Source organism: Schistocerca nitens, chromosome 6, assembly GCF_023898315.1.
Source record: "Schistocerca nitens isolate TAMUIC-IGC-003100 chromosome 6, iqSchNite1.1, whole genome shotgun sequence".
Classification (NCBI taxonomy): Eukaryota; Metazoa; Arthropoda; class Insecta; order Orthoptera; family Acrididae; genus Schistocerca; species Schistocerca nitens.
Genome location: NC_064619.1, coordinates 31,222,497 through 31,294,585, shown reverse-complemented (window position 1 = coordinate 31,294,585; position 72,089 = coordinate 31,222,497).

The following is a 72,089-nucleotide window of genomic DNA, read 5'->3' as shown; positions in this document are numbered from 1 at the left end:
CAAAACAAAACAGTAAAACAATCATACATACACGAAAAATGGAAAATGAGCACTGTCTGATGTGTAACGACAAGAAAAGCCTCTGTTTGTTCAGCTTGTATGTTGTGTAGTTGATAGAGGCGAGAGTTGAAGACTTTAATGGAGAAAGAATTTGATAAAATTTAATATGTCACTAGATAGAATCGCATAATTGGTCATAAAACATGTAAGTTTATCTGGAAAAATGTGCACAGTCTGATGTGTAACGACAAGAAAAGCGACCTGCTAACCTTACCTTGCCGGGCACTTGCCAAGAAAAAATACGATAATCATAAGTAAGTGTTCATGTGAATATAATTGCATAAGTGATCATAAAAAAATTCAGGAAATGGCAGTACAGTGTGATAAATCATAAAGTATGTTCATTCAATAAAGGGTTTGATGTTGGAGGTATGGTGATTCCCTTTGGTTTTTCTCTTTCTCAAAGTTTCGACGTGTACTACATTGGGGTGAGGAATGCTGCGAATTCGATATGGACCTGCATATAGTAGTTCAAATTTACTACACCTACTTTTCCCTCTATTAGATAAATAATGTGTGCGTACTAATATCTTCTGTCCAATGTGAAAGTCACAGCGTGTACAAACCAATTTTTGCTGTTTTCTCCGGCGCTCTGCGGCACGTTTGATGTTGTTCAGCGCAATGTCAATTATTTCATGGTGTCGTAGTCGACGAGATGTAGGAAAGGTTACTAATTCTTTAATTTTGTTAGGTGGTTCAACATTTTTCAGTATAACAGTCGGAGATAGCATAGTAGACTCATTTGGTATGGAATTAATTACATCCTGGGATGAGAGTATGTGTGTGTCCCAATCAATATGTTTTTATGGCAGTATATTCTACACAGTTTACCAATTTCTTTCATTAATCGTTCACAAGGGTTCGAAGAAGCATGGTACCTGGATATATAGATCGGGGATATGTTTCTAGCTCGTAACATACGTGTCCATATAGCAGATCAAAACTGTGATCCATTGTCGGAAATTACTTTCAGTACATGCCCTATATGAAATAGAAAATGTTTTACAAATGCTTTCGAAACAGTTTTGCGTAACGGAGTGAAGGTAACAAATTTTGAAGTGAGTTCAACAGCGACAAAGATGTAGCAAAAACCTTTATTAGTTCTGGGAATCGGACCAAAAATGTCTACAGCGGTCATGTGTCTCAATTTAACAGGTACAATGGGATGTAATGAAGGAATATGTGAAGTCGTATTTGATTTAGCTTTCTGGCAGATTTTACATGACGCTAAAACTCGTCGAATACGTTTCTCCATGTTGGTAAAATAACAGTTCTGTCTCAGTATAAGAAAACATCTTCTGGCTCCGTAATGTGCGTAACTGAAATGAGTATACCAAATTAATTTGTTAACAAGCTCGTCAGGAATACATAATAACCAATTGTTGCTGTCAGGGTGAGAGCGGCGAAACAGAATATCATTGCGTACAGTGTAATGGTTTCTAATGGTAACATTATTCCTATCTTGCAAAAGGTGTTTAATCTCTTTCCATACGTTGTCTTTACTCTGCTCTTGTGCTACGTCTTGTAATGACGACGAAATGAAATTTTCAAATGCAACTTGTTCAGTGTACATGACGCTGAAATTTGCTTTGCAGAAGTTGGTTGCGATGTCTTGCTGATTGTTGCTAAGAGAACGGAATAGTGCGTCTGCTACAATATTTTGTGTACCGGGAATGTGAACAATTGTAAAATTAAATTCTTGTAAATAAAGTTTCTATCTACTTAATCTGTCGTGTGTAAATTTAGCGGAAAGTAAAAACTGTATCGCTCAATGGTCTGTGTAAACGGTCGTATGTCTTCCAAAAAGGAAATGCCGAAATCTCGTAAATGCCCATACAACACATAATGTTTCAAGTTCTGTAACAGAATAATTTCGTTCAGCAGGTGACAGAATGCGACTCGCAAAGGCGATGTTTTTAATTACTGTGGTGCCGTCTTCTTCAATTTCCTGAAAAATGTGTATGCTTAAAGCGGTGTTAGAACAGTCGGTGGCAGTGGAAAAATTTGTAGTAAGATCTGGGTGCGATAAAAGTGGTGCATTCAACAAAGCATGTTTCAAATAACATTCTCGTGAACAAGATTCTGCGTATCAAAAGTATTGTTTGCGTTACTGGAATATGCAACCTGTACTGTATTTAGTCAAATTCTGTCTGACGTGTTATTACTTTCGGGAGGATTCTGTGGCATTTCAACTATTTGAACTGTTCTGTTATTTCTTCCAGACGTATTACGCTCTGGATGATACCTACTGTCTTGTTCATTCATGAGAATATGTTGTTGCTGATCATTTTGCTGCTGGTAAGACCGACTGTTATTAAACGTATGTTGATAATTGTGCTCATTGTTTTTACGTCTGTCGTGATAGTCATTTCTATACGGTGCATTGCGATAGGAATTGAAATAGTGTGTTTTCTGTGCGTAGTTATTTCCTTGTTGCTGTGCGCTACCATTTGTTGGGGCTGACGCTATACGTGCACGCGGCGAAACATTAAAGCCTGGCTGACCATGTACACTGCATTGTTAGTAAGGTATGCTAACCGGCTGACTTTCATGCTGTTGCGGTGAAAAACGTCTATTGTTACCAAAATGCGTTCCCTGTTGCTGATAATCATGACGATACTGACAATTATAATTTTATCTGTTATTAATGATACGGCTATAGTTGTCATTTCGGGAGTGTCTAAAGAGAACTGTCACTTTCAGTAAAATTTGTCATATCGGGTTTTCTTTATACGTTTCTTAATACTAGATAGGGCAATAGTTAAAGAGCTGTTTCGATAGATTTAAAGGATAGTAGAAGAGAAGGCAGCAGTGCAGAAAACTAAAGATGAAACAGCACTACTACGGCTCGGGGCCCTGTGCACGCTACAGCACATACTCATTGAAGCGTAATGAATCCCCTGACGTCTATTACGCACTGCAGATAAACTTTAGCTTCTGCGTTAGAGGCAATGTCGTTGAAAATTCAAAAATAAATTGCTGTATCCATGCTAATTGTAGTTTCTGCATTACACGAAATGTTGGTAAAAATTCAAGAGCAAATTGTCGTATCCAGTTCAAAGATAGTTTCTGCGATACACACCAAGGTGGTGAAAGTACAAAAATAAATTGTCGAATACGGTTCAAAGCGTGTACCTGTTCTCCGTCATTTACAAATACCTTAGATTTTTTTTACACATACAAATTGCTTATAATCAACGTTCTCATCACTGAATGTGTGAACAGGTTCACGATTACATAAGAATCTGTTTGTCTGTGTCATTTCGGATTTTAAGTCGCGAAGCTTTTCGGATTTTGAGTCGCGTAGTCTCTGTAAATTACTTAAGTTACACTGGCTGTACGAGTGTGAGAAATGTTCGGAATGGCGCTGATGCTGTGCTGTGTTATTGAGTGAAACATTTTTCATTTCTGTTACTTTAATACTTCCGTCAATTTGGTTGTTCTGCTGTTCACATTTCTTATCGACTTCCGTATCCACAGTGTGTGAAAGTTCTGGTGACTCTAAATTAAACTCATCGCGTATCTGTGTTGCGTTTTCTGAACATTGTTCAGTGACTGCATTAATTTCATCTCAAACTGATTCTGTTGTCGCTGCATCTGTATTACCTATCCTTGTGCAACAGTTCCAACTTCTTCATTACTGTTACTAGCACAAGCTGTAGTATCCTCACGTAACTGTTCTTTGGTGTCATGACATTGCGCGGCCACGGCTGTAATCTGTTCACTAAGTTGTTTGTTCTGTTCATTAACGTTGTCGTGTTTTTCGTTCGGCTGTTTAAGACTTTCCGAAAATTGTTTGTTCTGTTCTCTAAATTGGTTGTTCTGTTCTTTATGTTGTTTGTTCTGTTCATCAAGTTTTTTGAGAAACTCTTCTTGTTCTTTCATCAATTGTTTGAAATTTTCATTACGTTGTTTGTACGATTCATTAAGTTGTACCAATAGTGCCATAATTTGATCCACAGTAACATTACCTACTCTATTCTCTGTGCTGTTTGATGGCGTACCTGCAATTGTCACGTTTTGTGTGACCATTTGGTCATTCTGTAATTTACAAAAAGGTTTGCCAGTCGGATGTGCACTGTTGGTCACTACACCGGAATTAACTAAATCTGTCGTACTCTGATTACACTGTTCATTTTCATTAGAAAAATTTGTCTGTTCATTACGTAAATTTTGCAAACCGGGTGTTTCAAGCTGGGCAGCGTTCATTGTAACAGAGTGTCCCGCGTCATCAATTCTCGTTAAATTAACAGAGGACACAATCGAATTCGTTTGTTCATCACTAGGATAAAAATCATTATTAGTGGTCGGTACACACTGATTGTCTACAAATTGAAGATTGTCATCATTACACTGCATGTCGCAAGTACTATCTCTCAAATTATTCGAATCAGCTATTTCACTCATTGTACATCGCGATGTACTGTTAACAGTTCTTCGCGGCATTTTTACACAAATCAAAATTATTCACAAATGAAACAAAGACAATGAAAAGTCCAACAAACACTATAATAACAAAGAGCAACAAATTGCCGATGATCTGTGGAAGAAAGAGTGACAAAATTAGTAAATACATTGCGCCATATGCTAATTATTTTTAAGTAAATAAGAGCAGATATATGACTACTTCTCAGAAGATTGACAAAGAAGTACGATCCTGGCAGGGTCGCCAAGTGTAACCTCACCACACGTAATATTTGTTAAATAAAAATGGAAAATGAAGCGAAGTGTAACCTCCCCACAGAAGTGTTATATGAATAAGACGAAAATGGTGCCAAATGTAACCTCCCAACAGAATAATGTTTAATAAAAAATGTGAAATGGAACCATGCGTGAACTCCCCACAAAATTGATAAATGATAATTCACCAAAAACCACACAATAATATTAATTAGATAATGAACCATGAACTGTATCTAACATCTCAACAGAAATAATTAAACCTGATAAACTTCATAAGGACAGCAGCGCTGACCTTCGGTCCTGTGAAACAATTAAACCTGATAGATTTTATAAGGACAGCAGCGCTGACCTTCGGCCCTGTATTCTGAATAAAAAAGCAAAATTCTTACCTCAATAAAAACTGCATCTATATCTGCTCTTATCTATCGCCACAGCTTCGTGCAATGCTGGCGTATATTTAATTTTGATTCTTGGAGGAAATGCATAGGAAATATTCTTTAAATTGAAATGATTACTTTTCTTTAAAAGATTTACTTTATAAAAATATTATTGGGGCATTTTTTCTGAAGAAATGAAATTACAATTAACATACATTATGAAATATGCACAATGCTGCTTCTTTACCTTCTACAACAATACTCATCGTCCACCACAATCCTGACCAGAGTCGCAAGAACAGCACGCCGCCGACGCATGCCGACGTCTACTACCGTATCCGACTGACTACTACTGCAGACTCGCGCAGACTAGCACTGTTCCTGCCGACTCGCTACACGCAGCTGCTGTTCCTGCCGCAGACTGACTTCTACTGCCGACAGAGTACAACTGATCACTCGCACGGTCAAGCGCAGACTAGCAACGATAAATTACTCTCTGGTCAGAGATTCTGTCATGCCTCGCCATCGCTGGTAATGAATACATACGTGTTTCACTGTTTTTCATTTAAGATCGGAAATTTCATCACGTAATTCGGTGTTCAACTGTTTGATAGTATTAATTTCGTCTGCTACTGTAGCAATATTTTTGTCTACGTATGTTTCCGCCTTCGTAAACAATTTACGCTTATCTTCCTATCTTTGTGCAGCAATTGTTTCCATGACTTGTCGTTTTACTCTATTTTGTTCCTGTATGAATTTACGGTAACGCGTTTCACTATTGTGTAAGTGGTGATTAAAACGATCGTCAATTTGACTGTTCTGATGGTCAAAATTCGCGTCTACTTTTGCATCCAGTGTGCATGAAAGTTCTGCTGACATTAATTTAAACTCGTCGCGTAACTGTGTTGCGTTTTCAGAGCACTGTTTACCGACTGCACTAATTTCGTCTCTAAGTAATTTAGTTGTAGCTGCATGTCTATTATTTAATTCTTGAGCAACAGATCTAATTTCTTCACTACGTTTCCTAGCACAAGCCTTATTTTCCTCACGTAATTGTTCCTTAGTATCATGACATTGCGCAGCAACGGTTGTAATCTCTTCACTAAGCTGTTTCTTCTGTTCACTAACTTGTTTGAAATTTTCATTAAGGTTCTCTTCTTTTTCATTAAGTTGTTTGAAATTCTTGTCTTGTTCTTTCTTTGACTGTTTGGAATTTTCATTCAACTGTTCGGAATTGTTGTCTAGTTTTTCATTAAGATGTTTATTCGATTCAGTAACTTGTAGCAATTATGCCATAATTTGATCCAAGCCAATATTACCTACTCTATTCTCTGTACTGTGTGATGGTGTATTTGCATGTGTCACGCTTTGTGTAACAATTTGGTTATTCTGTGATTCTTGAAAATGTTTGCTAGTCGGATGTGCACTGTTGGTCACTACCTCGGAATTAAATAAATCTGACGTACTCTGATTACACTGTTCATTTTCGTTAGAAAAAAATTGTCTGTGCGTTACATAAATTTTGCACACCGGGTGTGTCAAACTGGGCAGCGTTCATTGTAATGGAACGTGTCGCATCATCAATTGTCGCTAAATTAACAGAGGACACAATTAAATTTATTTGTTCATCATTAGGATCAAAATCATTACTAGCGGTCGGTACGCACTGATTGTCTGTAAATGAAGGATTGTCATCATTACAATGAGTGTCGCAAATATTATCGGTCAAATTATTCGAGTCGGCTATTTCACTCATTACACATCGCGATGTACTATTAACAGTTTTTCGCGGCATTTTTCACAAGTCAAAATTAAGTACAAATGAAACAAGGAAATGCAAAAATGCAACAAACACAATTACAACAAAGAGCAACAAAATGCCGATGATCTGTGAAAGAAAGAGTGACAAATTAGTAAATGCGTTGCGCCAGATGCAAATTACGTTTAAGTAAATAAGAGCAGATATATGACTACTTCTCAGAAGATTCACAAAGAAATACGATCCTGGTCGGACGTCGCCAGGTGTAACCTCCCCACAAAAATATTAATTAAATGAATTTTTAATATTGTAACCTCGGAACAAAATTGACTCCCATTTATAATCTCTGTGCAGAAATGCATTCACATTTAATGTAACCACAAAATTCAATTCCTAAACCCGGAAATAATAAAAAAATTCAGTAACCTGGTAAATTTTATGACGACAGCAACGCTGCGCCGTGGCCATGTACTCTGAATAAAAAATCAATAATTCTTACCTCAATAAAAACTGCGAATATATCTGCTCTTACCTAAAAAAATTTCGGCACAGCTCCGTGCAATGCTGGCCTATGCTTTGTGACTCGTAAAAGGAATTAATTATTCATTGGATAAAATCTTTAAATTGAAATGAATGCTTTTTTTTAAAAAAAATTACTTTATATTATAAAAATTATTATTGGGGCATTTCTTGAAAGAAATTGGATGACAGTTAACATACATTACTAGATATGCGCAAGGCTGCCTCTTTACCTTCTACAATAATACCCATCCTCCAGAGTCCCGACCAGAGCAGACTGCCGACACGCGCAGACACGCGCCGACTACTGCCAACTCACGCAGACTACTGTCGACTACTGCCGACTAATGCCGACTAGCGACAACTAACTACATACTGATCTCTGATCAGAGACTCTCCTAAGTCTTGCCTGTTGCAGGCAGCGCATACATCGCATACCTATTACAACATGTGCTAGCAGAACTGTGTTAATGTTGCAAATTGTGATTTTCTAAAATTTGGCGAAGTGATTTGTTCGTTCATAATTCCTTGCGGTTTACTCTCTGACCAGTGTACTGCTAGAAATTCGTTTGTAATTCCTCTGAAGAGAAGCATTCTCTTACTACCGATCGCATTCAATAGCTGGATCACCTTCCCAAAACCTGCAAATAAATTTAATTATGTATGTTCCTGGACAAGCTGGAGTCAAAAGAAAAGTTAAATTGTTGGATCCAATCAATGGGTTGTAAACCATTGATGCCACTGCGGAAAATTTAAACACTGTAACTATTACAAAAGTTTTGCAGCAAAATAAGTCGTGTCTTGTTATTTCATTAAAGTTCTGTCGGTTGAAATACGAATGTGAATGTCTGCGTTCATTTTCAAACTCTCTTTCACGTCGAAGTTGGCCAGAATGTTCTTCTTGGACGAAATATTTTTATTGTTGCTAATAGCCCTCACTACTGGTGTCAAATGCTTTTCAGTGTCAGCTACATTAGCGCGTAACACACTGATTTCTTGTTTGCTCTGTTTCTTTACCGTCAACCGCCCTTCCTTATAAAGCTTTAAAGACTGAAATTCTTCAGTTTCTTTAAAATATATTCGTAGTATGCTTTGAGAGATCCACTTCGATTTGCTCAAATTTCTTTGAATGTTTACCAATCTCTGCTTTCAGTGTTTCAAATTGTTCTTTTATACTGGTGTCATTGTTATTTGTTTCTGTGTCCTAATTCTGTCCCTGTTTCGAATGCTTTTGTGATTTGCGCGGCTGAGATTGAGACCGCGGCACTAGGAAATTTTTTTAAATTTTTTCATAAACTGAAAGTTTCTCTTTTCGGCAGGAATCTTGAATTTCTTAAAATTTTGTGTCCACCTTAGTCAGTCTCTGAGAAAACTGTAGTTGTAATTATGTAAGCGTTTTTGCAATTTCTTCTAGCAGATTTCCATGCCCGTCGTCACATTGTTTCAAGCATTTTATTGTGTTCTTGCCATTTTGTCTCAAGGTGACTTGATAGCTCATTTGTCAGTGTTTTGTTACTTGCCTGTAATAAATTCTGAAGCATAATTGCAATGCCTTTTCTTTGCAAAGAATTCGTGCTAATAGTTGTATAATGAAGTGGTTGTTCGTCTGTCCTTTCATTCAATGCAAACGTAAGGCTTATAATCACGAATCTCGCGTCTAATCATCAAAAGAAATATTGAAGCTCGCAAAAATGTTGCCAGCCAAATCTATGGAATTTACGTATTCCTCGTAAGCGGTCTGTCTTGGAGGGAAGCATCTACCTCAACAATTGATGAGTCTGAATTTGTCTCTGTAGAATTAATAAGTGACTCGTCAGAAGTTAAAGTAGTGTTGTCCCATGAATTTTGCATATTGGCTGCCTGACAATGGCAGACAGCTAGGTGATTTGCTACTCACTGTGTTGCGAAGGATGGTAGTTACAATATAAAAGAGAAAATAGTAAAAAAAGAAACTTTTAGAACTCATCCCAATAAGCTGTAAGAAAACACCGGTGATTAGTAAATAGAGCAAATCCAAAACAAAACTATCAACAAAAAGCGATCGAGAGTAGTGCACTTTATCTGACAACCTGAAAACATATCTCGAAATATTTTCTAACACCCGAATCTAGACAGAATTTCGCCAATTGAAAGTTATCTGTTTAAATTAGTTATTGTGAGTGGGGGTGAATGTTAAAAGGATCAAAATCTGTAAATAGCGTAACTGTTGGTGACAAACTGAACTGCTTGATCGGAAAGATAAATGTAACTGCGAGAACATTGAGAAAAAAATGGCTCTGAGCACTATGGGACTCAACTTCTGAGGTCATTAGTCCCCTAGAACTTACAACTAGTTAAACCTAACTAACCTAAGGACATCACACACATCCATGCCCGAGGCAGGATTCGAACCTGCGACCGTAGCGGTCTCGCGGTTCCAGACTGCAGCGCCTAGAACCGCACGGCCACTTCGGCCGGCGAACATTGAGAAAATAATGCCTTTATTGTGATGACAGAATCTGAATCGAACTTTGTTAAACGAAATCTGAATAATTCGGAAGTAAAATTGGTTCATGTAAAGTTTAATCATAGAAAGAATCTATTCTCTGCACAGTTTGTTTCAGGTGGGTGCCAACCGCTCTCGTAGCTACAGCGCAACCAGATAACAGAGCAGCAAAGTTTGACTACAGAGTTATGCAGAGGTGCAATGCGTACTCTAAAAACGCTATCATTCTTGGTTCATAAATTTTTGATAATGGTTTTTAAATAACTAAACATTGATTGACTCTTGGGATATGGGCAATGACTCTGGTTTAATTGAACTCAATTGCAGTCTCAGTTCTTTAGAGTTAATAACATTTAATGAAACTTCAAAAATACTTAAGCTTTATCTGATGGCACGTAACAATAATAAATGAATTACAAAAACTGAACTTGCAAAAGCTGAACTTCATATGTATAATCTCTCGTTAAACAAAATTCCAAGATATAATTCTTAAACCAAATTCTGTCTCAATGATCAATAGAACCTAAGAAAAAAAAATGATAAGCGGAAAGATTCATGATTTGAATGTCTGACGAACTAAGAATTTCGCGTTATGAAACCGGTGGCGCAAATGAAACAAACGTAATCATTACCTGTAATCCACACTTCACAAATATTATCTTACCAATGAAAAAGTCAGTTATTTTTCTCCCCGGAATAATTCTTCTACTTATTCACTATACATTCCAAACATCGCAATTGTTTGTGCCTTGCTGCTAAGAAACCAATACTCGCAGCTAACATTTAGTACCAAGGCTCAGCTGGCTGTCTCCTCTCATAAGCTTGGGATTAACAGATAAAACAGGTTTGCTCTTCGTCAAGCGAAGGTTACTTCTTTATGGCGCGGCATCTGTCCTGAGGCTGCGCGCGCACGTCTAAGAAATTCAAAGGTACGAGCGCGATTTCAGACATCCAAAACAAGAAAAATTCCTACAAAAAATAACTCACATGCTTTTCAGTTGAACGATTACAGACACCAATGACTTCTCGTTCCACATCTCTTTTCCAAACAGACTATTTTGTTATCCGTCTTCCTAGCGTCACAAGAATTTTTATCAGTCGCATGTTTTCGTGTCCCACAGGGTCATCATAAGTTCACAGAAAGTTAGTAACTGTGCTCGAGGCTAGGCACTTACACTTTGGCATACCGTGATTCTTTACGAAAGTACTAGATTGTTATCTAAAAGTGTCACTCGTCAGAATACAGCAGATCACCATTCTTCTTCTGATGGAAGTTCTTCCATTCGGCACTGCCCAGCCGCTAGGTTGGAAACGAATCGTAAACGAACAATACCACTGGCCCCCGAAGCTCGTGCGGCTGTCCAACTTTAACAGAGATAGGTCCTTACCTCACCTGCCCTTTTCGAATGTCAAGAGTCCCTGCTGGCTGCTCGGGCAGGCTTTTTCGTTTCATCGGTCCCTGTCTTGGCTGCCCCATATCCAATTTCTCTTTATTTCCAAGCACTCTTTGAAAGCAAACGGAGATCTACGCCATGTTAAGTGCAGTAACGCTATGATGTTAGTTGAAGGTCAGTACGCACAGTGGATGCAGCCCACTTCACTTCTGTAAGCCATTGTAGTAGTAGCCCGTCTACTTCGTAATCTCTTACTAGCGTGTAATTCTCGTATTAAATGTCTTGACAGTTTTCAAATTATTGATTTTAGTTCCCTATGACAGCGTAGTTGATTTTCCGTTGCTATCGCGACCCAAGATATATTTCTAATTACGGAATATTTACTCATCACAACCTCTCTGTGGAGCGCTAATTGTAGCCGACAATTTTTTTTTTTTACATGTGAAATTTATCAATTTGTTCACTTATCGTTTGCTGCATTTGTTGCTGTAAGTACACTTTTCCTCATTAGTAAGACAGTTTTGTCGTTGAATTTTGCAAAGCATACGAACCATGTTTACATTTGTATGAAAGACTAGAATTTACTTAGTTTATGAAAAAAAGAATGACCTGATACAAGTTTAGAAAAATTTCAGATTTAAAATTAATTATCTTAATTTTTACCACAGGTATTAATTGATTTGGAAACTTCTAGAGTTCCATACATCTGTAAATATGGATTGTATGCTGTGCAATATTCATCGAAATATCTTTCTTAGTTACGAAGAGTGTACTTATAGCAACAAATGCAGCCAATGGTAAGCGAAAAATTGATGAAATTTCACTTCTAAAAAAATTAATTTTGTTATGTTTTGAGCTTCAACTGCTACGAGTGAGAGTCCTGAACCATTCCTATTAGCAGTTCACGGCAACGTGGTCAGAGTCATGAGAAACGCAAGTATGTAAAGCACTTAAAAATCAAGAATGCCAAAAATACGAAGCATTGCCCCTAATGCCTAATGGACGAAAACAATACGTCAGATGTGTCATGTTCAACACCACAGCTCTACATCGTCCCGAAAGTAAATTACATAACAGTATTACGAAGCTGGATACTGTGAGTTTACGAGCGAGAGAGAGACGTTGTAGCACTTGCACGTTTGAACTGGAACCGGATAACGGCTTTCACATGATCTTGTGAAATCAAATATAGCATAAAATGTTTTAATGTTCCCTCAACAAACAGAATGAAAATATGCGAGAAAGAATTCGATTTTGTGCAGCTTTATATCATCTCCCAATTTCAGTAACGTAAATGAAACGCGAATTCTGGTAGTGGGCTGCAATTTCATCAATTTCTTTGATAATTCAGGTTGTATGTGCCCATCTCGAAATACACACGAGAAACGTCCGTACCACATCCATTCAACAAACAAGCAGCAACAAGGTAGGCTTTGTTCTCAAACAAGCCACTGCATTCCTTAAATTTTTCGGCCTGCCAACTGACCGGCAGTCATAGGTCACTATTTTACGAGCTGACCAAGAGATACCAAGTGGTAGTTTTTAAAGCCATGCTTCTCTAGTAGATGAATTGGCAAACGGCAGAGATTCGCTGAGTGAACAAGTGAATAACGTATGGCGCCGAGGCGCGTGTAATATGATAGAAGGTTCGTCACAGTGGCCATATTTCATTGCAGGTAGCAAACTCTATTGCTGAGTAGTTTGTCTGAAGGAATGATTGGGAATTACAGTTAGACATACACGCAGCCAAAAAACGATACTGTCTCTAACGATACAACCTCTCGTCCATGACATTAGATAATTTTATACTCTGTTGCGAATTCTATGTGAATTAGATGTTTTACAGTCAGGTTGTGCAATAATAGCTTTGCATATTATGTAGAAATTATTACTTGACGACTTTCAGTCAGCTGTAATTTTGCTAGAATTCTATGAAAATGGTAATTAACGAATAAATCACATCATTTATTTAAGATTTTCAGCTACTTATCCGTTAGTTGCCACCGACATTAGTTTGTAGTCTACTTGGGCCTTCTGATAAGAAGAAGGATAAGCGTAAGTATGTGAGGTACAGCCTTAAGTCACAAGCGACGAGACAACACTATGTAGTTAAGGATCAGACTTGTTAGTCTAGCAGCGTATAGGGTGAGGACTAGCTGGACTTCCCTCACACTTTACGTACGCAACTCGCCGAAAGCAAGCAGCAAAATTGAAAAACTATGGCACGGATGAGAAGACAATTTTTTGAAGCAAATAGCAGTAGCAGGCTACATAGTTTTCTCAGTACTTAAAGGTGTCTGCTTATAAAGCAGACTGTTTTGTAAACAATGTTAGTTCGGTACCTACAAGAAATCTGCATTTTATAACCTAATACTCACGAACCCCTTAAATTTTATATTCAAACATAGGTATTAAGATCACTGATGATGTCTTCTCGAGTAGCTTAGATGAAAGCTTTTGTTCATTTCTGATCCAAATTTAAATGCATTAAGAGTGGGTAGAGAGTCTGTAACATAAAATTCGCATTTGCTAAACTATACGATTCGTGGAAAGTTCCCCCTATTTCAAAAACCAAACCTTACACTTGAATTTCGTGAAACTTAAAAAAAAATCAAGTTATCTGTCCTGTTTAAAATTTCACATTGAGCTGCTAACATTTACTGCCAGAGCCATACATTTTATTCACAAGATTGAAACGTTTTTTGAAGTGCACGATCTCCACGATCTAATTCTATCGAATCTGCCACGCGACCACTACAATATTTAGTTTCAAGAATTTCTTGGAAAGAAGTTTTAGAAATGAGGGGGATATCGCTGACTAAGGTAAGGTCAAGATTGTTTGGTACAGACACACAGTTTCCCCCACATGACGATATGTTACTTACAGGACTGTAACAGATTTATGTGAAAATTTTATTTTTCGTATACATAACCTACATAAAATTTGATTCTAAATAAGAATTTCTCTGGTCAGCTACATCACACAAACTTTAGGTGATGTCATGGTAATTTCTGTTCTTCTATCACTATCCTTCTCATATAAAAGCGATTCATTCGATATGCTATACATGTAAATTGTATACATAAGGTCCTCGAAGCGTGTGAAGTTCATCACCTTTCATTATAATCACTGAACGTTACAGTAAAATGACCTTCACCCCAAAATAGCTTTACTCATTGTGCTAGGACTTCGGTCTGTCACGCTGTGATTACAGCCTAAAGCTTGATTTAAAATTTAGCAGAGGCGTCTTGTGGCGGAGCACAAAAATAATCTGTTCGCGCTGAGTCTAGGGTTGAAGATTATGTGATATGTAGGACGTTTGGTTTACATATAATTGTGCCAAGAGTGGCAAGAACCTTGTTAAACGCATGACTAGGCAGGAACAGTCTGTGCTTCCTCTGCCGAGAGAGTTTGCAACGTAATGCTTCTTTCTTGGCCGACAATACAGTGAGAAAAATAATTTACTCGAGAAAACATGAAACAGCGCATGAATAAAGGTTTTCCTCGCGAAACACGCAATACAAACTCTGTCATTTGTTCCTGTCAGTATTGCAACACACATCAATAAGTACTCTATTATCTTATTACATTGTATCACCTTCATTCTTTTTTGTAGGTCATTGCTTATTATCTTAATTTTGATGAATATGGTCCTGGCGGTTACTGTACAACATCATTGTTTGAAAACAATTTGACCATGATAATGTTAAACTGACTTACACATTAAATGTGTTAACAAGTATTAATTCGGCTTTCGGAGATAATAAAATGGAAGTTCGAACACTATGCTATAAGCTCTGCCACGTTCTGCCTTTGAACAATGTGTGTACTGTTATTGACACGTGTTCAACAGAGAACTCATACCATAAAGTTAATATACCATTACTGAAAGGTTTCTACGACGAATGCAGACACATTTACTGTCAGCATGACAGCTATCACTCAATAAACGAGGTAATTAGAGAGCTAATTCACACGTACCTCCTATAGGTTCGTAGACAACACCTGAAGTGAGTTACAAGAGGAGACAGGCCTCTTTTCGGAATCTTGTGTCTTACTAAACTTTTATAAGATATACAGATGTTCTTTAACACCCGCCAGGGTAGCCGAGAGCGCTGCTTCCTGGACTCGGGTAGGCGCGCCGGCCCCGGATCGAATCTGCCCGGTGGATTAACGACGAGGGCCGATGTCCCGGCCGGCCTGGATTTGGTTATTAGGCGGTTTTCCACATCCCGCTAGGTGAATACTGGGATGGTCCCCCTTGTTCTGCCGGAGTTACTCGGCTCACAGGCATCTGAACACTTTGGCGGTATTCTGTGGGTTACACTCGATGCAGACAGTTGGGTTACACTAAATCCATCCAGGGGGGGGGGGTACAGGGTGGCAGCAGGAAGGGCACACGGCCACCCCTTAAACATTAACATGCCACATCCAATTAACGATGGCTGACCCTGCGTCACTGCGGGACAAGGCTCAAGCTATAGATATACAGATGTTCCTTAACGTTTCTCGTATAAATCTGAATTACAGCCAATATCCATTCGTTGATCGTCGATGTTACATATGTGTTTTACGTCGTGGCACTCTTACAGGTTAATTATTACACAGTTTTTGTTGTTGTTGTGCTCTTCAGTCCTGAGACTGGTTTGATGCAGCTCTCGATGCTACTCTATCCTGTGCAAGCATCTTCATCTCCCAGTACCTACTGCAACCTACATCCTTCTGAATCTGCTTAGTGTATTCATCTCTTGGTCTCCCTCTACGATTTTTACCCTCCACGCTGCCCTCCAATACTAAATTGGTGATCCCTTGATACCTCAGAATGTGTCCTACCAACCGATCCCTTCTTCTGGTCAAGTTGTGCCACAAACTTCTCTTCTCCCCAATCCTATTCAATACTTCCTCATTAGTTATGTGGTCTACCCATCTAATCTTCAGCAATCTTCTGTTGCAAAACATTTCGAAAGCTTCTATTCTCTTCTTGTCCAAACTATTTATCGTCCATGTTTCACTTCCATACATGGCTACAGTCCATACAAATACTTTCAGAAATGACTTCCTGACACTTAAATCTATACTTGATGTTAACAAATTTCTCTTCTTCAGAAACGCTTTCCTTGCCATTGCCAGTCTACATTTTATATCCTCTCTACTTCGACCATCATCAGTTATTTCGCTCCCCAAATAGCAAAACTCCTTTACTACTTTAAGTGTCTCATTTCCTAATCTAATTCCCTCAGCATCACCCGACTTAATTCGACTACATTCCATTATCCTCGTTTTGCTTTTGTTGATGTTCATCTTATATCCTCCTTTCAAGACACTGTCCATTCCATTCAACTGCTCTTCCAAGTCCTTTGCTGTCTCTGACAGAATTAAAATGTCATCGGCGAACCTCAAATTTTTTTTTCTTCTCCATGGATTTTAATACCTACTCCGAATTTTTCTTTTGTTTCCTTTACTGCTTGCTCAATATACAGATTGAATAACATCGGGGAGAGGCTACAACCCTGTCTTACTCCCTTCCCATCCACAGCTTCTCTTTCATGTCCGTCGACTCTTATAACTGCCATCTGGATTCTGTACAAATTGTAAATAGCCTGCCGCTCCCTGTATTTTGCCCCTGCCCCCTTTAGAGTTTGAAAGAGAGTATTCCAGTCAACATTGTCAAAAGCTTTCTCTAAGTCTACAAATGCTAGAAACGTAGGTTTGCCTTTCCTTAATCTAACTTCTAAGATAAGTCGTAAGGTCAGTATTGCCTCACGTGTTCCAGTGTTTCTACGGAATCCAAACTGATCTTCCCCAAGGTCGGCTTCTACTAGTTTTTCCATTCGTCTGTAAAGAATTCGTGTTAGTATTTTGCAGCTGTGGCTTATTAAACTGATTGTTCGGTAATTTTCACATCTGTCAACACCTGCTTTCTTTGGGATTGGAATTATTATATTCTTCTTGAAGTCTGAGGGTATTTCGCCAGATGGTAGAGTTTTGTCAGGACTGGCTCTCCCAAGGCCGTCAGTAGTTCCAATGGAATGTTGTCTACTCCCGGGGCCTTGTTTCGACTCATGTCTTTCAGAGCTCTGTCAAACTCTTAACGCAGTATCGTATCTCCCATTTCATCTTCATCTACGTCCTTTTCCATTTCAATAATATTGTTCTCAAGTACATCGCCCTTGTATAGACCCTCTATATACTCCTTCCACCTTTCTGCTTTCCCTTCTTTGCTTAGAACTGGGTTTCCATCTGAACCTTTGATATTCATACAAGTCGTTCTCTTATCTCCAAAGGTCTCTTTAATTTTCCTGTAGGCAGTATCTATCTTACCCCTAGTGAGATAAGTCTCTACATCCTTACATTTGTCCGCTAGCCATCCCTGCTTAGCCATTTTGCACTTCCTGTCGATCTCATTTTAGAGACGTTTGTATTCCTTTATGCCTGCTTCATTTACTGCATTTTTATATTTTCTCCTTTCATCATTTAAATTCAATATTTCTTCTGTTACCCAAGGATTTCTACAAGGCCTCGTCTTTTTACCTACTTGATCCTCTGCTGCGTTCACTACTTCACTCTCAAAGGTACCCATTCTTCTCCTACTGTATTTCTTTCCCCCATTCCTGTCAATTGTTCCCTTATGCTCTCCCTGAAACTCTGTACAACCTCTGGTTCTTTCAGTTTATCCAGGTCCCATCTCCTTAAATTCCCACCTTTTTGCCGTTTCTTCAGTTTTAATCTACAGTTCATAACCAATAGATTGTGGTCAGAGTCCACATCTGCTCCTGGAAATGTCTTACAATTTAAAACCTGGTTCCTAAATCTCTGTCTTACCATTATATAATCTATCTGATACCTTTTAGTATCTCCAGGGTTCTTTCATGTATACAACCTTCTTTCATGGTTCTTAAACCAAGTGTTAGCTATGATTATGTTGTGCTCTGTGCAAAATTCTACCAGGCGGCTTCCTCTTTCATTACTTAGCCCCAATCCATATTCACCTACTACGTTTCCTTCTCTACCTTTTCCCACACTCGAATTCCAGTCACCCATGACTGTTAAATTTTCGTCTCCCTTCACTATCTGAGTAATTTCTTCTATTTCATCATACATTTCTTCAATTTCTTCGACATGTGCAGAGCTAGTTGGCATATAAACTTGTACTACTGTAGTAGGTGTGGGCGTCGTATCTATCTTGGCCACAATAATGCGTTCACTATGCTGTTTGTAGTAGCTTACCCGCATTCCTATTTTCCTATTCATCATGAAACCTACTCCTGCATTACCCCTATTTGATTTTGTGTTTATAACCCTGTAGTCACCTGACCATAAGTCTTGTTTCTCCTGCTACCGAATTTCACTGATTCCCACTATATCTAACTTTAACCTATCCATTTCCCTTTTTAAATTTTCTAACCTAGCTGCCCAATTAAGGGATCTGACATTCCACGCTCCGATCAGTAGAACGCCAGTTTTCTTTCTCCTGATAACGACATCCTCTTGAGTAGTAATAATTTGAAAAAAATGAAAATTAATACATCTTTTCAAATATGTGGAAGTTAAGGTCCGACGACACTTCACTTCTAGGACTGAGTTCAAATTGGTTAAATTACTATATGGTGCAACCTTTTGACTCACTGGAAACGTTTCCCTTCGTTTGCATGATTTACTTCGCTAACTAGATGAAACCGCTTTTGGCACAGTATATATGAACACTTACTCGTTCGCTCAGAAAGACAGGAATTATTTAACCGGTGGTCCAGAGAGATATTTTACTTTGTTCATCCATTCGAACGCACCATCAGGGAAAACGGATTGTAAGATCTCTGTCTGAAACGTTACACTCGCTTGTTATCAGTAATTTTCTATTAAAAAGTTTATTAATAACTGATACAGTTACATAAAATATCAAATGAAGTAGAATAATTTTTCAGTTTGAAAAAAGGCGTATGATAGTAGTTTTCAGTCTGTGAAACAACATACATTAACTTTTGTTTAAATTCTTCGTTCTATTAAGATGTTCATTTCTAGTGTATTTGACAAAGGCATTACTTTTCAAACTATATCATTATGCTCCTTTCAGCCATTCCCATCCAGCATTCATGGTTAAACTTGAAATTTGCTCTTCAGTTTTTATTTGCACAAGTATTTATATAATATAACAGGCACTACTGTTGTAGCTTAGTGTGGGAATTTGAGAATCGTTGTCATGCGATAAGTGGCTCTATATATGGAGTGCCGTGACGTCAGGCTGGCAACATAGACGTCTCATCTCTGCCGTTGCTCATCCTGCGAAGTTGCCGCACTGTTCTGTTGATCTTTTCCTGGAAATTGAATGAGTGTTAATCGAGATTGGCTACATTGAGTAATTGTATGACCATGTCAGTTTTCTACTGTAAAGTCTGTTTTACCTACGCAGAAAACAATAGTGCTAATACATGGCCTTTTTGTTTTACCATTCGTTAGAATGTTTGTTTTTAAGTGGTTATTTTCATTTATTTGATCGTATATGTCGTTGGGGATATTAGTTGTAATTGAATGTCAGTTAACATACTACAAGTTAGTGTCCTTTCATCTTCATTATTGAATCAACAGTTTCTTATTTGTCTAGACATTAGGTCTTTTATTTAATAGTGTCTGTATACTTCGGAATCACCAATAAAAGACGTTTTAAAACTGTGTTGTGTAGTAGGTTTTAGAAACAGTTTACAGTTAGTTCATAAATTCACCAGCCACTCGTGTGATTTTCAAAAGTAACGACTGACTGTCACTGCAGACCAAAGTGTCGAAGCCTTCAGTACGGCGTTCACACCTCCAAAGTGACTTATGGTGTCAACTAACGAGTGCTTTAGGTTACTTGAAGATTTCATACGCTGCAGCATCTTGTAGCAGGACGTCCTCCTCTAGCATTACTTTTCCTCAATAGTAGTTATCGATGCCAGTGTTATTATTTCTTTTTTTTTAAATTCAGGACAGGCCAGTATTGTCTCAGCTGCTTTTCTGAAAACATACGTATCATTTTATGTGGTATGTGTTACATTTCGAGCTAAAATTTATGAAAAGAATTTACTTTATTTTCGATGTTATAATCAATGAGTACTAGACTGTACTGTTAAAAATATCCTTTTTAGAAACATTTGGAATCACTAATTATTTGGCACACTAAAATTTTGTGTTCTTAATTACGCAATCTAGTCCTATATACAATGTTTACTTCTGTATTCATTTATGAAATAATAATCGAGACTAATTGAAATTAATTTGTCAAGAAAACTTATAAACCCTTTGGAATATGGTTATAAACTCAGTAGCAGTAACTATGTCCCTCATGTGATGAGAAGTATCTTTGTATTTTGGGAGAACAATGTAATTTCGCCTTTGTTAATTTGAAAATTCAAAAGACTGTTTGATATACTAAAATGTGTCAAAATATGTTAAGATAACAACAAAAATTCTGCAACAACAATCTTCAAATTTATTTAGATCAATTCAACCATCAGGACCTAAAATGTGAGAATTTCAGCTTCAACAATCACACCCCTAGACAAGAAGAACTGGAGCAAACTCTGCAAGAATAACTAAGTGAACTAGAAAGTTTGTTGTAATCTTACTCCTCTCAAATCTTCAGAAACGACTTCATTTATTGTGGACAATAACTGGAATTAGGAAGGAAGGGCTGGATTAAAATCTGAAATTGGATTTTTTCTACATTTTACACTTCGAAAACACAAAAGGTAAGTGACTACTTCACTATTTATTTTCGTCGCTGTTCTGTGTGCCACACCCTGTGGCTTCCTTCGTACGCAATTAGGGTTCCGTATTATTGAGCTGTGTATCGTTTATGTCCCCAAGGGATCTGAGTCCTCCATTTTTATTCACAATTTCTTTAAAGCTCCCAGAAATACTTTAGGCATAACAGTTTTAATATTAATATTTAAATTAACATTTTAGCATCTGTATTCTCTGTCCTTTTAGCTTTCTTGAATACTTTACTTGTAGCAGTGTTCTTGTTAATATTTACATTAACATTTTATCATGTGTGTATTCATTCCTTTGATTTCTGAATATAGCCCAGGGATGGTACATAAAGATTGATCTTCGAGTTCTTTGTTCCTTTTTTTATTGTTTTTTAATTTTTGGTTTAAGTGCATGTATATACTCAATTATATAATTATATCACATTAAAGACTTAGTAGGAAATATTTCCTTGACCCTGGCGTACCGAAAGGGCTTACTTCTGCAGGATTCACCAGCTTGAATCAATTTGAAATGAACCTCATGCAAACGCTACTGTGGTGGCAGAAACATGCCTGCTCTACTCAGTAAGTCTCCCTAAATTCTCAGCTTCAACGAAGGCCATCATAACACCTCCGGCTTTGTGCATGTTAACTTTTATTTACACAGGAATAATTATTATTTAAAAAAAAATCACTTACTAGCTATGTGCAAAATCTTCCATCTCTTACTTATGTACACAGGTGAGATATAGGTTTCCTTTCATCTGCCTGTACTTATTTTCTGTTGTATTAAAATTAAATGTCAGCCTACTTATAGCGTAATTTAGCAAAGTACATACGTGACTGTAGAAATGTTCGTAAATAGATTTTTCTCCATAATTTAGAAGTCTGTTGTAAGATCATACTGTCAGACTCCTCTAAGGTACGCTGACTGTTTCATCGTAGCATTTAACTCACAAATAATGCAGAAACAAGTTCCCTTACATCTGAACACAGCATGATCGCACTTGTTGCACTGAGCTAGTTGGTAAACATAAATTATTGTGACATTAGTATATTTGTTCATATAATGCACTGTGGTAGTAACCGTTAAATGTTTAAAGTGTTACATTTATGTGTTGCTTCTGGAAATACTGTAATACTGAGAGAAAATTGGCAATATTGTAATAAACCGCCTCAAAACAGAAAACAGCAATGATAGGTCGTCACACATTGGAGTGCTTCCAGAAATTACGATAGGCCACCATACTCTGCTGTAAACTGTAAATACAGAATTACAAATATCACACATCAGCTATAGTGTCAAAATGTCTGACAATTTTTGGTTCAGAAACTATAATAATCAAGCAAGTTGAGGCTGACCTGATATTTATAAATCATCCAACTGGCCTAGAGGAGTGGGTTGGATGAGGTAGCAATTTTCGATCATATATTATAGTATTTAAGATTGACTTGCATAAACATAACTTAGCCGGCCGAAGTGGCCGTGCGGTTAAAGGCGCTGCAGTCTGGACCCGCAAGACCGCTACGGTCGCAGGTTCGAATCCTGCCTCGGGCATGGATGTTTGTGATGTCCTTAGGTTAGTTAGGTTTAACTAGTTCTAAGTTCTAGGGGACTAATGACCTCAGCAGTTGAGTCCCATAGTGCTCAGAGCCATTTGAGCCATTTTGAAACATAACTTAAATTGTGAGGTGTCAAACAAATAACACACCTGATACTGAATTCCTGAAACAATTCCAGTTAAATCGCTTCATCACATCAAATAGTTTCAAGAAAATGTACGAATTATTAATAGAGAAAGCGAATAAACAAGCCAGCATACCGTGAATATAAACCACTAATACTCACACTAGTAATTGCACACAAGTAATTTTCCAGACCACAGCTACGAAACACAGTTATGAGGGAAGGAGAATTTTACGACAGCAATGCCCGTCGCAATGTTGTGCCGAAACCCACACAGCGGGACGTCTAGTGGACACAGTGTGATGCTGGAGCCATTGCGAAGACTGGTGACAGCAAAAGCCGCCCTTGTTCCTGCTTTTAAAGACTATCTACAGGAACGCAGCCGAAGATGGCAGACAAATTTCCGGAGAACTCACTGTAGCCTCCTGTGTTAAGACTCGCATGAAAGAAAAAGCTGTCTACCTTAGTATTACGAAAGATATCACCCCTGCGAAGCGCTATAAAAACTCTAGTGCGTGGAGTTATAACAAGTAGGAATGCTCTGACTGGCCGGAAAGGAAAAGCGTGGCAACGAGGTTTGATATAGGCAAATGAAGACGGAATTCGCTCTTTCTGTTGCAGCGTTTGAGCAAGGCGACTCACGCCACATTGAGACTATTGCAAGAGTCATTATGGGAACACTTGTTCACAAGCTCGTCTTAACGCATAAGGAAGTAAACTACAAAGCCCCTAGTAAGGAGAATCACACCAAGTTCTGACAGTTAACACTTGCGGGCGATTTGAGCGCAACGACGTATGCGCTGTTCAAGCCTGATATCGTGGACGATCCCAATTAACTTAACTAGGGAATAACTAGGAGTCTCGGCTCCACCGACGACATAGATTTTCAAGTTTACAGCTCACGCTGACTACCACTACTGTCCCCGCTGACGAAAGGTAAACACATGCGCTTGCGCTATGCCAGCAAGTGGTATCGAATTGACATTCAGAACTGTGACTCTCTACATCTCTCCCACTTGTTTTTGTACACTAAGTCATGACCTATAATTCAACATATTCGCGATTGTCAGGTTTAATGGAAACAGATGTTGTTGTTGTTGTGGTCTTCAGTACTGAGACTGGTTTGATGCAGCTCTCCATGCTACTCTATCCTGTGCAAGCTTCTTCATCTCCCAGTACCTGCTGCAACCTACATCCTTCTGAATCTGCTTAGTGTATTCATCTCTTGGTCTCCCTCTACGATTTTTACCCTCCACGCTGCCCTCCAATGCTAAATTTGTGATCCCTTGATGCCTCAAAACCTGTCCTACCAACCGATCCCTTCTTCTAGTCAAGTTGTGCCACGAACTTCTCTTCTCCCCAATCCTATTCAATACCTCCTCATTAGTTACGTGATCTACCCACCTTATCTTCAGCATTCTTCTGTAGCACCACATTTCGAAAGCTTTTATTCTCTTCTTGTCCATACTAGTTATCGTCCATGTTTCACTTCCATACATGGCTACACTCCATACAATTACTTTCAGAAACGACTTCCTGACACTTAAATCTATACTCGATGTTAACAAATTTCTCTTCTTCAGAAACGATTTCTTTGCCATTGCCAGTCTACATTTTATATTCTCTCTACTTCGACCATCATCAGTTATTTTACTCCCTAAATAGGAAAACTCCTTTACTACTTTAAGTGTCTCATTTCCTAATCTAATTCCCTCAGCATCACCCGATTAAATTTGACTACATTCCATTATCCTCGTTTTGCTTTTGTTGATGTTCATCTTATATCCTCCTTTCAAGACACTGTCTATTCCGTTCAACTGCTCTTCCAAGTCCTTTGCTGTCTCTGACAGAATTACAATGTCATCGGCGAACCTCAAAGTTTTTACTTCTTCTCCATGAATTTTAATACCTACTCCGAATTTTTCTTTTGTTTCCTTTACTGCTTGCTCAATATACAGATTGAATAACATCGGGGAGAGGCTACATCCCTGTCTCACTCCTTTCCCAACCACTGCTTCCCTTTCATGCCCCTCGACTCTTATAACTGCCATCTGGTTTCTGTACAAATTGTAAACAGCCTTTCGCTCCCTGTATTTTACCGCTGCCACCTTTAGAATGTGAAAGAGAGTATTCCAGTCAACATTGTCAAAAGCTTTCTCTAAGTCTACAAATGCTAGAAACGTAGGTTTGCCTTTTCTTAATCTTTCTTCTAATAAGTCGTAAGGTTAGTATTGCCTTACGTGAAACAGATATGCAAGATATTTGATCTAACGAAACGAAGTGATCAGCCACTGTAGAGTGCTTCATGCCCTCATGTTGTGGAATATTTATAATTGTGTACATCTTTCTGATTGCTCTTTAGCGACCCGCATCCATTAACTGTTTATTTTAATTGTGCATTTTCTCATAATTGATATCTCTTGCCCAAATATTATTTAGTTTGTTTGTATTTCATCGACCCCTAGACATGGTCATCAACCATCGTACTATTAAAGAGCCTTAGAATAGTTAGGTGTTTCGCTTCACAGTTGGGAACACCAAATACCAATATTTTACCATCCTATACGTATTATAATTATGATGCTATAATGAAAAAATAATCCTTGATAACGAAAATCTATGACTTTGATTTTTTGCTAACACGTAGTTATGCCTGAACCTGTATACTAATTTCTGATACCGAATACAATTCCTGTACAGGGAGTGTAGTGGAACCGACAATGAAATCATTGTTTGAATACTTTGCCATATTGGTGGACAGATTTTTTCTTTCGAATCCACTGCTCCCCTTATTTTACTTTGTCATCATTTAGCCTTTGTTGGCCTGTAGGTCTCAGTTTCGTTTTAGTTGCTGCGTTCTAACACTGCTACCACAGCTCACTGCATTTCTCCGTCCCTCACAGTCTAGCGCACACTGATCAGTATTCATGCAATGAATACATTTTCGAACCACTATACTGATATCCTGTTGCTCATTAATGGAAAGACCATCTCATTAATTCTTGTAGTGAAGAATGAAACTGCAAATGATCAATGTGAGCGGCATAGTCAATGCCAGCTACAGACCAACAAAATACGAAAATTAACTAGCTACACAACTTCAAACATGACTTGTTTGATACCTTTCTGTTTGCTATACCTCAATACAGTTTCCCAAACTGCATGGTTGATACCTTGCGCAGGTACAGTGGGTTTTGTTCTGTTGTCTTTATGTGCACTGATGAAACACGACACAGAGACCTGTGGCCACTGCGAGGCAGCATGAAGCGTCGTGCCGTTGTGGGCTTGTGACACGTGTTGAGTGGTACTTAAGTAAATAAATTAGTGAAATCAAAGTGAACTAGAAATTAGAATATAAATGAAAAACTTGGTTTAGTTTAGAGAGTTACATACTCGCAAACAGCGGGCCGAACAGCAGAACAGAAGAAACAATGACCATGAAGTCAGCAACTTCCACATAAGCGGGCGCTGTCGATTCAGCCGTCAGGGCATCGCCCGACCGGCTCACGTGTTTCTCAGTTGTCGTATGTGAGCAAAGGCCCTCGCCTACATCCCAAGAGCCAATGACCGACGTAAAGAAGATTCTTCGAGAAGCTATTCAACGTGACAGAAGAGGCAATGACCGGCTCACGTGTTTCTCAGCCGTCACGTGTGATCAAAGACCCTCGCCTACATTCCAAGAGCCAATGACCGACGTTCAGAAGATTCTTCGAGAAGCTTTTCAACGTGACAGACGAGGCAATGACCGTGAAGTCGTTCACCTCCAGTAAACTGAAGTGAATAAATACGCGAGACGCAGTGGGCCAGACAGAGGAAGTCAGATGAAGACGGAGACGGAGACGAAGACGGAGACGGAGAGAAGAGACGAAGAAGACGAAGAAGTTTTCAGTCAGTGTCGGTGCTGAAGACCGTCATGCAAGAAGAGACTGCATCATGCACAGACGCACCAAGTCCGCCGCTGTAATGGAATAGCAAGCAGCCGCCGTAGCGCCAGAAGACAGAAGTTAAAAGGTATTTGAAGTCTGGTTTTTACATACCCGGGTGACTCGTGAGGACGGGAAGGAGACGGCCTCACGTCAGTAGTCACCTGTGAGCTGGGATGAAGACCTGACAGCCGAAGACTGGCAAGCGGGAGTCCGTGGTTCGAGTCCGGGACACTGGCCTTCCCCCGCCGCGCCGCTCCGCTGGTCGACGCACAACACACGCGGCCGCATAGAGAAGAGAAACACTGGGACGCGACACCCAAGGTATCATCCGATGCACGATTTCGCTCGCAATAATTAAACGGGCCACCTCGCGCTGCGCTTCTCCAGTCAACTGAGCGAGGCAGCGACACGAGATACACACCGCTACGCGTAATCAGACGCCGCCGCCGCCGCCGCCGCCGCCGCCGCTGCCGCAGCAGAAGACTTCACAAACGACACAGTTGCCGCTCTCCGAACCAGAACATCCCGTAAGATACAGTTGTACAAATCTTCAATAAAAGTTATCTTATGTAAAAATGACGTTTCATTCGACCTCATACCCGAGCCAAGGAAGAACCCACCCTGCCCACATGTTGTTAAGAGAGAAAAGTTAATTTATTTAATATTTTCACCCTGACAGAATGCTTTAGAATGCTCATCCTGACAATTGACTTGCATCAAAAGGGAAAACCCAGTACATTTAGTGACAGAAGTGTCACATTTAGTATCACAATTGTTACATTTGATGTCAGAAGCCGTTATAGTTGTTACATTTGGTGTCAGAGAAAAAACCCTTGGCTCAATATGAGGTGTGAGTGACAGTCACTAAAGGTCCACAGTTAGTATTGTTTAATGTATGAAAGGATAGAGGTGCGCATAGCAGTCGTAATATTTTCTTTATTTTGAAGGGTATTCTCTCTCATAATTTTAAGAGTTTGTCGAAAATATTTAAACATCTTTTTCAGGGTGGTAATATTGTGTAACTACTAGTTTGTAAAATGATGACACGAAATCGTACAAAGTCAGAGTCAGCACCACAAGCGGTTTCTACTGAGGAAGCTATTCAGAGCTTAGTTAATCAGATAGAACAGCTTAAAAATGATAATAATGCATTATTTAAACAGTTGAGTGAGGTTAGGCAAACCAGTTCAATCCCTCCTACCCTAGATTCCTCAGCAGCAGCCTTAGTAACTCCTTTTTCAGGTAAACCTGGAGAGGACATAACAGCCTTTTTTGATGATTTAGTAGCAGCTGCAAAGTTAGGATCATGGTCAGATGAACAGCTCTTACAAATGACAAAGTTAAGATTGCTAGGAGAGGCTAAAGCACACGTCTTATACCATGAAGAATTACGGAATGCTCCAACATTTGAGGAATTGAAGAAAGGATTGCTTAAACGTTTTCAAAAACAGAACAGCTGTAGATTTTATAGGGAACAATTAAACACTATCACTCAGAGGCAAAACGAGTCGTTAGAAAGTTTTGTAGATAGGATTAGAAAAGTTAATATTAACACCTATCAGTTGACAACTAGTGATGAAGCAAATAAAGTTATTTTACAAGAGGCAGAAGATAGAGCTCTGGATACATTTTTACGTGGGTTACCTCCTGAAACGTCCCGTCGTGTCAGGGCAGAGTTTCCTAAAAATTTAGCAGAAGCTGTATCTGTGGCGATAGCTTTCGAAGAAATAGACATTGCCACCAGATACAAGGAGAAGCGAAATGTATTTTCAGCAGGAGTACGATGTTTTAGGTGCGATCGACAGGGCCATATAGCAAAAAACTGCAGACAACCTCAATGCACTAATTGTCAAAGAATAGGTCACACATTCACGGAATGCAGGTCTAAGAAAGTTTTTGGAAATAGAAATCAGTTAAACTCAAACGGGAATGTCGGAGCCGCCGCCAGGCGTTCGCAATAAAATTTCATGCCATTAAGGCGAATGTGAAGGCGGAATGCTGGTTATCTGCTACCATACAGGATAAAGAGGCAAGGATACTAGTGGATACAGGCGCAAACGTATCAATAGTAAGTAATGAATGTATTGGAGAAAAGAAATATGACCCTCCAAGGTATAGATTGAGTGGAGTAGGAGGAGGTACAGTGAAGTCATTAGGATGTACATCATTGATTTTCTATATTCACGGTGTACAATTTCAAGAAGATGTAGAAGTGGTAACATAAGTAACTGACGGGTACGACGCGATCCTAGGGTTGGATTTCCTGGATAAACATCACGCTAAAATCGACCTCAGACAGCAAACTGTAGAACTTAGCGGAATAGTGTTTCAGCTAGGTGACACCGCTGCAAAGGGCCCGCTGCCGCAAGATTTCCCTAACCGGAAGGCGAAATCGACTATACTGCGTGCAACGTCCTTGAAGGTTGATTCGCGGGATCAGATACCATCTGGCTCAGGAAAACTTTTCTGGATGACCGTTGACTCCGAAGTACCTACAGATACAGTGTGTCTAATAGAGCCTTTAGAGGAAAATGAGGAATTAGATGTATCACATTGTTTTGTACGAAGGAGTGTTGTACGGGTTCAAGACGTTGAGGGAGAAAGAAAAGTACCGGTACATATTGACAATTTCGGAGTGGAGGACAAAGAGTTGCATAAGGGAATATTAGTAGCTACAGTCAGTACTTTTGAAGAAGAAGATTTCATTTGGTCAGATATTAATGATGGTCAGAAACCAGACGCCTATAAAACCGCATTACGCCAGAAGATTGAGCATTTGAAAGGAAATGATAGAGACACGATAGAAGCAGTTTTAGTTGAGTTTCAAGATTTATTTAATGCAGAAGTTCATTAGAGTATAATTTATGGGCCTTACGTAATGAACTTAAGAACCTTGAATTAGAATTTGATACGCTACATGAAAGGACAAGTTCACCAGAGATTTTTGAAGAAATATCCAGTGAATTTAAAACATTACACTACTCATACGAACAGTTGAGAGGACAGTTGCGTCAGTTACAAGATATACTTCCGCAGACCGTTAAACGAGCTAAACGTGGATGGGTGGACGCAGGAGGTAAACTACTAAAGACCATTTTCGGTACAGCGGATAACGAAGATATTAATCAGTTAAATAATTCATTACAGAACATAGAGAGTACCGCGGAATTAAATAAAGGCACTATAGAATGGCACCAGTCTCTTCGGAGGCGTGGGTTCAAATGTAACAACTATAACGGCTTCTGACATCAAATGTAACAATTGTGTTACTAAATGTGACACTTCTGTCACTAAATGTACTGGGTTTTCCCTTTTGATGCAAGTCAATTGTCAGGATGAGCATTCTAAAGCATTCTGTCAGGGTGAAAATATTAAATAAATTAACTTTTCTCTCTTAACAACATGTGGGCAGGGTGGGTTCTTCCTTGGCTCGGGTATGAGGTCGAATGAAACGTCATTTTTACATAAGATAACTTTTATTGAAGATTTGTACAACTGTATCTTACGGGATGTTCTGGTTCGGAGAGCGGCAGCTGTGTCGTTTGTGAAGTCTTCTGCTGCGGCAGCGGCGGCGGCGGCGGCAGCGGCGGCGTCTGATTACGCGTAGCGGTGTGTATCTCGTGTCGCTGCCTCGCTCAGTTGACTGGAGAAGCGCAGCGCGAGGTGGCCCGTTTAATTATTGCGAGCGAAATCGTGCATCGGATGATACCTTGGGTGTCGCGTCCCAGTGTTTCTCTTCTCTATGCGGCCGCGTGTGTTGTGCGTCGACCAGCGGAGCGGCGCGGCGGGGGAAGGCCAGTGTCCCGGACTCGAACCACGGACTCCCGCTTGCCAGTCTTCGGCTGTCAGGTCTTCATCCCAGCTCACAGGTGACTACTGACGTGAGGCCGTCTCCTTCCCGTCCTCACGAGTCACCCGGGTATGTAAAAACCAGACTTCAAATACCTTTTAACTTCTGTCTTCTGGCGCTACGGCGGCTGCTTGCTATTCCATTACAGCGGCGGACTTGGTGCGTCTGTGCATGATGCAGTCTCTTCTTGCATGACGGTCTTCAGCACCGACACTGACTGAAAACTTCTTCGTCTTCTTCGTCTCTTCTCTCCGTCTCCGTCTTCGTCTCCGTCTCCGTCTTCATCTGACTTCCTCTGTCTGGCCCACTGCGTCTCGCGTATTTATTCACTTCAGTTTACTGGAGGTGAACGACTTCACGGTCATTGCCTCGTCTGTCACGTTGAAAAGCTTCTCGAAGAATCTTCTGAACGTCGGTCATTGGCTCTTGGAATGTAGGCGAGGGTCTTTGATCACACGTGACGGCTGAGAAACACGTGAGCCGGTCATTGCCTCTTCTGTCACGTTGAATAGCTTCTCGAAGAATCTTCTTTACGTCGGTCATTGGCTCTTGGGATGTAGGCGAGGGCCTTTGCTCACATACGACAACTGAGAAACACGTGAGCCGGTCGGGCGATGCCCTGACGGCTGAATCGACAGCGCCCGCTTATGTGGAAGTTGCTGACTTCATGGTCATTGTTTCTTCTGTTCTGCTGTTCGGCCCGCTGTTTGCGAGTATGTAACTCTCTAAACTAAACCAAGTTTTTCATTTATATTCTAATTTCTAGTTCACTTTGATTTCACTAATTCATTTACTTAAGTACCACTCAACATTCCTCCACCCTTCGGAGAAATTCGCCCTCGAATTTACCACTCAACACACGATACAGAAAATATAGAAGGCAAGCAGATACGAGGTGCATTCAAGTTCTAAGGCCTCCGACTTTTTTTCCCCAGACTGGAAAGAGATAGAAACGTGGGCATAGTTTTAAAATGTCAAAACGTCCCAGAGATGGCAGCACAGTACGGCAGATGGAATTTTACCGCCATCGGCGAGAATGAGAACTGTTTTAAATACTTAAAATGGCAACGTTTTCCTTACTTGAACAGTGCGCAATCATACGTTTTCTGAATTTGAGTGGTGTGAAACCAACTGAAATTCATCTACCGTTGAAGGAGACATGTGGTGATGGAGTTATGGATGTGTCGAAAGTGCGTTCGTGGGTGCGACAGTTTTATGAATGCAGAACATCGTGTGACAACAAACCGAAACAACCTCGGGCTCGCACTAGCCAGTCTGACGACATGATCGAGAAAGTGGAGAGAATTGTTTTGGGGGATCGCCGAATGACTGTTGAACAGATCGCCTCCAGAGTTGGAATTTCTGTGGGTTCTGTGCAGGCAATCCTGCATGACGACCTGAAAATGCGAAAAGTGTCATCCAGGTGGGTGCCACGAATGCTGACGGACGACCACATGGCTGCCCGTGTGGCATGTTGCCGAGCAATGTTGACACACAACGACAGCATGAATGGGACTTTCTTTTCGTCGGTTGTGACAATGGATGTGACGTGGATGCCATTTATCAATCCAGAAACAAAGCGCCAGTCAGCTCAATGGAAGCACACACGGATTCACCGCCACCTAAAAAATTTCGGGTATCCGCCAGTGCTGAAAAAATGATGGTGTCCATGTTCTGGGACAGCGAGGGCGTAATCGTTACCCATTGCGTTCCAAAGGTCACTACAGTAACAGGTGCATCCTACGAAAATGTTTTGAAGAACAAATTCCTTCCTGCACTGCAACAAAAACGTCCGGGAATGGCTGCGCGTGTGCTGTTTCACCAAGACAACGCACCCGCACGTCGAGCTTACGTTACGCAACAGTTTCTTCGTGATAACAACTTTGAAGTGATTCCTCATGCTCCCTACTCACCTGACCTGGCTCCTAGTGACTTTTGGCTTTTTCCAACAATGAAAGACACTCTCCGTGGTCGCACATTCACCAGCCGTGCTGCTATTCCCTCAGCGATTTTCCAGTGGTCAAAACAGACTCCTAAAGAAGCCTTCGCCGCTGCCATGGCATCATGGCGTCACCGTTGTGAAAAATGTGTACGCCTGCAGGGCGATTACGTCGAGAAGTAACGCCAGTTTCATCGATTTCGCTTGAGTAGTTAATTAGAAAAAAAATTGGAGGCCTTAGAACTTGAATGCACCTCGTAACAACGGGGAACTTTCTAATAATTGTACGGGCCGCAAATGGGGAAATTTACTAACTTAAGCGATTTTGACAATGTCTAGATTGCTGTGGCCCAGTACCTAGGAATTGGCATTCCGGGAACTGCGAAAGTGATCGGTCGTTCGTTTGCTACAGCTGTAAATTGGAAAGTGGCTGAAGGAACGCGAAACCACAGGCATACAACGAGGTGTTAGTCACCCATGCCACATCGCCGAACGTGGAAGCTGGGGTCAGTTCACTACGCAGAGCAGGATACAGAGCGATTCTGGTAGAGCACAGCACACCTTTCAGCTTATACTGTTGAACTGCGGCTCCCAAGCAGCTGACATCTGCTTATTCCTATTTTCACCCAACGATAAAGTAAAATCGACTGTAGTGCTCACGAGATCATCTGGTTTCTAACCAGTGTAGACGTAGCTCCCGGTGGTCGGATGAATCGCGTTTCCTGTTACACCAGGTAGATGGTCGTGTCCGAATACGCCATCTACCAGGCTTACTCCTCCTGAGAATATATACCACGTCACAAACAGTGGCCACTGGGAGTAATATTGTTCCATGCAGCACAATCGCCCTAGCTTCCGAGGGACATGTGGTAATAATCGAAGGCCCTGTTGCAGCTATGGAGTAAGTGAACATTAATGCGGAGCAAATGCGTTCCTTCATGCCTGGTGTCTTCCCCAGAAGCGAAGGCATCGTCCAGACCGATAACTTGTTCCTGTCGCAGGGCCTGAATCGTGGTACGATGACTATGTGACCGTCATAGAGAACGCGCGTGAATATTGGCCATGAAATTAACATGATCTCAATCTGATCAACCGCATCTTGAACGCTAACCGTTCCCAAAAATCACCGGCCCACAATTCATAGGGACTGAGTGATATGTGTATTGAGATTTGGTGCCATTCACCTCTGGAAACCAACAAAGAATTTCAGAAACCCCTGACACCACGGTAGCTTCGTCACGTTTTTAAACTGTGGCATCACACGAGGAAGGGAATGAGGAATTATTTTTCCTTTTTTTTGGTAAGATCGTATGGGACAAACTGCTGGGGTCAAAAGTCCCTATGCTTGCAAACTGCTTAACCTAACTTAAAATAATTAACGCCGCGGGAATCAGAAAAGTGGTGCGACTTGAACTAAAACAAGTGAATTTGTGGACTCTGTTGTGTAGATGATTCACTCTATGACGCCGGCCATAGTGGCCGTGCGGTTCTCGGCGCTACATTCTGGAATCGAGCGACCGCTACGGTCGCAGGTTCGAATCATGCCTCGGGCATGGATGTGTGTGATGTTCTTAGGTTAGTTAGGTTTAATTAGTTCTAAGTTCTAGGGGACTGATGACCTCAAATGTTAGGTCGCATAGTGCTCAGAGCCATTTGAACCATTTTTAACTCAATGACACCACAATATATATACGTAATGACTCACAATAAATGTTCAAATGTGTGTGAAGTCTTATGGGACTTAACTGCTAAGGTCATATGTCCATAAGCCTACACACTACTTAACCTAAATTACCCTAACGACAAACATACTCACCCATGCCCGAGGGAGGCCCGAACCTCCCCCGGGACTATTCACTCACAATATCGTGATTCATTTTTCGCTCGCAGTCTTGATTCATTACTCCACATATTGTGACAGCACGAAAAGTACATATAATTATACAAAAAGAAATATTTTGAAATTGAAATAATAAATTACAAAATTTTTATCATCCGTAAAAATTATCAATCGAAACTGGTATAGGATACTGGGGTTGCAATACACTGGAGCGCGAAACAAACTGGTATAGTCATGCGATTTCATGTACAGGGATATGTAAACAGGCAGAATACAGTACTGCGATAGGCAGAACCTATATAAAACAACATGTGTCTGGCTCAGTGCTGTTACAATGGCAAGTTATTAAGATTTAAGTAACTTTAAACATCGTGTTATTGTCGGCGCAAGAGCTATGGGACAGCCCTCCGAGGTAGCAATGAAGTGAGGACTTTTCCCGTATGATCATTTCACGAGTGAACCGTGAATATCAGGAATCCGGTAAAACATCAAATATCTGACATCACTGCAGCCGGAAAAAGATCCTGCAAGATTGGGACCTACTGTAACTTAAAAGAATTCTGTTGAACGTGATAGAAAAGCAACCCTTTCGCAAACTGCTGCAGGTTTCAATGCTGGGACATCAATAAGCGTCAGCGTGTGAATCATCCAACGACACATAATCGAAATAGGCTTTCGCAGCCGAATGCCCTCTCGTCTACCCTTGATGACTGCACAACACGAAGTTTTACGTCTCGCTTGGGCCCGTCAACACTGACATTGGACTGCTGATGACTGGAAAGATGTTGCCTGCTGGATGAGTCTCGTTGGAAATTGCATCGAGCTGATGGACATGTACGGGTATGGAGACAGCCTCATGAGTCCATGGAACCTGCGTGTCAGCAGGGGACTGATCAAGCTGGTGGAAGCTCTGTAATGGTGTGCAGCGTGTGCAGTTGGAGTAATATTTGGTCTCCTGACACTTCTAGATACGACTCACTTGCGGAAGCACCCTGTCTGGTCATCTGCATCCATTCATGTCCATTGTGCATTCCGATGGACTTCGGCAATTTCAACGGGGCAAGTGACAACTCACATGTTCAGATTTGCTACAGAGTGGCTCCAGAAACACATCCACTGGCAACCAAGCTCCCCAGACATGAACATTATTGAGCATATCCGTGGTGCCTTGCAACGTACTGTTCAGAAGAGAACTCCACCCCTCATACCTTTACAGATTTAGGGACAGCCCAGCCGGATTCATGGTGTCACTTCGCACCAGCTCTACTTCAGACATTACTAGAGTCCAAGCCAAGTGTTGCGGCACTTCTGGGTGCTCGTGGGACCCTGGACGATATTAGACAGGTGTACCAGTTTCCTTCGCTCTTTAGTGTATGTCAGTAGCAGCCTTGTTTGGAAAGCTGTCAATTAACGGTGCACGTAAACAGCTGGTAAATTTGAGAATAAAAACTGCTACGACTTCTTTCCGCTTCAGCTCTATATGTAGCCTCGAGCTTTGGACGACTCCTGTGTCGTTATCATCAGAAGATAGCAGTACGCTGTGTGATAGTGTAGGTGTGTTATATCCGCAGGTAGGATAAAAATCCGCACCGAGTTTGTAAGTTGACTGCCTTCGAATCAGGAGTTCGTCACCAAGTGTGTGTCATTGTGACTTATTGATTCACGGACGTTCGTCGCAGCAGGTCGCTCCATAGGTGTCAAAATGAGGTAAGGATGGTTTTTACTACTACCATGTTATTTTTTTATGTTTTACTTGAACATTGTATGACATAGGGTTTGAAAGGAATAAAGCGCGAACACTCGCTGGTACTACTGCGTTTAAGCTTCACTATCGATTGGAAATAATTGATCCAGTTGGTCCCCAAAATAAAAAATGGTACATTTGTGAGATAATGGCAAAATGGGGCAAACCCACACAGGTGCTTTGGGGTAAGTCCCCGCGACTCCAACGAAGTGAAGAAAATTCTTCAATAATAACACCCGCAAAAGATGACGTTCAACACACACGGAGTGACATTATAGGCGGCAGAGAAAGAAAGATGTGTCAAAGAAAGAAAAGAGCGTGACATACATACAATACGATTTAATCTATATTTCATCACATCGATGGCAAAACAAGGAAAAACACGATCAGTCAGTTGATAAATCTTCAGAGTCAGATTCAGATCTCTACATCATGAAAGTACATCAGACGTAAATATGGACTTAGTATTTGGGGAAGAAGTATAGCAAGAATAAGAAGAAAAAGAACCTGGGATTTCAGGAAAGAATCAAATTTCTCTATTACGCGATGACTTCGCTGTAGTAAAAGTGCTGGGAAAAACTGAAAACTCATTTCGTCTCTTTATGGTCCAATTTTCAACGTATCAAGAAGAATGCTATGAATGATTTTTATAAGAAATTTCCAGGAGACTACAAATTCACTGAGGCAGTGGAACAGTCATTTATTGACACCGACAATATAATATGAGCTATCAAAACCGACAGTAAAAACTCAGCGCATTTGCATAACGCAATAACTTTTCGGGGGACTTATCAAAGTATTTGTATAAGTACCTTTAAACATTATTTATGAGATACACAACAGACTTTGTGTTGGGTCACTTTGCTTCAACAATGTTAAGCCGGTGATTTTGCTGCAAAGTTTTCCTTTTGTATCCAAGTTTATCTCAAATGGTGCAAAGACCCAAACTGCTGTGCTTTGTCCCATTTTGTGAGTAAAACCTCGCAAATTTTTTGATGAATTTTAAATTTCTCTGTAATTAATAACTAAACAGAGCTGATATTTTAATGAGCTATAGATAACATCTGGTCTACGACTTCAATTTTCCGTTTAAAGTTTTCGTTTTAAGGTCTTGTCTCAACAATTCCTTTCATGACAATTCCTTTACAACTCGTACGAAACAGATACGTGTTTCTAAGTTTCACTAACTTTCAAAGTATTCACCAGCATTGTGTATAACCCGCTGCCAGCGATGTGGAAGTCGTAGGATACTCTTAGCAGTGCCAGTTGTGTTGACAGTTCGAGCGGCGTGGTATATGGCCCGACGAATTTGTGGCAGTTCTGAAGCGAATGCCGTGAAGTGTTTCCTTCAGTTTAGAAATAGAGTTGAAATTACGAGGACTTAAGTCAGGGGAGTGCCGTAGGCTGTATAGCACTTAGCAACCCTATCAGTCAAACAAATCAGTTACAGCTTGAACTGTACGTGCTTGAGCACTGTCCTGCAAAATGATGGTCAGGTCCTGCAGAAAGTGTCATCACCTCTGTCTCTCTGTTAAACTTCCAACTCTCGTAGTTCAATTGACTGCGCACTAAACGGGAATAAATGGGTCCCTGACGCTGAATGAATCTGCGAAAATAAACTGAGTCAACGACTGTCTAGCGAAACCAGCGTCACCACCAATATTCTGGCTTTACCAACCGGGACGTAATCTCTGGTACTTTGGCAAGTTCTGTGACCTCTGAACTTACCACCTAAGTAAATTACCTTATGAGATGCAGGTAATAGCTGACATTCCCTATAGACGAAGTCTACGAAAGTTTGAGATTTCTTACCAGTCTAACTCTGCTAGAAATCCGTAATTCGTTTATCACAGGCTGTCGCCGCGATGAACTACATTCTGATAAACTCCTTTGGTCATTTGTAATAAACGAAACTAACGTTTTACACACCGATCACGGAGATGACAAGCGACAACAGACCGCCATGCCGACTCACAAAGCCATCTGTTATTCGATTAGAAGCTACAGTACAACAAAGGTAGCTACACAGGCCTTGTAGAGAACGAGAAACCGTCGATCTTTAGAAAAAAAGACGGCGAACTGGAAATACAGGTAACGACCTTGCCTCATGGAGCGAGAAGGACATCTGCCGGCAACTGTCCGTGACGGGACGAACGCACCGATCGTGACGAGTTTCGCTGCGGAAGGAAATGGTGGAGAACTACACCACCCTGCCACTAAGGGACAACAGGAGGGGTCACAGACGAGCACTCGCAGGCTTAAAGGGCAATTGCACATGTGCGCGTGACAGCGAGGCAGAAAGGTTTGGGGACGGATTTGCAATGAAGCGGTGACGAATTTCCATTTCGGAGAATTCTTTTCGCAACTACACCACCTGATCATAGACGTTGCTGTGACGACCAAATGAGTAGAATGCGCTTGGTGCAAGGAAAAGTGAATCAGTAATGGCAATCTTTTCCTACTGTGGCTTGTCTTACTTCATTCAGTCTTTGCACATCATGCCTATTAACTGTTATTCACTGAAGGGCCAAAGAAACTGGTACATCTGCCTAACATCGGATAGTGCCCCGGGAGCACGCAGAAGTGACGAAACATGACGTGACATGGACTTGACTAATGTCTGAAGTAGTGCTGGAGTGAACTGACACCAAAGATTCTGCAGTGCTGTCCACAAATCCGTAAAAGTACGAGTTTGTGGAGATCTCTTCTGCACAGCACGATGCAAGGCATCACAGATATGCTCAATAATGTTCATGTCTGGAGAGTTTGGTGGCCATTGGGAGTGTTTAAACTCAGAAGAGTGTTCTTGCAGAAACTCTGTAGTAATTTTGGACGTGTGGGTGTCGCATTGTCCTGCTGGAATTGCCCGTCGGAATGCACAATGGACACGAATGGATGCAGGTGATCAGACAGGATGCCTAAGTGCATGTCACCTCTCAGAGTAGTATCTAGATGTATCAGGGGACCCATATAACTCTAACTGCACGCACCGCGCACCATTACAGAGCCTCCAACAGTTTCAACCGTCCCCTGCTCCATGGCTCAATGAGGTTGTCTCCATAGAAGCAAACGCATGGACTCGTCCGACCAGGCAACATGTTTCCAGTCATCAACAGTCCCATGTCGGTTTTCACTGGTCCAGGCGAGGCGTAAAGCTTTGTGTCGCGCAAACATCAAGGGTACACGAGAGGGTCTTCCGCTCCGAAAGCCCTTATCGATGTTTTGATGAATAGTTCGCCCGCTGACACTGATAGCTGGAGCAGCATTGACATGTGCAGAAATTTGCGGAAGGGTTACACCTATGTGACGTTGAACGGTTCTCTTCAGTCGTCGTTGGTCCCTTTCTTGCAGGAGTTTTTTCCTGCCGCTGTGATGTTCTTAGATTTGATGTTTTACCGAATTCGTGGTATTCACGGTACACTCGTGAAATGGTCGCTACCTCGGAGATTCTGCGTGCCATCGTTCTTGCGTTGACTGTAACACCACGTTCAAACTCACTTAAATCTTGATAAACTGGCGTTGTAGCAGTAGTAACCGGTCTAACAACTACACCAGAGGTTTGTTCTCTTGTAAAGCGTTGCCAACTGCAGCGCTATGAACTGCCTTTTTATACATCTTTGTATCTGAATGCAACAAACAGTTTGTTGTTTGATTAAATTAACATGTGCTCCCAGACGTATAATGGAGTCCATCTCCTAACAGAATTCCTGGAAACTGGGCGGTATTACGTCGCTTTCTGCTTTGAAGTCTATTATGCTAAACTGGGGCCATTTGACAGTGGCGGAGCGTGACTGAAGTGGAGTATGTGCTTAGCGTCCAACCATTTTCTTAGACAGTCTTCGCGAGCTGTCCTCTACAATGACATACCGTATGTCAATGTATATTACATATACAGCATCCAGGAGTCCGACGTCCTTAGCCTCGTGCCCACATTTCTAACATTCTCACTAATTGTTATCTTGGTACACTTGGCGTTTGTGTGACCTGCCTCGACGCAATGGTAACAGCTGTCTTGAAGTTTCCTAATTTCTTCCGCCCTGGTGATGCATGCACCAATCTTACTCTGTTGGTGCTTATGAGAATGTCTGGATATATGTCCCGGTTCCCCTGAATTATAACGTTACATATCTCTTGTTTACTACCACCCTGCTAGCGTGTTCAAATAGCAACTTGCTGTTTCTCTCTCATAGGCATTATCGCATTTCCCTCTTGTAGTGCTAACTCAGCTGCGTCACTTAAACAAGTTTTCTCGTCCATGCTTCGCACGGCCATCAGTACTCCGCGAATCCCTGAATCAAACGTGTCAGTCCTATGGCAAAAAACAGTTCCATCGCACCATTTATGTCACCTTCTCTGTGTCAGCCTCGAACGATTTGGATAGCCCATCTACCCTATTTCATGGTAGGCTATGAATTCTCCTGAAAGTGGTCTGACTTGAAACAGTCTATATGCATAGTCATTAATCACCCTCCTATCAGAATAGTTTTCTTCTAAAATACTTTTTACATCCAGACAACTATTTATATTATATCTATAAATACAGGGTGATTCAAAAAGAATACCACAACTTTAAAAATGTGTATTTAATGAAAGAAACATGATATAACCTTCTGTTATACATCATTACAAAGAGTATTTAAAAGGGTTTTTTTTTCACTCAAAAACAAGTTCAGAGGTGTTCAATTTGGCCCCCTCCAGACACACGAGCAATATCAACCCGATACTACAACTCGTTCCACACTCTCTGTAGCATATCAGGCGTAACAGTTTGGATAGCTGCTGTTATTTCTCGTTTCAAATCATGAATGGTGGCTGGGAGAGGTGGCCGAAACACCATATCCTTAATATACCCCCATAAGAAAAAATCGCAGGGGGTAAGATCAGGGCTTCTTGGAGGCCAGTGATGAAGTGCTCTGTCACGGGCTGCCTGGCGGCCGATCCATCGCCTCGGGTAGTTGACGTTCAGGTAGTTACGGACAGATAAGTGCCAATGTGGTGGCGCTCCATCCTGCTGAAATATGAATTGTTGTGCTTCTTGTTCGAGCTGTGGGAACAGCCGATTCTCTAACATCCCCAGATACTGTAGTCCAGTTACAGTAGCACCTTCGAAGAAAAAGGGACCAAAAACTTTATTGGCTGAAATGGCACAGAAAACGTTCACCTTAGGCGAGTCACGTTCATACTGCGTTGTTTCCCGCGGATTCTCAGTGCCCCATATACAGACATTGTGACGGTTGACTTTCCCGTTAGTGTGGAAAGTTGCTTCATCACTAAACACAATCTTTGAAACGAAAGATTCATCTGTTTCCATTTGAGCAAGGATAAAATCACAGAAATCGATTCTTTTAATCTTATCAGCTGCAGACAGTGCTTGAACCAATTTCGGACGATAAGGTTTCATAACTAACCTTTTTCGTAGGACTCTCCATACAGTTGATTGTGGAATTTGCAGCTCTCTGGTAGCTCTGCGAGTCGATTTTCATGGGCTGCGAACAAATGCTTGCTGGATGCGTGCTACATTTTCATCACTCGTTCTCGGCCGTCCATAACTTTTCCCTTTGCACAAACACCCATTCTCTGTAAACTGTTTATACCAACGTTTAATACACCACCTATCAGGAGGCTTAACACCATACTTCGTTCGAAATGCACGCTGAACAACTGTCGTCGATTCACTTCTGCCGTACTCAATAACACAAAAAGCATTCTGTTGAGCGGTCGCCATCTTAGCATCAACTGACGCTGACGCCTAGTCAACAGCGCCTCAAGCGAACAAATGTACAACTAAATGAAACTTTATAGCTCCCTTAATTCGCCGACAGATAGAGCTTAGCTCTGCCTTTTGTCGTTGCAGAGTTTTAAATTCCTCAAGTTGTGGTATTCTTTTTGAATCACCCTGTATTTCTCTTTCATCCACAGAATTTTTGACCATTCACATCTAAACAACATTTCCCTGTACTCACCTCTAACTACATCAACTGGGCCATTCACGTTCTCAATGACCTCTTTCTTTCATTCTGCACATATGTTCTCGAGACTAATACTAGCGAATCAATAGCACTTACAGCACTCTTACCGGTAATAGAGGACATCAATTTACACAATAACAAGGGACCTTTTACTTAATTTTACGATCAGTCTTGTTTGTTTTGATGTCTTGTCTTGGTGCGAATCCTTCAATCAGCTGGACTCCTCCAGCGTCAGTTTGCACAGCGCTGCTTCCCGTAAGGGCCTGAATCAGCTTGGCTCTTCCGGTCTCGCGTTTATTGGGTACTGCTACTCGTATGGGCTTCTTCTTTTTGCAGTCATATCTGTTTTACTACGCAGACGCACACACAGCCCACACACTAGAATCATTTGGCAATAAAATTTATATGTCACGTCTTGGCACAGGTCCATGTTACCAATATAAAATTGGTGTGGAATGATTGTTATAATCATGACGTTAACGACAATATTGTTCAGTTTTGTAATGCCTAAGTAAGTTTTATAGTGGATATAATATCTTGCATTATTTAGAGTTGTTGTTCGGAACAATGAAGTGTTTTGACAGGAGTGGTGATCTGCTAAAGTATGAAATTGATATGAACTCCTTAACCAGGTTTACTTGCTACTAGACAAAATCGTATGTGAGGTGTCTCGACAGATCGATTAACACCGTACGAAAAAAAAGTTTTCTAGGAGAAATGTTAATATTAGTAAAAGAGTCATCCGTCTACGCTACAGTTTGTCACCTCTTAACCACCCCTCCAACGTGGGCGTGGTCAGCTTCGTGTATTCAAATGGGAACTCCCCCCCCCCCCACACACACACACATTTTATTGCATATTCGGATTCTAGACCAAAAAATACGTGTGTTTTACTTAAACCACTGTTTCCCATTGGTGGTGTATGGCGCTGTAGTCGACAAACATAAATTGTGTAAGTTTTCGCAATTAGAGTCCGACGAATTATACTCTACATTTCATTTACGATGTATACGTAAGTCATTCTGTTAGAACAATTTATATTTATGTTCGAAATTTACTTTGGTGATGCAAATTTGGTTGCACGGTACAGTATGGTTAACGATTTCAGTGTCTGCTGAGAAATCATGTTTATCGTGAACCAGCAACAACGTTGTCTATCATACGGTTCTATGTTCCCATCAGGATGGCTGATTTCAGTGCAACGCCCCCTGCCTCTTATCATTTGATTCCGTTATTTCGGTGGATCTAATTGCTTGTCCCCTGAGTGGTGCTTCGTTTCCGTAAGTACCGACGGCAAGCAACTGTGGTCGAGGGGTAGCCTCTTACATTAGTAATAATAAACGTCTTCGGTCTCAGATTCGAAACACGCCACCATTTAAAATTAAGTTGGTACTCACCATTGGTGGCCGAAGACTTCCAGCATACGAAGTCTTCCTCATTCTGCCAACAGCCTTGTCAAAGGGAGAGGAGGAGCGGTCAAAGATTCAGTGCAGTCTCTTGATCTTGGGGTGGGAACTGCCTCTAAAGGCGGAAGAATAAGCGGTGGTCAACGACATTAGGTTGCAGAAGGCAATGGAAACCATTATATTAAAGACATACAATGTGTATTCACATGGCATGTGGCCTGTAATTGAAAAAGGGTCATGATGGTCTCTCAATTAGCAAACGATTTATGAATAGTCCCCCATTCGGATATCCGGGAGGGGAATGTGAAAGTGGAGGTGACCATGAGAAAAAGACAGAATAAACAGGGAGAGGATAACGTTCTAGAGTCCGAGAGTGGAATGTCAAAAACTTCAACATGGTAGGGAAGATAGAAAATCTGATAAGGGAAATTCAAAGGCGTAATCTAGACACAGTAGGGGCCAGTGAGGCGAAATGGACAAGGATTTCTGGTCAAGTGAGTGTAGGCCAATAGCAACAGCAGCAGAAAGTGGTATAACAGGAGTAGGATTCACTATGAATAGGAAAGTAGAGCAGACAACGTGTTTTTGTGAACACTTCAGTGATATGGTTGTTCTTATCAGAATCGACAGCAAACAAGCACCGAAAAAGGTATTTCAGGTATACATGTCGATGATGCAGGCTCAAGATGAAGAGATAGAGAAAGTATGTGAGGATATTGAAAGGGTAATACCGTATGTAAAGGGAGATGAAAATCTAATATTCATGAGGGCTGCTTCCGTTCAAGAAGCACTAGAAATCTGCATGCAGTACAGGTATTCTATGGCTACCCACATATAACTTCCCATCGCTCTGCACTGTAGTAAGGAACTAGTTCGATGGGGAAGCTTATACTGGAAGTGAGCATTTATTAAGTAGCCAAAATTGTGGATTCAATAACATGCCCACTCCATCAAAAACTGAAACGCTGTCTATAAATCTAATACAAACAACAAACATGGAAAAATTAATTTGGGCTATTGTTTCTTGAATTATTCACTTATTAGTAAGTTGGGAACACCAAGAATGATTTGAGAAACAGCAGAATTTTGTGCAGCGCAAAAGCCACTAAATTCTAGCGCTAAGCGCCGTGAGGTGAGTACAGACAGGAAATTATTCGTACAGAGCCTTCCGATAACATGTAACCAAAGCGAAAAGTAAGAGAGTCACAAAAATTGCATGGCTCGCCCTATGAGTTTCAGCGGGACATATAATTATCATCAGATGCATCCCTTCCTACAAACATGAAGATGTCTAGTGCCAGCAGATTGAAACGGAATAGTGAATCAGTTGCAAAGACTGAGGGTCGTTTCAGGCGACAAACTTCTGTCGGCACGAGACAAGCATCAGGAGTCATTGCAGTGCCGAGCTGCAGAATTAACAAGTAAAATAAACTGATTTGGGAAAGACAGATTGCAGGCGATATGACAAACAGTAATTGGCTCAACCTGAGACTTCGATATCGCCTGTCGGGCTTGAGCTGTGATGTACTGTTGTTGTGACGGGTGACGTCATACGTGTGCGGAGCGTTGGTTTGTTTTCCTTAGGGGCCGCTGGTGGTGTCAGCCTACGCTATGTTTGTTGTTTGTATTACATTTATAGACAGCGTTTCAGTTTTTGATGGAGTGGGCATGTTATTGAATTCACAATTTGAGCTACTTAAGAGAAAGACGAGTTTACGCTGTACTCCGTTTACGCTCCTAATCGAGTAGAGTTTAAACGTTATCTTTGGTTGTCTTGGTAACGGGAGTACACAGTCATTCCAACTTACGTGAACTTCGACACATACTTTTTCAAAGGTGACCCAGCCTGTAATGCAATAAAATTAGTGAATACTAATAGTAACATCACTGAAATAAGGGAAGCTGAGATTTCGACAATTTCGAAAAACGTAAGTCTTCAGAAGGTTACTGTAAATGAAGACCGATCACTGTAACGTACAGTGAGAAGAACGCAATGTCAGTAAATGAAATTAATGTGCAAACATGTACCAGAATTAGTTTAGCTGGGCAGACGACAAAGTAAAGTGGCCAGATCCAGGTTAGTGCGTGCCAACTCACATCTATGTGATACCAAAAATATTTCCGCGTAGTTTCAGGGATTTTGCGATGTGCTGTTGAGCTGTATTGGTGAATCCATGTTACTGCGTTTTGTCTATTTCTGCAATTTCTTGCTCTCTGTATCGGTATTGGAGTAGTCTGTCGAGCTATATGGGTAAGTTATGTGCTTCTTGCCATATTTCGTTAACTTTCGCGACCTGTATTAGTATTGCTTTTCCGCCTTCCGTACGATATTGCTTTTAAGTCTATTATGTTCGTGTCTGGCTTTTCAGTTATTTGCATAGGTAGTGTGATGTCTTCGATACCAGTTTAATCTCTGTAACTTGGTGGTTTACTTTTCCCGTTTTGGTTGCCAACCTCTGCGTCCTATTCCTCATCGTATTCTTCTGGTGGTTCTGGTTTGTATACTTCAGTATTTTCACGATACCGTGGCTTTCATATGAGAATTCCCCTCCCCAATTTGCTGCAGTTTCCTCCTCAGGACCAATATTTATTATTCAGAATTTTTTGCTTTCGAATTTGGTTTTTATATTTTGGTTTTATGGGAACTGGTGATTATGACGTCTTTATAGCCAATTTTAAATCAAATTTGTGTTGCATTTTGAGGCTTGTGATGATGTCATTGGTTAAAGTGGACAGGTGTTATCGGAGGCTCTTGTTTACCCAAGTCACCATATTTGTGACACAGTATCGTACATCTGGCCGGGACAGTGCGCTCCTGTTTGGCCTTAGGAGGGGAGGGTTTGGTTTGGTTTTGCTTTAGGCCGCAGAAAACAACTGGGGTCATACGCACCCAAGTCAAAGCTATAGAACACGAAGACAGAGAGAACTTAAAAAACGACTCTACGTCAGTCCCAATTGACTTAATAGAAAACAGTTAAAAACAGGGGAGGGTTTGACACAGCGGCGACTGTCATCTCCAGACCACGTCACGGCCGGGCACAGCAGTTAATCGTTTTAGTGAAGACGTAATGCGTTATTATGTCGCAGGTTGCCAATAATTTAACGAGTGAGGTAAATTTATCGGTTGAAATTCTCGAGCGATTTACTGTGGTGGTGTAACGATATAAAAGCTCACAGTTATTGCCCCAGATATAAGCATCACTGTTAAATTATATAGGCAAACATCAGCTCCCTCCATTTGATCTTTTCCAAGGTCACCTTCAAGCAATAAATATCGAGAGCGTGGATGCCGTGGCACCAGATATCTACTAGTTAGCTTGCGTTTACAGCGATGTAATAGTGAATACTGTCGCCAGTGCTCTACAGACGAGTGAGATGAAGCCTTAGCTGGGACGAGTTACTTACGAGAGCGTATACTGTGGAAAGTGATTTAGACTTTGAAGGTAATTTCGTGGGTTGTCGCCGGAAGACGTGTGTGAAAATGTTTTTACAAAACGACCGACGTTGATCTCCCGTTTTAGTTATACTGTATGAAATGTATAAAAGCACTACGACGAGGAAAAACACGTACTTCGTTGGATGTCAGCTGCCGATAGAACTGAGTATTATTGTAGTCCCTTTATGGGTTAAAGAACATGCTTTAGAAATCACTGCTACAGAAAGTGAATTAACTACAAATACGGTTGGCGATTACTGCGGTTTTTGTCATGAGGTGTGTTATGTGATACTGGCGAATTGTATTTATTTCAGTAGCGGCGTTTTTACAATTTGCGGTTAGATAGCAAAAACTTTCCTTGCAACACGCTCAGAGTTTCTCTGAGAGTATCCGATTACGGCAAACAGCAGTGCTCCAGACTGCCGTTGATTTCCAAATTACGCTATAATACTTTGACACTTGACTGCAAGACGTCTCAACAATACATTTATTGTGAAGGAAATAGGAACTTTTAGTTTGAAAGACTCTTGTATATGATATAAATAACGAGGTACTATGAGAGCATAGTTTTGTTAAGTAACAATGCTGCAAGAGATCTTTTCCGATTCTAGTGAAGTAATAGAAATAAGTGTAGCCATTCTGAAACTAAGACTATATTTGAGTTCATTAATCCAAAGACGGAACGTTCTCAAGCAACACTGATGCGATCTCATGTAACGAGTTCAGAGAGCTACCGAATAACAACCCTGTATCGAATCCACCGGAGACACCACAAAAGGGTAATGAATCGTTATATGAATAATTACAACAGCAATAGAGATGTGTGAACCATGACTTTGGTTTTAATTCAGCTACTTTACTGCACTTTCAATTGCTTTGGTGATTCTTGTGGCCATAGTAGCACTCCCATAAAAGTTAAACTTTCGCTGAAGTCTTCTTAAGTTTTCATTTCTATGTCGTTTCATTACCCTTCAATTATCATAAATCAACTGTTCAGAAATTTAAAGAACTTGTACATCTTCGGAATATTGGATACCTATGTTCGTCCATCCATTGAACAAATAGGGCATTCAGTACCTTTTAAACTCCACTTCTTCGTGTGCTCTGTTATATTACCATCACCAATTTCTATTTTTGAAGTAAGAGATCAGAGTCCTTCCGATAGGTTAGGCCGTACGTGTTTCGAGTTGAGCTTATTAAATTTTAAGAGTATCAAATAAATAATAAGCTAAAATTCGTCAGCTTCTATGTTCTGGTGGTAATATTTCTAGAAATTACGTTAGGTAACGTAACCTAACGTTACCTAACGTAGCACTCTATTCAACGAAACCACAAGACAAAATAAATCTAGAAGCAGTGTACCTAAGTTTTTGTAGCTATACGGAAAAGAATTATTGAAATTTGGAAGTCAAATGGCATTCACGTTAAAAACGGTGAATGGAGTATAAGAGAAAGATTGTTTGTATTTAGCGGTAGATAGTTTTGCTACGCCATAATTGTGGAAAAATATTTTCAGGTCTGCAAGACCTTAAGCACAGTGTTGGCAAGAGCATTCTGAAAGTTATTTAAAAAATTGTGACGAATCGATTCACACTACGATATCGTTATCGTATTGCAAAATATTGACCGCATTTTAGTCAGAAGAATTACTTGCTTCCCCTTACATTTTTTCCATGTTTGTAAACTATCAACTGCAGTAATGTATTGCCTAATAATTTTACGTTACATCACCCTATTCTTGTCTTCTATGTTGTAGGTCGGGAGTTATTAGCTGCCATTTAGGCTTTCTGTGCATTCTTTCTAGAGTTAGCAGCTACCATGAACTAAACTGTGCTTTGTCATAGACATGAGAGAATATTACATCTTTTATTCCTGAATTTACATGTGTGTATCAAAAATGTTTCGCCTATTCGTCTAGGCATCTTGAAAGCTGTGTAATATAACATATAATTATAATCAGTTTTTCTCTATATAATAAAGCATAATCTTAGCTACAACTGACGAAATGTGCTGTAAATAATAACAATATTATTGGGCTTAAGTCACAAATGCTGATATCTTCATATTTACTATGCAACAAACCATCACTATGTGACGTTTGCTTCTTTTGTGTTTGCGTTATTGTTTGATGTTAAGTCCTTAGGAAGTTGGGAAGTAAATTAATCATTGTTACCTAACGAAATATCCTAAAATTCCCCAAATATTGTTAATCTTTTTCATTATTTTTTATGGGACAAAATTTTTTCATTTTGTAGTTACCAATACAGCCATGAACGTTACAGAATACTCCAGACTGTGACAAAATCCTAACGTCAAGATGATCCAGACGTATATGCCACGCATCTGACTCTTATCATGGCCCCCACACATCTCCGAAAAGGATTTTCTTTACTTTTTGTGAAATAGAAAAAAATTTTAAATATACATGTGCCTCCTGTGACATCATTTTCCTCTCTAACATTACTATAGTCCTGAAAGTTTTACAACAAATCCCAGGGGATAGTGCCCACGTTATAATCAGCAGTGGTCCTGCACTCTCTCTGAAATGTGAGTAGTTCTCAAGGTTGAGCATACGTTCGGTGCATTAATTCCTTCGTTTACTGGTACGACGTTGCATCCACATGCTAATCAACACTTATTAGCCCAATGGAGTTCAATGAAATGAAGCATCACTGTGATAACACTAAGAGTCTTCAGTCTATGTTTGGCACTTGCAAAGCAACTCGTCACCCTCCTGTTACTAGCAGATGCTGTGTCCACGTACCTATCATATCATATTCACGTATGCTGATCAGCCAGACTATTATGACCACCGACCTACTGTCGATCAGTTCAGGCACAGGAGGGGAACACAGAGCTGAATTCGAGTTGATGTGTTGGCCGTCCCATCTCACCACAGCTGAACCCGATCGAATAAATCGGGGATGTGTTTCAACGTGGTGTCAAGCTCATTTCCCCCCACCATGGAATATCCTGGAATTAGGTGATATGTTTGTGCGGATGTGGTGCCAACTCTCTCCTGTGACCTACTAAGGCCCCATCGCTGCCATGTCGTGGCACGTCAACGCTGTTATCCGTGCCAAAGGTTGACGTACTGGCTGTTAGGTAGGTGGTCATAATGTTCCGGCTGATCAGTGTAGTACAAGTATAGACAGTCGTTAATGAGTGAATACTATCTAACTGTTGAGGGCGTCAAATGTTGATTACGTTTTAGTTCCTGTGTTATCTAGCGCTATATTACATGTGGCTCAGTGAGGTGAGTGTAAATGTCGAATTTACAGGAACTAATTTGTTGTTCTTGAAAGCTCCGATATTTAGTCACTCTAGTCTTTTAAGTATAATCCTTAGTGCTAATGATATTGCTAGTAAACTTAACAAATTTTTAAAGGGTAGTCCGTGTGCTCCAAATGTTTCCAGTGGGGAACCGTCAGCAAAAAGGTCCTGAATTTTTTTGTATATTTTTTGTTTTCTTTTTTTTTAGTTAATATTTCTCACATCAGTTTCTTGGTCAAATAAAGACAAGAAGAAATTATTCGGGTCTAACCTACCTCCATCGACGGAGGAGTAATGACAGATGGAGCTCGCATTGGGGACAAAATCGATCGAGTTTCAGTCCGAAGGAACCATCCATGTGTTTGCCTTAATCTACTCAGAGAAACCACGGGAGTCTAGATCTTGGTGGTCGGAAGAGAACTTGAACCGCAGTCAACCCGAATGCGAGTCCCCTGCATTACCACAACGCCGGTACTCCAAATAAAACAAATATCGAGACAATGTTATCTCAATAATCCGAAGGTTTATTGGATTGGTAACTGTGGTTTCAGGTGGTATTGGCCACGGCATCTCGGTCGAACAGTTTGGCAGCCATACGGTTCTCTCCAGACGTCGTGTCGACGGCGACGCCTACACACGTCCAGCGTCTGACATGGCGGCTCTCAAGGGCTGCTCGGTGTGAAGTACAGACCTCCATGGTGCGCGGAGGACACTGGAGTGATCTGATGACAGATATAAATTTCAAAATTAAAAACGTCACCCTATTATGGTGGGTTGATATGACATCTTTAAAGAAAAGTTATTTAACGTAGGACCGCATGCTAAAAATTGGTTTTCTGTATCTGTAGAACGGATGTTTCTGTCGCCCCAACTCATCAGCACTAGGATACTAACTATCACAAATACGAATTTATCCGTGAAAATGACCAGAAATGAATGTTTGCCTCCCTGAGTATGGTCTATTGTGGTGAAATGGTTGGTCTACAAAATTGTTGTATCATAATGGTAGATAGTTGTTACAAGTGTCAGAATATTGTTTTTTAAAAGTATCTGCAACATTTTAGGAAAAAATCACTTTTCTTTTTTATGTGTGTTGTGGCGCGTGAAAATTAGTTCCCGTCTTTCGCTATTTCCAGTACGACAACTGAGGAAACCGGTCGTGTGAAAATAAATAAAAATAACACTGAAGCGTTATTTTCAACCTCTGCTTTCTGAGATGAAGGAACGGAGAGAACAGTGGCTGTTGGTATATGCATCCATACCAAAATAGTACAGTTTCTTAAAACAAGTAGTGGAAATGTTCAGTTTGAATTCGGAGAGATTCGTGGATAATTATGTGACAGAAAAATAATCGATCGTGCAACATAAAAAATGGGATCAAAATACCAAGTATAATCGTAGAACATCGAAGGTGAAACTGTGATGAAAACTTAACTATTTTATGGGCGGGAGGGGAGATAGAAGAATGTTTTCTGAAAGGCTCTCAATGATATGAAAGTGTAGCAACCATATTGCACTGCTGATTCTTGAGTTTAAGTGTATCCTACCAATACTAGAACGAAAAGAAATGTATGTCGTGAAACAACTACGTATGTGAACACAGTTCACAACTGGTGTAAAAGAAGAGCAGATTATGGGTACCGACAAAATTTTTGGGATTACGAAGAATTTTGTAGCCATGGCGATGTACCTAAGCTGACAGCATTTCAGTTGTATTAAAAATCGTAAAACTCTACACTAAAAAAATCTATGAAGATTCTGCTTATGAAGGAAGCTACCGTATGACCATGAAACGAGAAATACACTTAGAAACCAAAATATGTTGTTCTCTGCAGAGATCGAAGTACCACTCACCGTAACAGCACGACTTTAATCCTCTTCCTGCAGCCGTTGCTGCAGCAACTCCACGAAAAAGGCGTCCAGCGTGAACTGACGCTCCTGTTGGAAAAGAACTTATTACTTTTATGTTATCCAACATGTGGGGTAATTCAAAATTTTTGCTAGTTCCTATCACATAAAAGTGTTACGATGTGTTAAATTTATCACAAATTTAGCAGAGGATAGATATCGAAATTAAGTACGTAGTAATTCAATTTAGTATACAAGCAACACAATTTGTTTCACGTCTTAGCAATTATTAATACTAACAGATAACTAATATCACATTATCTACATCATCTTCTCGGGACGACTGGTTAATGATGTGCTTCTGAAGTTATGCCGTGTTGTTTTTTTTTTTTTATGCCCAACATTTCAATAACTGACCGAGACATTTTCTTTAGGTAGTGTGACGTTCCCCGACTGGTATGAATCCAAGCAGCAAGTACCATTACCACAAAGTACGCAGCACATGAACTTTATGGCTGGTATGTCCGTCAAAGTATTGTGCACAAAATGAACACAATAATACGGCGTAACAGCCGGAAGCAGACCAGCACTAGCATCATATTCGAGTGTAAGTTATCGTACTGACAAAACGAAAAATTCACTTTGAAACCAAATGCTACTATTCCTTATACTGCTGTAATTTACACTCACCGAAACAGAAAGGACTTCTTGCTCTTCCTGCAGCCGCTTCTGCAGTATCTCCTCAAAAAACGAGTCCAGGGTGAACTGACGCTCCTGTTGGAAAAGAATTTATCAGTTTGATGATGTAGAGCATGTTTAGCATATTAGAGATGGCGGTAGTTCTTTACATTTACATGTGTTGCAAATTATTATATTTATTTCGAATTTTTGGCCTAGAGTTAGTGATGGTGAGTATTCACTGATTGGTTGTAGTATCAGCTATAATTCTGTTCTTCCGACATTCACTACCATTATCCTACGTACGATGAGTTAAACTGGTACGACAGAGGGCTACAGTGGAACTACCTGAGCCACGGTATTTTTATTACGAGCTCCTCCTAGTTCTTTCTCAGGAAACGAAAGTAAGTGGGACTGTAACAGGTTTTGCTAACAGTTCCTGTTTCTCTGCTCTTTGACTCCACCGTACAATTAGTTTTGTCAATCTCATATTAAACCCGGTCAGCAGGTAACTGGCTGAGCAACCAGATGGCTTGCAATGTCGTCTTCAACCAGTCGTTCGTGTTGGACGCATCATAAGTAAAGCTCTGCTCCTAGACTATTGTTCAACATAAAACTCTACGAGTTGACAGGGATGTTTCTATTGTCAAGCCCCTCACATTATTTGTTCAGTATTAACAAACACCACACCTAATTTCCTGGCATGATAAATCATTTGGTTAGAATCAACTGTCTATGTCTTGGATCAGTGTTAAATTTAATGGCTCTAAATAAAAGTTGTTAGAATTGTTTATTCAGCGTTCGGTGTAGATTATCAACATTATCTTACCTGATGCGAATATAATGTGCTAATAACACGGTGGAGAGGTGCTAGGGCCAGTGGGATCTAGGGGAAAGAGCAAGCAGATAATGTAGCCAAGGAGACCTGTAGGGAACACAGCGAGACACAGAGAGCATACGAGTTTGGAGGATGGTATGAATGGTCAAGCATGCGGCAAAGTCTCATACACGTCGCTCTGACACGCTGAAGTCACCCTGTCTCCCATCCGAATAGGACACATTTCTAATGTCTTCATACTCATGTTAAACGACCACTAGATCTGTGACGCATATAGTAATAGAATTCTTATACTCCATATTTTACGGCGATTCTGCGAAGGCAAAAGTAAATTAAGAGGACTCCAGCTCCTTGTTTTACTTGAAGTCGAAACGACTATGGCAAATTTTAAGAATTTTATGTAGGTCTGGAGAAAAGCTCAAGTTTTAGGATGAAGACGTTTATGAGCTCCAGTGATCAACAAATCCATCCATCCACCAGTGACATTCATAGCTGCCGGTGTTTATATCTGATCACGAAAACTGACAACGGCCGGAAGAGCAGTAAGCTGACCACATGTTCCTCCATACAGTGACGTCTATCGGCTGACTATGACGACGCGGTCGATCGGTACCTGTGGAACGTCAGAGGCCTGTTCGGACGGAGTTAGGTAGTTAGCTGGTACTTTATATAATCGTCACAACCATCACTCGAGCAGAGATGCCTATCTGAGACGTGTTGTTTACAATGACGTGACACATGGGATGTCTCTAGCAAATCAAATATTCATTTACCATAAATCGTGACAGTCTGCAGTATCTACTGACCATGTTATGTACAATCAGGCAGCTCTCAGACTTTACTGCTTTCCGTGTTACGTTACCAGTGATGAAACGTGACGTGGCTCACCTGTACAGTACCCCGAACAGCTACCAAGTTCTTCTCCCCTCCCACACACCGGGAGAAAAACTTCTTCACGCGTCGGAACATTGCTGTAACGATAACAAACAGCACGTTAGGTATGGCCAGACCGTGTCCATGAGTAAGTCTTACAGCAGTGTCTCACAACTGGATCGCAAGAAAAACGTGGGACCGTGACGAAACCTCTGTAAACTTAACTTATGTAATAAAAGCAACTGTCAGTGAAATAACCTACATATACAGTCCATATATTTGATTAAGCTTATACATTGGGTACTATTCGAGAATTTGTTATTTTAATTCTCTTTTCAAAAATACGTTGTGGATGAATAAAGATATTAGGTCTACAACTTTGCTTCTGCCGTTCTTCAATAGACGGCAGTAGCGGCAAGTGGGGTTCGGGTGGTTGGTCATAGGTGTAATACAATAGGCTTAGGCATATGTAGACATAATGTCATAAAAATATTAGTCGATTTGTGATTGCATCATAAAGATATTCTCGATTAAGAACGTCAACTTGCGTACTCATTTCTCGCCATTTGTGGGAAGTTTTAATTTTCTACTTTAATATGAAGAAATCTGCGGCTGTGGCTCTTAAAATGCTAAGCAGGACCAATGGTGAGGGAACTATTAGTGGAAGAACGTGCAGAGAATGTTTTCAACGACTTAATAACGGTGATTTTGATGTCAAAGACCGGCATGTCGGTGGAAGCGCAGCACTGAAACACAAATGGCCTCAATACAGCGATAGACACGTAAAGGTAATTTTGCAGCAGGTCAGTGCTCGACCCCATGTCGCAAAACCCGTTGAAACGAGAAGTCCTACCCCTCTCGCCGTATTCTCCATACTTTGACGTCCGTGACTACCACCTTTTTCGATCAGTGGCATACAGTCTGGGTGATCAGCACTTCTGATCGTATGAACTAGTGCAAAATTGAATCGATTCATGTATCCCCACAAAAGGCGCCCAGTTCTTCCGCCACTGGATTCGTATGCCATCCGAAAGATGGGAGAATGTAGTGGCCAGGGATGGGCAATACTAAGAATCATAATATTTTGTATGGTTTTCACAACAAAGCCCAGAACTTCGTGAAAAAAACGGTGGAAGCAAAGTTGTAGAGCCGTAGCAGTTCTTAGCAGTCAGGCAAATGCGTGTTCATTACGCGGTACTTTTATTTTTAGAGGGTAAATTTCTTTTTATAGCAACTATCTGAAAGCATACATATTAGACGGTACAGTAATTAGCCAGAAGTACAACACTCCATTAGTTTCAGATATGCACCTAGTTCAGTTTTTACAACTTTGGATTTGGTCAGTTGTTACAGTTTGATTTGATAACTATCTGTCTCTGAGGAAGGAACAGAAATTTGTTTTACATGTATGTACCTCATTGTGTTGGCCGTGGAATAAAGTCACTAATTAATAAACTACGCTATAATCTCGTGGCTTAAATCAAAAATTCTTCCGCGGTTTATGACGAGAATACGATTTTTACGGCTATCCATGTTACCGAGTCAATGTATTCTCGCCTTGCTGCACTGTTCGTTCTTTGTGTCAGAGTCATCAACTAATTATGTGTAACTCTACATCAAAGGCATTCTTTATCATCAAGTGAGCTAAACAATAATCGGTATGACACATGAACAACTTTTGCGACTGAAAACTGCTACGCAACGGTTACTTCAAAAGGAAGATAACAGAAGAATTGCTTATAAGCACCTAATAGCCTTAATGTTTAACAGTGCTTAAAGATATTTATGCTATTTCCTTGCGTAAGAGGAAAAGATAATATTTTTCCTATACTGCCATGTTGTTGTTGTTGTGGTCTTCAGTCCTGAGACTGGTTTGATGCAGCTCTCCATGTTACTCTATCCTGTGCAAGCTTCTTCATCTCCCAGTACCTACTGCAACCTACATCCTTCTGAATCTGCTTAGTGTATTGATCTCTTGGTCTCCCTCTACGATTTTTACCCTCCACGCTGCCCTCCAATGCTAAATTTGTGATCCCTTGATGCCTTAAAACATGTCCTACCAACCGATCCCTTCTTCTAGTCAAGTTGTGCCACAAACTTCTCTTCTCCCCAATCCTATTCAATACCTCCTCATTAGTTACGTGATCTACCCACCTTATCTTCAGCATTCTTCTGTAGCACCACATTTCGAAAGCTTCTATTCTCTTCTTGTCCAAACTGGTTATCGTCCATGTTTCACTTCCATACATGGCTACACTCCATACAAATACTTTCAGAAACGACTTCCTGACACTTAAATCAATACTCGATGTTAACAAATTTCTCTTCTTCAGAAACGATTTCCTTGCCATTGCCAGTCTACATTTTATATCCTCTCTACTTCGACCATCATCAGTTATTTTACTCCCTAAATAGCAAAACTCCTTTACTACTTTAAGTGTCTCATTTCCTAATCTAATCCCCTCAGCATCACCCGATTTAATTTGGCTACATTCCATTATCCTCGTTTTGCTTTTGTTGATGTTCATCTTATATCCTCCTTTCAAGACACTGTCCATTCCGTTCAACTGCTCTTCCAAGTCCTTTGCTGTCTCTGACAGAATTACAATGTCATCGGCGAACCTCAAAGTTTTTACTTCTTCTCCATGAATTTTAATACCTACTCCGAATTTTTCTTTTGTTTCCTTTACTGCTTGCTCAATATACAGATTGAATAACATCGGGGAGAGGCTACAACCCTGTCTCACTCCTTTCCCAACCACTGCTTCCCTTTCATGCCCCTCGACTCTTATAACTGCCATCTGGTTTCTGTACAAATTGTAAATAGCCTTTCGCTCCCTGTATTTTACCCCTGCTACCTTCAGAATTTGAAAGAGAGTATTCCAGTTAACGTTGTCAAAAGCTTTCTCTAAGTCTACAAATGCTAGAAACGTACGTTTGCCTTTTCTTAATCTTTCTTCTAAGATAAGTCGTAAGGTTAGTATTGCCTCACGTGTTCCAACATTTCTACGGAATCCAAACTGATCTTCCCCGAGGTCCGCTTCTACCAGTTTTTCCATTCGTCTGTAAAGAATTCGCGTTAGTATTTGGCAGCTGTGACTTATTAAACTGATAGTTCGGTAATTTTCACATCTGTCAACACCTGCCTTCTTTGGGATTGGAATTATTATATTCTTCTTGACGTCTGTGGGTATTTCGCATGTCTCATACATCTTGCTCACCAGAAGTTAGAGTTTTGTCATGACTGGCTCTCCCAAGGCCATCAGTAGTTCTAATGGAATGTTGTCTACTCCCGGGGCCTTGTTTCGACTCAGGTCTTTCAGTGCTCTGTCAAACTCTTCACGCAGTATCTTATCTCCCATTTCATCTTCATCTACATCCTCTTCCATTTCCATAATATTGTCCTCAAGTACATCACCCTTGTATAAACCCTCTATATACTCCTTCCACCTTTCTGCCTTCCCTTCTTTGCTTAGAACTGGGTTGCCATCTGAGCTCTTGATATTCATACAAGTGGTTCTCTTCTCTCCAAAGGTCTCTTTAATTTTCCTGTAGGCAGCATCTATCTTACCCCTAGTGAGACAAGCCTCTACATCCTTACATTTGTCCTCTAGCCATCCCTGCTTAGCCATTTTGCACTTTCTGTCGATCTCATTTTTGAGACGTTTGTATTCCCTTTTGCCTGCTTCATTTACTGCATTTTTGTATTTTCTCCTTTCATCAATTAAATTCAATATTTCTTCTGTTACCCAAGGATTTCTATTAGCCCTCGTCTTTTTACCTACTTGATCCTCTGCTGCCTTCACTACTTCATCCCTCAGAGCTACCCATTCTTCTTCTACTGTATTTCTTTCCACCATTCCTGTCAATTGTTCCCTTATGCTCTCCCTGAAACACTCTACAACCTCTGGTTCTTTCAGTTTCAGTTTCTTCAGTTTCAATCTGCAGTTCATAACCAATAGATTGTGGTCAGAATCCACATCTGCCCCTGGAAATGTCTTACAATTTAAAACCTGGTTCCTAAATCTCTGTCTTACCATTATATAATCTATCTGATACCTATTAGTATCTCCAGGATTCTTCCAGGTATACAACCTTCTTTTATGATTCTTGAACCAAGTGTTAGCTATGATTAAGTTATGCTCTGTGCAAAATTCTACAAGGCGGCTTCCTCTTTCATTTCTTCCCCCCAATCCATATTCACCTACTACGTTTCCTTCTCTCCCTTTTCCTACTGACGAATTCCAGTCACCCATGACTATTAAATTTTCGTCTCCCTTCACTACCTGAATAATTTCTTTTATCTCGTCATACATTTCATCAATTTCTTCATCATCTGCAGAGCTAGTTGACATATAAACTTGTACTACTGTAGTAGGCATGGGCTTTGTGTCTATCTTGGCCACAATAATGCGTTCACTATGCTGTTTGTAGTAGCTAACCCGCACTCCTATTTTTTTATTCATTATTAAACCTACTCCTGCATTACCTCTATTTGATTTTGTATTTATAACCCTGTATTCATCTGACCAAAAGTCTTGTTCCTCCTGCCACCGAACTTCACTAATTCCCCCTATATCTAACTTTAACCTATCCATTTCCCTTTTTAAATTTTCTAACCTACCTGCCCGATTAAGGGATCTGACATTCCACGCTCCGATCCGTAGATTGCCAGTTTTCTTTCTCCTGATAACGACGTCCTCTTGAGTAGTACCCGCCCGGAGATCCGAATGGGGGACTATTTTACCTCCGGAATATTTTACCCAAGAGGACGCCATCATCATTTAATCATACAGTAAAGCTGCATGTAAAGCTGCATGTCCTCGGGAAAAATTACGGCTGTAGGGTCCCCTTGCTTTCAGCCGTTCGCAGTACCAGCACAGCAAGGCCGTTTTGGTTAATGTTACAAGGCCAGATCAGTCAATCATCCAGACTGTTGCCCCTGCAACTACTGAAAAGGCTGCTGCCCCTCTTCAGGAACCACATGTTTGTCTGGCCTCTCAACAGATACCCCTCCGTTGTGGTTGCACCTACGGTACGGCAATCTGTATCGCTGAGGCACGCAAGCCTCCCCAACAACGGGAAGGTCCATGGTTCATGGGGGAAGTATACTGCCATGTCAACTCAGTATTATCCTACGCAACTGGAACCTATTTACGAGTTTTCTTTTTCACAGACGGCAGAAAATTACAGTAGCACGAACTAACAATGACACATACCATGTGCATATGTAGCAGAAAACGAGAGAGAGGTGACGCCGTTCTCATTGTGAAACTAAGCTATAAATTTTAGAATACACTATTCTAGCACTTGAACATTGTCAACAACTCAATAGAGAAATCTGTCCCTAAAAGTCAAGCATTATAGGAACCTTCTGAAGCTGCATGTCCTGGAATGTAAATCGAAGTTCGTTTTCCTTTTCAAAGGAAGCACTATTACTAATAACATGTTGCGAAATCACATCACTGTACATCGTTATGCTTCAGTTTCCCAGTACTTCTCCACTAAATACTCATTCGAAAAAAAATTATTCGATATTCTAAATGAAGAGGTATACGGTAAATAAGTAGGTGACAAATAAATCAGTGGCTCTTGCCTCTTGGCGAGTACATTGTACCTCGCTTTTTAAGCAGGCAATTCGCTCCGTTCAAAGCTTCTAAAGCATCTCAAGAACTTCAAAATATTTCGTCAATTATTCTAAAAACACAAAATCCAACACTAAAACGCTTCAGTCAAAATTAAAAGTCCCTTTACGCAATAACTCACAGAACGAATACGTTTCGATACTGTAAGTACTCGGGAGAATACGGAAGTAACTGCTACGCAACGGTCCACCACGGTTAAGGTGTCATTGGAAGGTTGTTAGCAAACCCTGTAGTCGGCCTTAAACACGACCTCCGTAACGGCAGAGCACATCATTCTACAGGAACGTCGATATCAATAGTTAAACAAGAGCCGCAATAAAATTTTAAGTAATTTAAATCCATAAAGTTGGAATCAGTATACAAAAGGTGTTCTTCTTCGTAGACGGAAGAAATTCCAGCAATATAACCCTACAATGATCACAGGCAGTATGTATGTGTATTCGACAACACAGGAAACTCTGTTACACCGCGCTCATTGTGAAAGTATGTAATTAAAGGAGACAGAGTCTACAACGAAAACCACCGATAACACTTAACAGTCCGATTACATTCTTGAAGATGACGATCACAAGATAGACCATCACGGTCGAAAACAATCGTAAAAAAGTATTTTATAGAGGAGTCGTTGTGAACATTCCATTAGAGACAACCGATTTCGGTCTAGAATGAGGCCGGCATCTGGTTCGAAAATCGTCTCAGCTATGCTTTCGCGTAATTCCAATAGCAGTTATCAAAAGTACATAACTCGAGCATTGATATTATCCGTATATACATAACACTGGGAAAAAAGGTCTATGAGGTTAAATGGACGTAATGTAACGTACATACAGTTAGTATCAACGATGGAACAATGTAAGTCCGAAACCGCTATTTCAGTTCATAGCTGAAATCGTTTTTGGACTTGATGACGGTCTTATCCGTACTGGAATCGATACTTTCTAACAAAATGCACTGCTACAGTTGCATATTGCATAATGCAGTTCTTTACAAACATAGAAAATCCCTCGAAGTTAATGTACGAGCACATAAAATCAAAGTAAGGGGACAGCTGCAGGAATGAGAGAGTTCTTGCCAGCAACAAACTAAAACAAGAAGTTTGATAACGCTAAGATCATTCAAACCAAAAAATCGAACAATATCTCACACGAATTCATCTAGAATAATTCCAACAAAAAGATAAGGAAAACACAAAATTGGATTCGAGTAATTCGATTGATCTACATAGATCAAACGAAGTCAGGGGTGCAGACACACATCCACAAAACAACAACATAATACAAAAAACACACACACTAATTCTTTCGGAAAAGACAGGAACTATTCCAAAACAAACCTACAAAAATTTTTAAAAAATAACACACAAGTGGTATCACAGTGTACAATGGACATATATACAAGGTGATTCACGAAGACGTGCAGACTAAAGAAAGATGTTTATCATAGGCCCGCAGACGTTTGGTTACGGAGTTACGGCTATTAAGAGATTTTGCCTGAAATTTAGCAACTTTGCTAATATGAAGCCATCGCAAAACAGTATGAGGTTAAAGTAAAGCACGATTTCCATTTATTTTGTTGTTGCTGGTCTGGTGAATCTAATAAAACATGTCCCAGATGTGCCTGTGCAATAGTTTCCCAGAACATGCAGAGAAGCAAAGATTATTATACAAGTAAATTTGTTTACTTTTCATTAAGAATGTAGAAAAGTTTGTTATTATCTGCAACCGTTAGTGAGTTTTTTCAGTCGTTTCCTAACCTTGTACGTACACTGTACAACTTCCTTAACACTGAGCTTTGCTTTTGCCAGTAACAATAATTCATGTGTGCTATGGTATTAATAAAAGCAGATTATCTGAAAAATTAATACCGTTCCAGTTAACATTATTACCATCATTTTTCCAAAATTAAAATCACTACTACTTCTGTTGAAAACTTCGTGCAATTGTCTGGAATTTTAAAAAAGAAATTTGGTCAAGTAGTTAATTAATTAAAAATTTTACGAAATTACTTCTTTCCTTCTCTGGATGTTCTGGAAAACTACTGCAGATACATGTCTGGGACATGTTTCATTACATTCACCGTATCAATAACGACAAAATAAATGGAAATCGTGCTTTACTTTAACATCGTACAGTTTGCGATGGCTACATATTAGCGAAGTTGCTAAATTTCAGTAAAAATCATTTTTTTGCCGTAACTCCGTAACTAGACATCTGCGGACCTATGTTTACATGAACATTTTTCTTTAGTTTTACTTCCAGAATAATATATTAAAATATTTGCATATCTTCGTGAATCACCCTGTATATCAATGGAGAACAGCAATATCACACACACACACACACACACACACACACACACACACACACAAAGAACAAGACACACATGAATTTCTTCGGAATAAGCCGAAAAAAGCGAAAGAGAAAGTAAATTTCGAGTAAACTCTATTGCTTAAGCGAGAACAGTGATACAAGAGAAAACTCCACATTGCAACGACTTAATCGAAAAGTAACCCACACAAATTATTCCAGAATAAACAGTGAGAAAATAAACACTAAAATTTGGAATCACACTATAAACGAAAATAAGCAGGTGAAAAACCGAAAACATGTAAGTGACTAATAAATACAAAAGACTCTATCCCATTCACCTAAACAATTACTATGTACCACAGCACCAAAACAATAATACACCGAAAGGGTGAGCCAGCGGTAACAATAAAATGAACCCTATAAAAGAGTCGACTCTATATACGCAGACCCTCAGCAAAGTCATATTCGAAGAAAAAAACCGGCCGATTCTTAATAAGATAAAAACTACGAATAACATTACCACTCGTTCATCTCAAGACCATTTCAACAATGAACTTAGGTTCCCTGCCAACCTCTCCACTGACAAGTCTCCGACATTGCAAATACAGCTAAATAATTGAAACGATCAGCATGGTAATAATTATATCTAATCACTTCAGTTGCAAAAGATTGTCTTCCGCTCTTAAGGTAATGCCTAGCCACACACTCGGAAATCGTGCGGACCTATGGTCTCAAGTTGCCCCTCCGCCCTCCTCCCTGTCCCCCCCGCCCCACTCCACTCCAACAAACAAAACAGTCGTATATCATGACATATTTGGAATAAAACGCATATTTTACAGACTTTGTAGATTACACTAGTAACTAATACAAACGCAGATAACATTTAATAACGGGCCGCTTACACCTTTCGCAACGTAAAGTCATGACGTCACACACGACGTCTAGGATAAAACTAGACGAATAGAATCGGACAGAGCACTTGATATTGTTGTCATTGTTAAACTAAGCAATTAATTTGGGAATACACAAATAAATCTCATGCACTTTAAGAAAAATTAAGTATAGATGTCTATCTCTACAAGTAGCCACATCACTTCTGAAACTCCATGAAAATTAGAAACAAAGGCTATTTCACGTTATATACCATTAATAACTGCATGGTCCGAAGTAATACTACATTCCTCCACACGCTTCAACCTTCCAGTACTTCTCCACTACACACTCAGTCATTTATAAGCTTTTACGATATTATGACTCCAGATGATTGCATATGGTCAATAAATATGCAACAGTTAAGTCAATAGCTTATACCTCTTGCGGGTACGATGCACCTCGCCTCTGAAGCTGGGTGTTTGCTTCGCTGAAAGCTTCTAAAGCTCTTCTAGAACTTTAAAATGTTTCGGTAGATGTGCTCGAAACACAAAATACAGCACTGAGGTACTTAATTGACAACTAAAGCTTCTTACACTCAATAACTCGCAGAACGAATTCGTATGAACACTTCGAGTACTCCAGAGAATACGGAAGTAATTGCTAGGCAACGGTACTCGGCGGTTTACGTGACATGGCATTGTTGTTAGCATATCCTGTGATCAACATTAAGCAGCAACCCCGGTAACTGCAGAGCGCATCCTTGTTTAGGGACGTCGATATCAAGAGTCAAACAAGCACTGGAGTTAAATTTTAAACAATTTGAATCTATGTAAGACGAAATATATTTTTTGGGATTGAAAGATAGCCAGATGTATCTAAATAATGAAAACGCCCACACAGCCGACAAAATCCCAATGGATTTAATAGTTAACAATGCGAAGCGCGTGAGAAAAGTAATGGGACTGACAACACACCGAGCGATCTGGCATCACCTTGTTGTTACACTTGTGTAGAGCTGCTTCTCATCTCTTCTGTGTGCTGAGTACGGGTTTCAGATCAGTACAGCACTCACGTGATTTTTGAAAGCGCCATCAGCGAAGTTATATTGTTTTTTTGTTTCAGTGTTACGAAAGTGATGTAGCGTGTTACAAACGTGGAAGAGCGAAATTCAGATCAATGTTACGCCATCGAGTGTGACGTTTGAAAAGCTGAAACAATCCTAAGGGGAACAGTCCTTATTAATAGTCCAAGTTTCTTGGTCGCACAAATCATTTCTGGAATCCGAGAACACTTTGAGATAAACCACCTTCAGGGAGACCATCAGCTACTAAAACCGACGAATACGTCGATCACGTGTTCTCTTGTGAAATCAGACTGATGTGTAACAATAAAGACGGTGGATTGACATGTTAAATACTTTCACCATACATGCCGGCCGTTGTGGCCAAACGGTTCTAGGCGCTTCAGTCTGGAACCGCGCGACCGCTACGTTCGCAGTTTCGAATCCTGCCTCAGGCATGGATGTTTGTGTTGTCCTTAGGTTACTTAGGTTTAAGTAGTTCTAAGTTCTAGGGGACTGATGACCTCCGTTGTTAAGTCCTACAGTGCTCAGAGGCAGTCGAGTTGGGTAGCTGTAAGCGCGTTGGGACGTCCCTGATAGATTTGTAACTCCAGTGACATACAGTGACTAGTCCTCGTTCTATGTCACCGAGTACTCCTGAGTGAACCACTATACCGCTACTGCTGCCCTCCCGACAACTGACCACTTAGACTGGCGTCACATCCAGTCGTCAGTTCCGCATTACACAGAGTCTGTGTATAATTTTCATCAGATCGTGCACGTTTAAAACAGCGCAGCTTCGTTTAGTTTATGTCTAATGTTCATTATTGTTGTGTTCATATATTCTTGCAGATGAGAAAGCGGAGAATTTCACCATACATCAAATTTATACCATACTCTTGCGCGTATGAAAGATTTGTGCCAAATGGTGCCGAGGGACCTCACAACTGAGCAGGAAGACAGTCGCAAAAACGAGTGCGTTGGTCCTCTTGAGAGGACTGCCAGTGACCACGAATGGTTCAGTCGTGTAATCACAGGTCATGAATCCTGGATTTCTGAGTACGGTCCTGAGACAAAGCGGCAAACAGGAGTTATACATTCAGACACATGCCCCACCGATAAAAGCTCGAATGAGCAAATCAAAGATCAAAGCAAAACTGACTTGGGTTTTTGACAGACTTGCATAAAGAATTTGTTCATCTGTGTTACAACGATATCCTTGAAAATCTCAGGAAAGAGGTGAATCGAGTGAGACCAGACATCCAATCTTTGAAACCGCATAAAGAAGTAAAACAATGAGCTATTCACGTTATCGTTAGCAACTACATCTTCTGAAACCATACCACTCTCCACTACACCCATCAATTTGCCAGTTCTTCTCCACTACATACTCAGCCATTTACAAGCTTATACGATATTCTAACAGCAAAACGATTCTTTACGATAATTAAATAGGTGATATTTAAGTTAATGTCTCATACCTCTTGCTGGCACAACGCTCCTCGCCTCTGAAGCTTGGCGTTCGCTTCGCTGAAAGCTTCTAAAGCTCCTCAAGAACTTTTAAATGTTTCGCTAGATGTTCTCGAAACACAAAATTCAACACTTCAATACTTAGCTCACAACTAAAGCTTCTGACACTCAATAACTCAGACAGCGAATTCGTATAGGCACTTCTGGTACTCCAGAGAATACGGAAGTAATTGCTAGGCAACGGTATATGACGGTTTGAGTGACATGGCATTGTTGTTAGCATACACTGTGATCTGTATTAAACAGCAACCCCAGTAAATGTACAGCATCACTATTTAGCAACGTCGATATCAATGGTTAAACGACCACGGACATAAAATTTTATAGAAGTTAACGTTATACTTCAGGTTTTCAGAGAATGATATCGAATCAGAACGACGTCGAATGCTCGTGCCTTCGATCCCGCACTTAGTCATATGTCGAAATATTTCTACACTGCAGAGACATTAATTCCCTCAGCGCATGTGACTTCCATCTGACTTCGATGTCCGTTTGTTTGATACCACTAACCTGTGTTAGAGAAGAGAACCACTTGTATGAATATCAAGAGCTCAGATGGCAACCCAGTTCTAAGCAAAGAAGGGAAGGCAGAAAGGTGGAAGGAGTATATAGAGGGTTTATACAAGGGCGATGTACTTGAGGACAGTATTATGGAAGTGGAAGAGGATGTAGATGAAGATGAAATGGGGGATACGATACTGCGTGAAGAGTTTGACAGAGCACTGAAAGACCTGAGTCGAAACAAGGCCCCGGGAGTAGACAACATTCCATTAGAACTACTGATGGCCTTGGGAGAGCCAGTCATGACAAAACTCTACCATCTGGTGAGCAAGATGTATGAGACTGGCGAAATACCCACAGACTTCAAGAAGAATATAATAATTCCAATACCAAAGAAAGCAGGTGTTGACAGATGTGAAAATTACCGAACTATCAGTTTAATAAGTCAGAGCTGCAAAATACTAACGCGAATTCTTTACAGACGAATGGAAAAACTGGTAGAAGCGGACCTCGGAGAAGATCAGTTTGGATTCCGTAGAAATGTTGGAACACGTGAGGCAATACTAACCTTACGACTTATCTTAGAAGAAAGATTAAGAAAAGGCAAACGTACGTTTCTAGCATTTGTAGACTTAGAGAAAGCTTTTGACAACGTTAACTGGAATACTCTCTTTCAAATTCTGAAGGTAGCAGGGGTAAAATACAGGGAGCGAAAGGCTATTTACAATTTGTACAGAAACCAGATGGCAGTTATAAGAGTCGAGGGGCATGAAAGGGAAGCAGTGGTTGGGAAAGGAGTGAGACAGGGTTGTAGCCTCTCCCCGATGTTATTCAATCTGTATATTGAGCAAGCAGTAAAGGAAACAAAAGAAAAATTCGGAGTAGGTATTAAAATTCATGGAGAAGAAGTAAAAACTTTGAGGTTCGCCGATGACATTGTAATTCTGTCAGAGACAGCAAAGGACTTGGAAGAGCAGTTGAACGGAATGGACAGTGTCTTGAAAGGAGGATATAAGATGAACATCAACAAAAGCAAAACGAGGATAATGGAATGTAGCCAAATTAAATCGGGTGATGCTGAGGGGATTAGATTAGGAAATGAGACACTTAAAGTAGTAAAGGAGTTTTGCTATTTAGGGAGTAAAATAACTGATGATGGTCGAAGTAGAGAGGATATAAAATGTAGACTGGCAATGGCAAGGAAATCGTTTCTGAAGAAGAGAAATTTGTTAACATCGAGTATTGATTTAAGTGTCAGGAAGTCGTTTCTGAAAGTATTTGTATGGAGTGTAGCCATGTATGGAAGTGAAACATGGACGATAACCAGTTTGGACAAGAAGAGAATAGAAGCTTTCGAAATGTGGTGTTACAGAAGAATGCTCAAGATAAGGTGGGTAGATCACGTAACTAATGAGGAGGTATTGAATAGGATTGGGGAGAAGAGAAGTTTGTGGCATAACTTGACTAGAAGAAGGGATCGGTTTGTAGGACATGTTTTGAGGCATCAAGGGATCACAAATTTAGCATTGGAGGGCAGCGTGGAGGGTAAAAATCGTAGAGGGAGACCAAGAGATCAATACACTAAGCAGATTCAGAAGGATGTAGGTTGCAGTAGGTACTGGGAGATGAAGAAGCTTGCACAGGATAGAGTAGCATGGAGAGCTGCATCAAACCAGTCTCAGGACTGAAGACCACAACAACAACAACAACAACAACCTGTGTCACGGGTTATAAATTTCCTATATCTTTCGATTAATCTCTTCATCGTAAAAATGGAAGACTTGTCAATGCGATGGATAAAATGAGGGATAAGTGCTTTTATTGGCCTCATCCATACATTTTATTACTTTATCAATACATTTAACGCATGAAAGTATTGTGTAATGCCTTTTATATCCTATAACTGGTGATCTTCTGAAAAGAACCATTCTAGACGGTAAACTTACATTGCCCAACTAAGCTAGTCTGGCTTAGAGAACAAATGCCTAACATGTCGCTCTGAAATTGCCTCTTGTGTCTTGGAACCTTTCCTTGGGTTCTCAGGTGGGCGAATATTAGGCAGAAAGCTGCGTAGATTCTCCGTAAGGCCACCCCTGTGATGTCGAGCCAGGTGTCTCAATATTCTTACTGTCACATGATCAGTTCTATAGACGCACGTCAAATACTACAAATAATGCCAAAAAGCGAAACATTCAGTTATGTAGGAATAACGTCATGTAAATGTACACTTTATAAGTCCGATAATGAAGGCCGTTGTATAGCACAATGAAGCAGATAATAAGTCGCATTCATCCAAAATCCGTACAAAAATTACTTCGTCATGTGACTTCTAAGATAATAAGATGTTTTTGTAACTATCAAACTAAGAAATTACTAAAAACTGAAATTACCTACTCAGCTGATGCAAATCGTACCTGTCGTTAGATAAGAATAGAAAAGTCTACATCTCAACAACAGTGGTATATAGCAAAATATTACAGTTAGTTAAACTCCAATTATTCTGCTCCCTCTCCATTGCCACCGTACGCCTACCATCCTATCACTAACTTACCCGGGGACGCTCTAAAGTAAAGTGCCGTGCAGTGAAGAGCTTCACTATGATCATAAAAATACCATGCATATATCACTTTGGAATGGCAACAAATAATTTTTAACATTATAAATATTAGACGGTCTCTTTACGTAACTAATGAAAGTGTAAATAATTTTTTCGTTTCAAATTTGTTCGGCATTTCAGAGGGTAAGTGTCAGCCTATACATCTCAAAGGCCCACCGGTTCAATGCGGGTTGGGCTAAAGACTTTTTTTACACTTGTCACTTCTCTCACGTTCGACAATAATACCTTAATGTGACAGATTCGAGGTCAGTCCATGGTTTGTATTCTATGTTAAACTGCAGGGCCACTTGTATCAGATTCGCTAAATCAGTTATAAGGACGAGGAAGTGACAAGACCATGCCTAGTAAATTACTGCGGTGTTCGCACAAACTTTCGTGTTGATGACAGTTTCATTATTACATTTATACATTACATAGATTTCCTTGTACACTTCGGAAATATTTTTAAATACATGTGAATGATTTGCGAAGTATAATTGTCATTCCAGTCTATCACTTCTGGTTGTCGGGCTCCATGGTGGCCATGAGTCACGCTGGTAGTCGAATACTGTTTGGGGCGTCTCCAGACACATCGTCGCCGTTATTGGGGCTCAGTTCGAAGCCAGAATCATCACTGAAGACGGCCGGCCGAAGTGGCCGCGCGGTTCTGGCGCTGCAGTCTGGAACCGCGAGACCGCTACGGTCGCAGGTTCGAATCCTGCCTCGGGCATGGATGTGTGTGATGTCCTTAGGTTAGTTAGGTTTAACTAGTTCTAAGTTCTAGGGGACTAATGACCTCAGCAGTTGAGTCCCATAGTGCTCAGAGCCATTTGAACCATTTCATCACTGAAGACAATTCTACTCAAGGCAATGCTCTCCCAGGCCGAATGTGACCAACACCGCTGCAAACGGTCTTCTTGTTGTACACTGGTCGATGGCAGTCAGCGTAAGAGGCGCCCTGGGTTCAGTCCTCTTTCGTCTCTCCAGGTCACCCTTCCTAATTGACGCTGTGTTCGTCCATGGTCCGCCCATTCTTGCTAGCATCGTTGAATAGTTGCGTGGTTCCTATGCAAATGTCGCGCGACGGGCCGATTACTCCAACCAGCTTCTCTGAACTAAACTACGCTTCTTCTTTCAAATGCTGATATCTGCTGATATTGTTCAGTAACGAAATTCTCAAACATTTTATGCCCTGAGATCAGCATTACCCTTGTTTGCTTTCCTTGCCAGCTGTGAGGTGAAATTCTGCTCCAGCGTTACACCTTCATCCTTTGTTTGCTAAAGTTTCCACGTTTTCATTTTCCTTCGAGACCTGTATGCATATCAATTTTTGATCAATTTGAGTCGTTTTGTGTGTCTTAGAGCGTATATTAGATGCTAAAAACGAAAGAGAAGCCAAGTTGTTATAATAATCAGAAATGTGTGGTAGTCACCATCTACGAATCGCTGAAATAAGTTGCTTTAAAGCATTTAATTAGACTCTTTTTCAGTCGTATCAGAATAAGCATGTCATCGTTGTGTACGTGGAATACACACTACCGTATCACCTGTTGGTGGACGTTAATATGTCGTATATCCATCCCTCACCTTTATGACGACTTTAGCTCTGATGAGATCACTTTCAATAAGCTTCTGAATTTCTGTGTAGGAACAGCTACCTGTTCTCCATCTAGAGACGAAACCAGATGGAGAAGTGATGTTGGCCGCTAAAGTGTTCATCAAAGTCGACTTTCTAACTCATCCTAACTGTGATCCACTGTGTGGAGGTGGGACTTAGGCCAATCAATTTCTGCGATGTTATATAAAACAGCTAAAAAAGACATGGAACAGTAGAAAACCTTGGATATCACAGGAGATATTGGACTTACTTGATGAGACGAAAATATAAAAAAGAAGGAGAAAATGAAGTTCGCAAAAAGAAATACAGACGTCTAACGAATGAGATGGACAGATACAGTGAAATGGTTAAGCAGGAATGACTAGAGGACAAATGCAAGCCCATAGAAACGTCTGTAACTAGGGGAAAGGTAGATAACGCCTATAGGAAAATTAAAGAGAGCTTTGAAGATGAGAATATCAGCTATATGAAACTAGTAGCTCAGATGGGAAAGCAAGGAAGGGAAAGCTGATTGGAAACGTAATTGAATGGAATGGGCAGCCGGCCTCGGTGGCCGAGCGGTTCTAGGCGCTCAGTCCGGAAACGCGCGACTGCTACAGTAGCAGGTTCGAATCCTGCCTCGGACATGGATGTCTGTGAAGTCCTTAGGTTAGTTAGGTTTAAGTAGTTCTAAGTTCTAGGGGACTGATGACCACAGATGTTAAGTCCCATAGTGCTCAGAGCCATTTTTTGAAATCGGCAATGTGTCAAAACGTGGATTTAAGATGAACATCAAGAAAAGCAAAACAAGGTTAATGAAACGCAGGCGAATTAAATCAGCCACGCTTAGGGAATTACCAACTGCGTTACGAAAAATAGTATATGACTTTTGCTATTAGGGCTGTGACATAACTGATGATGACCGAAAAAGGAAGGATGTAAAATGTGTACTCGCAATGGTAATAAAGGCGTGTGTGGAGAAGACAAATTTGTTAACACTGCATGTAGATATAAGTGTTAGAAAGTCTGTTCTGATGCTATCTGACTGGAATGTAGCCTTGTACGAAAATGAACTGTGGACGATAAACAATTCGGAAAAGAAGAGAGTTGAGCCTTTAAAATGTGTCGCTTTAGGAGAATGCTGAAAATTAAATTGGTAGATCGCGTAGCTAATGAGAAAGTACTGAACCGAAATTGGGTGAAAAGAGATTAGTACCGTCACTTGACTAAAAGGAGGGATCGGTTGACAGGACACATTTCGAGACATGAACTAAAAATCAAGTAAACATTACAGAAAGAAAAAAAAGAGATAAATATAGTAAGCAAGTTCAACGTAAGTAAGTTGCAGTGGTTCTTCGGATATGCTTGCCCACGACGGAGTAGCATGGAAAACTGCATCAGAGTAGTCTTTGGATTGAAGACCGCAACAGAAATTTTTTACATATACATTTACCTACGTTCACACACGTACACCAGAGGCAATCGTATGGTGGAAAATAACGTGCGCGACTTCTAGATATTTCGCTTCCTGTTCCATTCGCAAACTGAACTGCGGGAAAAAGGCTATCTCTATGGCTCTGTATGAGCCCTAATTTATCTTGCCTTCGCGGTCCTTACGCAAAATTCACATTTGTGGAAGTTGAATCGTTTTGCAGTCAGTTGAAAATA